Raw genomic sequence first — 72,089 nt, 5'->3', positions numbered from 1 at the left:
ACAACAATGAAGGGATTATCAGATTAAACTGAAATTAAACATGCCTCATTAACACATTCTGTCCATAATGAATGCCAACTTTCAAAGCAGTAGCACTATCCTTTTAAAAGTTATTAGAGTTGAAAGTGAAGAGTGTGGACAAGGTTTTTCAGAAATGAAAAAGGGATTCTAAAGACACACCTATTCACACTATTCTACCAAAAATGTTTCGAGATAAACTGCTAAAAAAACACACTTTTCTGCCCGTCTTATGGTACCAAATTTTAGCATAATGTTTAAGAAGACCCGCTTTTTCAGAAAATATGAAAAAGTCAAGTTCGGCTAGGTTGACCCATTTCACTTTATTTTCAGTCCTCACGCAAAATCAGTGTGTGCGACTTTATGTTCGTTTTGAGGTGCACTGTCACATATGTGACCCTGCATCACAAAACAAACAACAAGTCGCCAGACATGAAATTTCAGTTAAGAGCATATTCTAAAAGAGCAGACTGTAAGCTTTAAAATGATATACAACTCAAATAAAATGGACTCTCCTAACCTATCTAAATATTGGAAAGAAAGCACACACTCAGGAAAAGTATAAACTGAGAAACGAGGCTCTGAAGTACAGTGTCTATTCAAGCGCTTAATCTTTACCAAGTCGTTCTGGCTGTGCAATGAATGGGACAAAAACAAGATGTAAACCACCAAAATAACAACAATGAAGGGATTATCAGATTTAACTGAAATTAAACATGGCTAATTAGCACATTTTGCCCTTAATTAATGCCAATTTTCAAAGCAGTAGCACCATCCATTCAAAAGTTATAGGAGTTGAAATTGAAGAGTGTGTACAAGGTTTTTAAGAAATGAGAAGGGGACTCGAAAGACACACTTAATCACACTATTCTGCCAAAAAATGTTCGAGATAAACTGCTAAAAAAACACACTTTCCTGCCCGTTTTATGATCCCAAATTTTAGCATAATGTAGAAGAAGACTTGTTCTCTTAGAAAATATGAAAAAGTCAAGATCGGCTCGGTTGACCCATTTCACCTATTTTCAGTCCTCACACAAAATCGGTGTGTGCGACCTTTTGTTCGTTTTGTGATGCACGGTCACATATTATTCATACCAATATCAGTATCAACCCTTTCTGTGGTAGTGAGTCAAATGTACACAAAGTTCAAACACCAAACCTATCGGCAGGTAATTAATGTGGTATGAAGAGGATTAACCCATGAGGACCTCCTGTTCCAAGAGTTTCAAGGCACTAGCTGCTCCGCTTTACCTAAATGCTCCTAACACTTCAGCCTGTCTCGAAAGTTACAGTAGCCCCTTTCCTTAAACGCACTTCCTACAAAAAGAACACACCGTCTTAACATTCATGGAGGAGGAATTTAGCTGTCGGGAAGAATCATGAGATCCAAGAGTGATAATTAAGGCAATCTGCACATCTAGGAAAGTACAGTTCCCTCCGATCTCCGGCTTCTACTTTAAAGGGAAAATCCACTTAATTGTAATAAGAGCTAGAGTGACGTCAAACAAAGAAGACAGTGCGATACTCGTTGAATCAAACAATTCAAACAGGAAAGGAACGGTATTATAAAGTTTTATAAGACTATGTTTTCGCGGAACAGTCATAATAATTATCAGTGAAAATAGACGCAGGTTAAAACAAAGAGATAATTTCTTAGTCTCACATCACTTACACTGCTTTGTATATAATGATAATAAGTTTGATGACAATGTGAGGTATGTTCCAGCACCCTTTCCCTTCTACAAAACTATCATATATAGCGAAAAGACTGAAGCGTACAAACTTTTGTGTCAAGCATATGCAATTTCTTCTGGATTTTCATCATATTTCATGAGAAATTTGTGCCATTATGATTACACATCAATCTCATCTCATCCAATTTGCATAATAGTGACCGATATCACTGCTCTAGAGAAAATTTTAGAAGTTTTGAAATTCAATAGCGGTCTGATTTTTGTCACACTTCCCATTACAGGCAACTTGAATACAGAGAGGCTTATTCAAGTTAGGTGCCTCGCTTTATGATGATAAGAGTCTCACAGATTCAGTTACAAAACCGTCACAGCCCGAACTTGGCATACATCCTCTACAAAGCTTAGAACAGGAACACGCAAAGGAGGCGCTGAATGGGATAATACTTGTATCATTCACATCCATTCACCAAGCAATATCACCATTGACACTTACAGCTCTCGTACAAGCAATAGCATACGGCAATACACTGTTGAAATATCGAACACCGTTGCCTTTAGCCCATGGGATCTTTTCTTTAAACATTTTAGTGTTCGATTCCCAGTGGCAGCCTGTGAGTGGACATTGAGTCCGATGAATAAAGTTAGTTTTGTAAACTTACATTTTGTATTACTTTATTTCACTTGTATCAAAGGTGACAAGGAAAAAATGACATCAAAAACTGACGTACATTTATTGTATCTGAATAAATTGTTCAGTATGAGCCAATCTAACTGAATTGACACTATTATATATAGAGGTTAATGTCAAGAACAAAGCCCCTGGTAAAGGTGCAAAGGAGATAATATATTAAAGGGTGGACAAGTTCAATGTGACAAGACGAAATTACGTTTGCACTGGGTATTTTCATTACGCTTTCTTCTGTCTATACTCGCCTTTCCGATTCCCCGACCAACCATGAAAGCAGAATAATGTTAATCACACAAACAAGCATCGTATATCGATGTGCAGTTACAACTAATAATCTACTGTACATATTGAAAAGTGATAATGTGGCTTTGAACCGAACTACAAGCAGCTGTTACACTAATAGAGTATATCCGCATTGTGTGGACAGTTTAGAGGCTTGTCCCCGAACAACCATAATCATGATATGCAAGCAAACCTTGGTTATCCATGTACTGTATTTCTACTTCGATTCACTTCGTATACGGTCCCATTCCATGATATTACTGAACAGTGATAAGTAAATGCCAACACGAAAAGTGGTGATTATAAACGGAAATCAATTCATGTTCTTTGGATGAGGCTCTTTTCCAAAAGTATTACTGTTCAGCTGCATGGCGGTTTGTTACATCCGATATCACTGAACGAGTGCCCACTAAAAAGTAACCAGTATACTACCTCGATCGATTCACTATAATATAGTCACGCCGTTCTGAAAGTGTCGCGACGAATGAACTGTGAACTGTGAATGTGAACGGTTACAGCTCGTTATTTCGAAGGTTCGTTATTCCGAAGGCTCTTTATTACTAAGATTCGTTATTCCGAAGGTTCATTATTCCGATTTTCATTTTAGGATTAACTTATCTTCGGAATAACGAACCTTCGGAATAACGCCACAAATTTTCAGATTAACGAACCCTTTTTCATTTTCGGATTAACGAACCTGTAGGTATAGGGAATTTGCGTGTTTCGGATTAACGACCCTTCGGAATAGCGAACCTTCGGAATAACGAACAGCACCCAATGTGGACACATGCTTTATTTCGCACATCAATTCCCTGATTACATTTAAGAGAGACAGTATGCAGTAGGGGTGTGTAAACTATATATTGCCGAGTTGTTTTAACTCAGTTTCCGCGAATTGCAAGCAATGCAGAAAGCCAACGTAGAGGGCGTGATAGACTTGGCAGAGTACCAAACGGTAGCTCACACCAGGGAAGAGACCTCAACGGGCAGTACAATGTATAATCAAAGATGATATAGTGCCGCGCAGGCGCTCTGTCATCTTTGATACAATGCACATCAGACAAAAGCCAAATATGAACAGCATCAACTCGTCACTGAGGTCGCAATAAAATCAAGATAAAATTTGATTTTGATTGAATCCGTCTGAGTTTAGAGTGATAATGGTACAATGTAACAGTAAGATAGTTACAGTTCTTGTGGTTGGTGAAGATTCTGGGTGTGTTAAGGCTACTCAGATCTTTTTTATTGATCGTTTTCACTGATCTGTTTTCACATGAGTTCCGATCGGCTGCTCTCTGCCATCGACCTCGTCACAACTGCGGTCCGGAGCATCCAGGGAGGAGTTGTCTCACCTCCCTGGGAGCATCTGAACTCGATTTCATTTTCCTGTTGTGGTTGTCGTCCGTCTAACCACAATGTACCGTGTACACTGGATTTATCTTTCCCTGTTTCCACCACTTATGCGACTTTCAGACTGTTAATAACTTATTCATCTCATATCATAAATTAAATGTAACCATTTGAAACGACTCGGAAAGACTGCGACTTTTATGTCCGGAACAATAATTAATGACTAATGTGGAAAACAAAAGGTTGCCATAGTAGCCTGCAGATGCGTGTAAATAGATATCGTACAGACGAGGTGTATAATCTACACAATCAAAACTTCATACCAGTGTAAGATTTTGGCAAAGATTCTCCCGTTGTGCAGAAACTCATTAGGCGAGTACAGTACAGAGACGAGCAACACGAGAGAATGTCGGTGAAAGCATGGACCTACTACGATAGGTCCATGTTGGAAGAAACAAACACAAAATCTACATCGTGCCAAGGGAAGGGACCTCGAAATGTAGTAAGCACTGATGCGTTGGTCATGAGCGTAAAAGAGTAACATTTCGCAGAGCCTTTAATTCCCTGTGGTCCACTTCATGAGAATAACAATCACACCCCATGTGATATCGACATTGCTTACAGGGAGGGTCAAGGCAGACAGTTCGCGGTACTTCCGCCTCCTCGACTGATGCTTTACATCATGGAACCCTGCAGATAGCTTTCCTCTACTCTCACCTCGGGCAGGCAAACTTAAAGGGATATTACAGTATTGGTAGAGATGAGAATAGGGCTTTTAACTTTTCGCGAGATACCAAGAAAACACTTATGAAATAGTACAGGGCATACCATTGATTTAAGAGGAATTCAAAGTTTATTTGCTGAAAATCAGGTTTGGAATGACTGAAACATCGAGAAACACAGTAAAACAAAGGGATCGTAATAAAAGGTGGGTCCAACACTTTAGAATCGCTCTGTTTTGGATATCTCAGCCATTTCAAAACCAATTTTCATCAAATAAACCGTAAACGTTGAATTCCTCATGGAATTACATGCTCTTTCATATTTCATAAGAGGTTTCTCATTATCATTTTATCTCACCAAAAAATGTTAGAAACCTGAAATTGGGTTTCCACCAAAACTATACAATCCCTTTAAAAGGAATGTGTTCACAACCCTGTATGTCCCGGTGACCTTCGGGGGTGTCACCGACTGTTGGCCGTTGGGCAGCGATGAGGTTTCTGCTCTACTACAGGGGCACCACTTAACATTATCAAAGTGTATTCCGAGAAAACTTTCACTTTAGCGTTTTTGTTTTAGTCTGATATTTTTTTTCAGAAGTTCGGGGTGGTTGTCATTTTTGCTTTTTGCTTTCTCTTTTACAGTTCCTGGCATGGTAGAGTATAAAGGTTGTTCAGTCAACGTCAGGGTTCAAGGAAGCACCTTGGTTCGAGGCAGCCGACTTGTTTGGCTGCTGTGAGCAGCGTGAACAAAACGACTGCAGAGATAGGCAGAAGAGACAGACAGACCACCTCCATGAACAGACAGACAGACAGACAGAGGTTGGAGGGAGTGGAAATGGGAATGTATAGTCCCTTTCTGTCTGTCTTTACTTTTGCCATGTTGATACAATGGAGAGAGAGAAAAAAAAGACGAAAACTTGCAAACACCTATTGTCACTCCCATGAAATGAGGAAACACCAAAAATATTCATACACACAAACACATACAAATCTACATCATACAATATGTAATGCATACACACTTACATACATACATACATACACACACACACACACACACACACACACATATACACGCACGCACACACAAAATCGCATGCTGTGAATAGGGAGGTGAGAGTCCCACCCCCTCGATGTCGCGGTGTTTTTCACCCCACCAAGACTTAACCCGTTCCATACGGGAACCTAATGGCCTGTGTATTAAGTCTATGGGGATTTCAGAATTTAGTATGGAACGGGTTAACACAGGGCAGAAGAGCGACCTGATGCCGAGGCAAGGAGTCCCTTGATCGAGGGTAGTCGACCCCGAAAGCGTTCTTATTACCCCCTTATCATCCTGACGGACAAGGGGAGTGCGACGAGGTACAGAGTTACGTAACGAGCAAAAAATACGTCAGATAAAAAGACCTCTTTGGTCAGCCCTCTGGTCAGATGCACTTTTCCGTCTCTAAGAAATCTGAAGACCCGGATGTAGAAGGGAAATGGAACTGGAACTGATCAGCACTTAATTCCCTCCTATCCTTCCTTTTCGGATGAGAAGATGCATCTGTTGTAAGCCTATCTCTGTGCCCCAGACGACGATACGAAATGTGTGCACGTTAGCAAATTTTACGTCAGAATCGAAGGATGTTCCGGCCACACATGCATAGAGGCGCTATTTCGTCAGTGTAGAATGTAACCAATAGGCAATATTCTAGTTTCTCCTAAATCACAGCTCGATCGTGGAGCTATTAGTAGCTCCATGGCTCGAAAGAGAGAAGGGGAATCATAGGCAAATAAGGTGAAGTTTCCTGTAATCAAGCCTGGTGACAAGTGAAATACAACACTCCCCATGCTATGTTCACTTCTTGTTGTTGCAATTATCCCTGTGTAAGTTCATGACGTTTTTCGTTCAGATGCCACGTGCGCGAGCAACTTCATTCTAGTCTTTGTTACAGGCCCTCTCTCTGCATCAATTGCCGGGAAAATGAGCAGAGGGCCACAACGGACACTGAGACGGAACCAACAAATCAGCGAGAGGTACTTTTAAAAAGGCTAAATATGTGATTCTCGTTTCCGACGACGTATGCTATATTCACTTCGACAGGTTCACGCACGGACCAGAGAGGTCTCTCAAACCTCCCTGTATACTGCGCAGACATGACATTGTTATACTCTGTTTGTGATGACACAACAGGTTGCCTAATCATCAATCTAAATTAGACAACAATGTGCAATACTTTTTGGAGCATGGACTCCTGACACACATTGCAAACAAGTCCCACTGGACATTAAAAAAAAATACCAGAATATAATAATCAAAATTGAAATCGTGTTCTAATGACAGGTAGGTCCTATCAGCATTTATAGCTTGTGGAGACAATACTATAAGTTCCATACGGTCGTTTTCAACAATAAAGACAAACATATTGTGACGCCATCCTCGGGAAGAGGGCCACTGTTGTTGTTGTTATTATTTTAATTTTAAGGCGTGTGTCATTATCCAGATGTGAATATTTACGCTTAATACCTACTAAATTTATACTAATATGTTGTTTTTCTTAAAAGAAAACAAATTCAAATTCATAAATGAGAGAAAATAATATGCTGCATTATTGCCGCAATTTTGGAGATTCTAAAACAGACTGTCATCAACCATCGTGGGTGCTTCCTCCCATTAGCCTTTTGTCAAGGCCCTCTCGCTGTAAACGGGAGAGCGACTCTCTTCACCATACAGCGTGAGGGCCTTGACAAAAGGCTATACACTGTACCTCCCTGTATATTCCGAGTCTCCTGTCTGTGCTTCACATTGTATTATCCCTCCAACCTAATACAACCTATATATGAAATGTATACATTATTCTACAATCACGTTTATTCAACGTCCATAATTAGTTGACGCCATCGTAGCTCTTTGGCAAACGCATAATAATACAGCTTGAAAACAAACCTGGCCCACATCTCCACAAGCTTACCTTTACATGCTCCTCTATTTTCCAGTAACACAGTGATTTTGAACAAATGTTGGGGTTTTTTTTTAAATAGGTTATGCACATACTTATTTTTCCTTACGACGTTTTCCTTACGACGTTTTCCTTACAGACGTCCAACCAGGCTTGAGAAGGAAACGAGGAACACAAATGAATTATGAAGCTTAAGAGAAAATAGCGTGAGTATGTCGCATTAGAATATGGGGACGCATAAAATGAAAATGATGATATTTGGGTACTCACGTAAAACCGTGGAAAGCGGAAATAAAGAGAAGAGAGTAAAGTTTACACCTTGTGGCATCAAATTTCTTGGCCTGCAATCGGTTCGTATACGCAGTGAGCGATGTACCTTGTGTCATGGTCAAGGGCAATAGATTTCATTATATCCGCGTTCATTATTTTTTTTATTTCCGTCCTATGCACATTTACTACCGATGTAACGCATCGAAATGCGATTACACGTGCTGCAGCGTGTCTGTTCGCTTGAAATATTTCATTTCATTAGTACACATGGCCCGGATGTAAATATAGCCGGCGTAAATATGATGAGAGCGCTTGGTTACTTTAAACATTGATATGGAGGCAGTAAATTGCTGGTAATTGTGGGGAAAAAATCATAAATTTGAATAACATTTCATTTTGTATATTAAACTGCATACACATTTCATGTGGTGCACCTTTTAATTATAAATGCTTAATTATGTCATGGACCCTATACGTCCATGATTATGCATTCAACATTTCACACTTATATAACTTTAAAAAAAACGTCCAGTTTTGACATATGACGTTCCTTTTGTTCGTGTGATTGTACAAAGTTTGTTTGGTGTTTTTTTTTTTTTGTTTCTTACAGGGAATTTGAAAATGGAGTTGTCCAAGTTGGAGTGGAATTGTATTTTATGTACTTAGTGTCTGTACCACAGGTGATGTTAAAGATTTGGGAGCAGTTGAAGTTGACCCACACGCCCTGTAGTTTGCCCTGCTGCAGCTTATATGATGGGTAAATTTACGGCTATAAACTGTCTTTGAAGGTATTCACATCCTACGCATATGCTAGCAACTTTGTTCATAAATGATCGCCTAACAACAACAATAACACAGCTTGCCCTGCATAGCAACAACTGAAGAATGCCAAGTGAATTCCTGCCGAGGAAACTAATAAGGCTATTGTTGGAGGGAGAAGGTATGAATGTATGAGGTGAATGAAATGGTTTGTCACAAGGCGTGCAGTAGGAAAAGAAACGGCCGTGATCATAATAAATTACACTTTACAGAAACGGTTTATTCGTTGAAGTCAACAGAAATCCCCCCCCCCCTCCCCCCGCCACTGCTTGGCTTAGGGATCGTATAGTTTTGGTTGAGACCTAACCTCGGGTTTCTAACATTTTGGGGTGAGATTATGAGAAACCTCTCATGAAATATGAAAGAGCATGTAATTCCAAAAGGAATTCAACGTTTATTTGATGAAAATTGGTTTTGAAATGGCTGAGATACCTAAAACAGAGCAATTCTAATTAATGTGGAACCCACCTTTTATTACGATCGCTTTGCTTTACTTTATTTTTGGATGTCTCAGCCATTCCCAAACCGATTTTCATCAAATAAACTTTGAATTCCTCTTGGAAAGGTACGCTCTGTACTTGCCATTTTACAAACGGTTTCTTGAAATCTCGCAAAAAGTTCAAAGCCCACTTCTCACCTTTACCAATACCGTACCATCCCAGATGAAATTGTGAGAGTCTGCTATATGACTATTGCACACATCAAGTGCATCTAATATTGTAAGTGTTTTTCCTTGATACCCGATTCATCGACAGTCGACACTAATCGCTCCCAAGGATGAAAGGCTTCATGATAATGGTTCACAGCACATCACGTGCCTTTTTAACACAACTAGTAAGTTGGTAATCAAGGTAATTGATAGCCGACCAGACGCCGCGCGAAGCACGGCTTCTGTTCAGCGACAGGGCTGTGTATAGTTTAGGTAATAGGATAATATTGGTGATTCTATATCCTATCTATGTAGACATTACGTTTCTATATTGGGAATTGAGTACCTACCTCAACGTGGATTTGGCGCATTTTCTGCGCGTAGGCATCGTCGTGGTCGAAGTCGGATCCGTGTAGACTTCCGTCCATCTGGCTGGGGGAGTACAACGAAGTCACCATAAGCATACAGGTGAGGCTGAGAACGCAGATAACAACTAACACGGTGTTAATCCGGTACGGACTCCGACAAGCTAATCCCACACCGTGTAACAGCAGACGACACGCCACTGTTTCTCTAATAGCAGCCATAACATTCCGCCACATGTTACTCATAAATCCACGACTTCGGAATGAAAGAAAGTCACCATAACCAGCAGCGCTTGTCCACTTCTTGTCGGCCTTCGTTCTCACGGGCTGCAGAAAGTCTATCCCTTCCTCGTCGGGACGAAGGTGCCTACCTAGTGTCATGCCCGTCCCACGGTTTCCCCGCTCGCTGTTAGAGGGATATGCGGTAATAAGTCCATTGTCTCTGGGCGAGTTTCTGTCACTTTCACGCTGATACCTCTCTCTTCGATTCGTACACACGCACGAGTATAAAACTTCCGCTGATAAGGTGGATCAAATTGGACAAATAACGATTAAACGTTGAGTTGTCATAAGTTTCAGAGTCACCGGTTATCCTTCATCTTTGAAGAGGTACACGTTGTCCCAGTGTACACACAAAGTTGCGAAAGTGTGAGTAGGAGGGTGTACAAGAGAGAAGGCGGGAGAGGCAGGGAGAGCGAGAAAGAAAGATTTGTTTAGGGTCAAACAGAGAGTGACCTTTACGTATCGCGCTGACTGCGCAGTCTATACTGCTTGTGTATAAGCACGGCCTGAAGAACGGGCGTGCTGCAGTATGCTGAATTCCCGTGCGTTTTGTACTCACGAGCTGCCGCACGAAAAGACGCAGAAAGTTTTTCCTTTCTTCGAACACACACAGGAAGGCTTGACTCACGCGCCTATTTACTGCGGTAAATGTGAGTTGCTGAGTAAAGCAACAGGCAATAAGTTTGGTTTGACGGATGTTCCACTTCTAGTTATTTTGATGGGGGTGGGGGATAATAAATGGTCTGAGCTGTGTCAAGAGTTCACGTGCTAATTTCCTCAGAAATCTCCTCCTATTCACAATGTTCATAACGACTTAATATCTCTTTCACAAGTGCAATCATCTATTGTGATGATGTAGGCCTTTCTACAAACGAAATCATTTATTCACTTGCATGTAGGCCTACGTTTGTTGAATTATTTGTTGATCTAATTCTAGATTCTTGATCTGTTCTTTATTCATTCATTCGTTCAAGTTAAACAATATTATCAGTCATCTAAACGCGCGTTCATTAATTTCATCAAAATATTCCTTTAAATGTGCTCTTATGTATTCATATTTACGCATTTTCGATGCGATGTTGTTGATATTAATAAACCATGTCAGTTCCATATTCTTCTCAGAATTGTAAGCTCTTTCATATTTCATAAGAGGGTTCTAATTATGTCACAAAAAAAGTTGTAGACCTGAAGTCTCATCCCAACCCAAACTATACTATCCCTTTAATGGCTCACTCCGTGGTTACGATGACTGCCCGGCATTTACCAGGTTCGTCATGACTTTTTTTGATTACCAAAAAAAATAGTGAGTTTCGGTGCAGAAAAATAAACAAGCATCATGGATCATCAAAATTTCGCAACGATATCGACTGCAACCATCCCTATTCAAATGAGATCCTACAGACACGAATCTGAACATACATCAAGAATGCATCGCGAAGTTTGACAACCGTTGTACGAAAATAATCATCTGAAAACGAAAGTTATGTTACAACACTCGACTACAAGTTTTCAACTTGATTCATTCAAAACTAAAGTGAGTCTTGACCTCTAGATAGAGGTAGGCAACGGCCAGCAACAAGCCAAGGGTCAGTGCAGTACAGTCATTCAGTAGCCCTACGCCTTAAACACCTCTTCATAATCTGTACACAAATCTTCTCAAGACATTCATGTTTTTGACATGAAATGTTAAAAATAAGATAATCATATCTATCACATCAACTTGTTTTGATTTAATCGTGTAAAAAAATGCTTCAGGCATTGTCATTAAGATTATACGTGTTGACGAACATTACTATTTTTTCAAAGTCAGTGACTATTATTAGTTACATTCCACTGGCTTGACTTTCTCTATTGCAATTAAAGGGAAGATAAACCCCATATAAGAGCAATGTGGATTGAGTGAAAGCAGCAACATTAGTAGAACACATCAGTGAAAGTTTGAAGAAAATCGGACAATCGATGCAAAAGTTATGAATTTTTAAAGTTTTGGTGTTGGAACCGCTGGACGAGGAGACTACTAGAGGTTATGACGTATGAGTGGACAACAATACCAAGAAAATAAGAAGAAAATTCTACAAAAATCCATTTTTCATGAAAATTACAAATTCCATCAGCTTGATATTGACATATGTTAAGGGTAGCAATTATTCCCCCTGCTTTCTGAAAGAGGTTGGTCCATTGCTCTTTCATAATTCTAGAAAAGTGAATTTTTGTTGAATTTCCTTTATATTTTCTTTGTATTGTTGTCCACTCATACGTCATATCCTCTAGTAGTCTCCTCATCCAGCGGTTCCAACACCAAAACTTAAAAAATTCATAACTTTTGCATCGAGTGTCCGATTTTCCTCAAACTTTCACTGATGTGTTCTACTAATGTTGCTGCTTTCACTCAATCCACATTGCTTTTTGGGTTTACCTTCCCTTTAACTTGAGTGTACAAATTGTTGTTGTTGTCTGCGAATCGTCACCCATAGCAACCATGCATTATTATGTGTGCCGGTATATACAGTCAAGAAATATAACGCAGTAGTTCGTATAAAGGGAGGAGGGGGGGGGGGGGGGAGAATCACTTCCGTGGTTTGTAGGTACAACGCTGCCTCTGCTGCTGACGATGAAATGATAAATGTTCGATCTGGTTTTAGTTTCAGCATCAGTTTGATTTTAATTCTGCTTTTTTTTCTTTCAAATCGAAACCATGCATAATTGTACACCTAGACTTTGTTTTGAACAAGTACATGATAGATTCACAGTAAATAATCACGATAATCTTTACACCTTAAAATCATAAAAACGATGAAATCAAAGAAAATTAAAACATTTATTCCTACTAATGGAGAGAGAAAATACAGGAGTCTGCACTCTAAAAATTGCGGGGTTGGATTTTGCGGGGTCAAAATAATTTGACCCCTTTCGGGGTTGTTTCGTCTGATAAACTTTCGATCGATTCACTGGTGACCAGAAAAGACGGGGTTATTGCGACCCCGCAAATTCTCTGGTCGAATATTCGGATATTAATAAACAGGGTCACAATGCTTGCGAATCTAATTAGGTGATCCGAGTATCCTTCGGATCACCTTCTGTATCTGTACGGATTCTTTCTTCTTCTTTGTTTCTTTATTTCTCCGCAAAAGTTGTGCAGAGGTTAGCTCAGAAAGTCCGCTGCCTATCAATTTCAAAATTATACCATGTATGCATCATGTCCCAAAGACGACAAATCTAATGTATCATTGTGATCAGTCGACCGTGACGTCACTATGACGTCATTATATGAAAACACATTCTCAATCATATCTCATTAATGGAATGAAATTTTTCAATGAAATTTACGTCACATATATTTCAAATTATGCGCATTCTACTCATGTTCTCAAAATTCATATTTTCTCTTAAAACGTGCGCGTACGCGCGCGTTGAAATATTTGTATGCTCCAATCGAGCTCAAAATTTTTTTGCACACGTTTCAGACCATTTGGAGCATTTTTTGAAAAATTGAAAAAATCGGACGGACGCGTACGCGCGCGCGCATATACGCACGCACAGCTCATGTGCAATTGAAATTTCCAGTTTTTTCACTTTGATCGGATGTCTGTAATGTTAAGGAATATTTATACCAAGTTTCAAATCAATGCGACTCAATATGACGTCATACGGGCCCGTCAAAGTTGAAATTCTGCGCGCGCGTCAATGGCGATATACAGTGCAACTATGCCAAAAAACTGCTAATTTTAAATTCGATTTTACTCGTCAGGATGGACGATGACCCCCCATTTTCTTTACATATTTTAAAACCTGATGAGTTGTACATGTCATTTCATGGGGTGGCAATGCTGACAAAATGATTAAAAGATAGCAAATTTCTTAATAAAGTAAAAAAAGTAAATTTTCAAAATGACGTCATCAATTTTCAAGTTCATTAGAGCGTATCTCACTAGTCCTTTGTCAATTTTCACCCAGATTTCAGTATGTTGTAGCTTATTTAATGTTCTTTCAAACATAGAATTACAAAATTTTGATTGAATAACGGTATCACCTCGTAAAAATGGATTGAAAGTAACCTTGTCAAATTTGACCAGTTTACGTGTTATCTCTATGGGAGTGCAGTTTTTCTGGAAATGAAAATTGACATGACTATCTTTATCGAGCACTAGCTCACTTACCCTTCGGTAAATTTCTCCCAGAATTTGATATGTTGTAGCTGAGACTTTACGCTACCGTATAGGTGCAATTCGTTTTTTCATACGATGTCGGGATCACGTCAAAAATTTGGGTTGAAATTCAGGCTTATCTTCGATGTATTGAGATATTTCTTTCTTTCTGCAACTTTCTTTGCAATAACTCAAGAAAAACACGCCCTATCACTTCTATATTTTGCACATGTTTAGTTCATGTCACGTACATTATTTCATAAAATAACAACTACTTGATCGAACACCATCTTGGGTATGTAAATTAGGGTCAAAGGTCATAAGTGTTTCATCCTGTGTCTTAGTGAATACATGTCTTATCTTTCCCATATTTTGCAAACGCAAAGACCATGTTACAAGGATCATTTCACAAAATAACCACTTTTTACTCAGATGCCATCTTGTCTGTGCAAATTGAGGTCAAAGGTCATATGTACTTCTTTTTGTATCTTCGTTATGACGTGTTATCTCTATGGGAGGGAATTTTTTTAAATGTGAAAATTGACATGATTGTCTTTATCGAGCACTAGCTCACTTACCCTTCGGTGAATTTCTCCCAGAATTTAATATGTTGTAGCTGAGACTTTGCGCTATCGTTAAATTTCATTTTGTTTTTTCATACGATGTCGGGATCACGATAAAAAACTTGGTTGAAATTAAAGCTTATCTTCTATGTATTGAGATATTTCTTTCTTTCTGCAACTTTCTTTGCAATAACTCAAGAAAAACACGCCCTATCACCCCCATATTCTGCACATGTTTAGTTCATGTCACGTACATTATTTCATGAAATAACACCTACTTGATCGGACAACATCTTGGGTATGTAAATTAGGGTCAAAGTTCACAAATGTTTCATCTTGTATCTCGGCGAATACCTGTCCTATCTTTCCCATATTTTGCACACGTATAGACGATGTCGCAAGAATCATTTCACAAAATAACCACTTTTTCCTCAGATGCCATCTTGGGAGTGTAAAGGTGGGTCAAAGATCGTATGTATTTGTTGTTGTATCTTCGTTATCTAGTGTATACGGAATTTGGTACCAAAGATGGCAGATATGACTCCCTTTTCTAAACGAGAATTCAAACATCACACGGCCAACGTTTTTAACAACAGACGAAACCTGTATGGTCATGTCTATTGCGATCAGGACTCGAATCATTGATGAAAAAAAAATCGGATCACCTTAATTTGTCAGTAATGACAAATTACAATCTCTAGTTGCAATTAGAAAGTAACAAGATAATAAAAAGTACAAAATAAAGCGATTGTTTCATTCAGTAATTCAGAGAAGCAATATGTCAAAATTATGATTTTTCTTGGGACTATTTAATTTCGCGTTACGCGGCCGGGTAGATGGGGCGCCGGGCACGGACAGCTTTGGGCGGGCCATGGGGATGAGGCCTCGAGGATGTGTGATAAGAAGTGCAAAGCGAAAGGTAAGCCTGGAGCGAATCTTTCGGTTTTTTAATGACTACTATGTGTTTAGAAAAGCAATTATCGGTACTATTTTCCTCTTATATCTCTTTCTATGTCGTTCATTCACATTAACTGGCGTATAATGCATAGACCCCCTGTCTACATTATCATTTTTGCAACGTTGGTAATTCCAGGCTATTAAGACTCTATAAGAGTATGAAACCGTAATATCATTAATACAATGGTAGGGCCTAATGTTAGACCCTACTCAAGCATATCTCGTGACCGAATTCTGATCGCGGTGACCGTATTCTGGGGGATTTTCAAAATGATATCTTTTGGGATTGAGATATTAACAATATGAAAATTGAGATTAAAGAAATTTGATATATTTCACATACGTTGCTGTAGATATGATGTATGTATGTATTATTTTAGTTCATAAAATATTGCAGAAAAGCTTAAGGACTGTAGGACCTTGTTGTTGCCAATACAGTGGCCCTATGGCTATATTACTGGTCGAGGTGGGGATTCACGTTTATAAGATTCATATTCATAAAGTGAGATAATGAGAAACCGCTTATGAAATATGAAACAGCACGTAATTTTAAGAAGGATTCAACGTTTATTTGATGAAAATTGGTTTTCAAACGGCTGAGATATCCAAAAAAGTGATGACAAGAAAAACGAAGGCCACGCCTTTTTTAATCTCTTTGTTTCTCCTTGTTTTTGGAAATCTCGACCATTTCAAAACCGATTATCTTCAAATAAACTTTTGATAGGGGCCTACTCCTTACAATTGCATGCTCTTTGACATCTCATAGAAGCGCTAGTCATACATAGAGTGGTCTCTGTAAATATCTCGCAAAACGTTAAGAGCTAAATCCTCGCCTCAATCTAGCCCGACCAGACGCTGTAAGTACTGTACGCTGTGCAGTCGCTACCTACAGCGACTGGGCTTTGTATAGTTAACCTCAATCAGAACTGTTAAGACACACCCTTTAATAAATGACCGAATACTGGGGGTATTACCCCCCTAATGTGACTGACTCTAACATGTTATTGTTAGAGAACCCTGAATTTTAGATAGAACAATGACCTTTGTTATTTGTTCAATGTAGCCTACATAAATGACTTGTAATATGCAAGTAGGTCCTAATGTAGTTAGGCCTATACTACGTAGGATCAAGCTGTCTAACGTTAGGCCGAACATGTTAAAGTTAGATAAACAGTTTCGTGATCTAGCCCACTAGAAAAAACGGAATGCAGATCTCAAATTTTAGTCTTAATAAATAATAACTCATGTGAAAGTTCGGATGTTTATTGTTACAAATGTATTTTGTCTCCTAAGATTTTATTTCATTGTTTCACTACGGACGATACGGTACCTTAACAATAACAAATTACCGGTAGGCCTATGCCCCGGCAAATAAGCAGACAGTGGTGCTTTCTATATTTTGTTTGTATTCATTTTTGGTCCCAGCCAGTCAGACCAACACTGCAAAAGTTCAGATGTAGAATAAATCTAACATGTTAGGCCTACGAAAAGAAATAAAAATTAGAAACTCTCTAACTAGGTGGGCCTAGAAACTATCTATACACAACGTAGCAAAAATTCCCTCCGTTTTATAGCCAGGCAGGGCCTAGGGGCCTACATTCGCATTGCGCTGTGGAATGCGCATTTCTGATTCTATTAGTGCCTAGGCCTACTAGTAGTTCCAGTGCTGGAATCCGTGAATGAGAATGGGTGCTTAAAAAAAGAATGAGAGTTCTAACATTAACGTTACATCTTTCTAGATACTAGAAAATCATGACACAGATCTATTTACAATACATTGTAGTAGAACAGATAAGCCGAAAAATTGTGCAAAATTTGACTAAGCATGAAACTTTCACCAGTGTTAGTACATGTTATAAGATTCATTTTAAGATCGGGAGGTAAGTCTGAATTGACCTCTGATGACCTCCAAAGGTCAATGACCTCAAGATTTGATAAAAATTGATATATTGCGTCATTGATTAATGTTAAATATCGTAATGATGTACTAAAAACTCATTTTTGTTACAGTGGAATTGTATTCATGTTCCATAGAACCCTGACAGGTTTCTACCTTTGACCTCTGATGACCTCCAGAGGTCAATGACCTCAAAATTTGATAAAAATTGATATTTTGCATCATTGATTAATGTTAAATATGGTAATGATGTACTAAAAACTCATTTTTGTTACAGTGGAATTGTCTTCATGTTCCATAGATCCTTGACAGGTTTCTACCTTTGACCTCTAATGATCTCCAGAGGTCAATGACCTCAAATTATCAGAATTTTGATATTTGGTGCAATTTGTTGATGATAAACATAACGATGTCCTAAAAATTCATTTGTGTTACAACTGAATCGTTTTCCTATTCCTCAGATCAAGGGAAATTATTTACACGTCTCTGCCTTTGACCTCTGAGGACTGTGACAAGTCAATGACCTCAAAATATCAAAATATTGATATTTGATGTATATTCAGTGGTTAACTGTATACCTGGTGTGCAATCATGCATTATGCTATTAGCATTTATACTACAAGAAGTGTCTTCTCATTCCACAGAACATTGGTCATTACCCTGTGTATATCCAACTTTGACCTCTAAGGACAATGTGAGGTCAGACTTTTAGAATATCACTAAAAATTTGTATAGGATTGCAAATATTGATGTTTGGCTTCAATGGTTTAATCCTAAATGTTTAATCATGTACAAATCACGCCTTGACGTTATAATCAAAGTATGTATCCACATTCCACATTGGTTCATAGTAACAAGTCTCAGGAATGTGAGCGGTCAATTTCTTCAGAAATGAAGCTTACGTGTTTTCAGTGATGGCAGTGACCTCAGATATAATATTTATGTTTTGGTTAGTTATGCAGACTAGCTTGCATGAAATTATGTGCAACATTATCCAATTTGCACTGGACAAAATTTGTACGTTTAAACATGGAAGGTGGGGAGGGGAGTACCATATTTTGGGTTGATGCTTAATAGTTTGTGAACAGGCATATGGCAAAGTCCCTTGAACTGGATGAAAGGGTGACAGATGCTAACCAGAAAACAACAGGCCCACCTCATCAGATCAGATGTACGTCACGAGTCAAACAACCCGAGTCGTACAGCCCATGAGTTACGCAGCCCACGAGTCATACATCCCGTGACCTAAACACTAGATGAACAAGGTCAATGAGCTCGACATCAAATATAATAGGCCCACAAGCTGTGCGGTCCGCGAGCTCGACACTCGAGGAAAACAAGGCCCACGAGATTAATATAATTATGTATTACATCAGAAAGCTTAATCCATTCAGTTGAGGTCTTTGTGGACCTCCCCCTCCCCCCATGTGTCGGACTCTTATGGGCCTGGTTTGCCTAAGTGTCAAGCTCATGGGCAATGCTACCTAGTTTCGAGCTGGCGGGCCTGTGTTGGTCAGTGTCAAGCTCGTGGGCTGTATGGTTCCGGTGAATGACTCATGGTCCTGAAGCATACAGTGACGTCATGGACCATCTGGAAAGCGACATACTGTGAGGCATAACATGCATTCCACATGAAGCAACCCTGTGTCTTGCAACTTGCTATTGTCATCCAATTAAGTTTGGGTCATTACGTCAGGCAATTTTGGGCATTTTTTCAATGACCTGTTTAGGAACCTCAATTCCAAATAGGAGTGGAACTACTATTTACTCTAATTGTCTTCTTTATGCTCGATACTCCTTAGCACTTGGGCCTGGCCAAGAGTTGTGCCCCCATGCCCAAATATTGGTTGTTTCCACTAATGGCCGCCATCCGGTTTGCATCCAATGTGTGAATCAGGGTACGCTGGCAGCGGGTAATATCACCTGCATGATCCGGTTAAGACTCTCTGCCAGCAAGTGATGATTTAGTGTAACCTGCTGAAATTGGTCTAGATCTATACCCTCGATCTCTTTCAAGACAGGGCAGCATCTGAATCTTCAGTGAAGCACGCGATTGAGCCTACGTACATTGCACAGATCGGCACACAAATCTCCTCCACGACTAAACTGGATAGACATCCTGAGGTCAGACCAGCGTTCTTATAGGTGCACAGCCACTGTATGCGATCATCAGAATCTTCCAATGACAATATCTAAACAGTTTGGGTGAAGGCAAGCTTGTCTCTATGATGAGTGCATTGCACATAGAGTACAGGGTGCACGAGATGATAAGAAAGCTTCTTTTTGACTCGCGGGATAGGCTACAATCCTTTCTCAGGCAGAGGTTCTGAATTATCGGGTCGTGCTCAGTCTGCACACAGTGAGCTGAACACCATATCAAGTATACGTGTGTAATGATTGTGTGTAATGATATGGGAAAATGCATGGAAAAAATCAAAATACATGTTTATTATTTTACGTGGAATCAGTTCCTGTCTGTTGTCTTGGAAGAAATGCATTAATCTTGCAATGTTGTTGTTTATTATTTTCCCTCTCCATCACGAGTATATATGGAACGTGTTGATCAAAGTTTTTGTGATGTCGGAAAATGCGAGGCTGTATTGCAGGTGGCCTATTGCAGGTGGCCTTCAATTTGTTTTTCACAGTATATTGGCATGTTTAACAGACTGTAACTCACCAAGATGCCTCTTGAAATGTTTTGAAAAACTTCTGCTTGATTTTACATGAGCGGATGATTATCAGTTGTTTTTCTGCTTTTTCATCTTGTGTGAAACAAAGTATTGTTTCTCTTCAAAAGATAGCGTGCCAATTAATCTGCACTTACTGTTGGTGCTCTATCGGCCCTATAAGACCTTCAAACCCACCTTCAGCCTAGACATCCGTAGGCGTTGTGGTGTCTAGCGGGATCTGAACATCTCTCATGAAGCTTGACTTCTTTTTTCTTTTCTTTTCCCCACAAACAATGTGAAACAAACATATCCGTAGGCGTTGTGGTATGTAGACGTGGTAGAGCGAGACTTCTCTTCTCTTTTCTTTTCTTTTCCCCACTAACAAACAAGTTTAGCAGGAAACACAGAAGCATTCGCACATACTGTTTACATTTCCCATCACATGCTTTTAACATCGGAATTTTCATGTACACATTTTGCCTGGAAAAGAATTACCATGAACTTTTCAACACAATACATGTTCAATAGAAGCCATTTGGTTCATATATAATTTACTCGACAGAGTGATTTATAGGGGCCTGCAAACAGTAGAATGATTTGCCCCTTAACATATCAGACTACTACATCTCTTGAAATGTCTTCAAACGTAAATTAAAGTCATTCCTCTTAAATGATTACTCTCGGTCGACGAATGAGGTCCTCGTCTGCATGTCATTGTCGATCTCTTCAGTGTGACTGGGCCGTCCGTTGAGCGGTCTGCCGTCACGCTGTCAGTATTCTCTTCGTCACCATCACTCTCCACTTTGTATCAGTCTGACAGGGCGCTTCAACATCTCCGATGACACCAGTTGACTGTTTGGAGTTTGTAATTGCACTCCAAATTGGCGTAAACCAAAGTTTTGTCTTATCGTGACTCATAGTTTTTCCTAATGTCCTGCTGCTCGCCGGTTCAGTCATGACAGTCAGATCCTCATCACATTCACAGCGTAGGTCTATGGTGCATTCAGCGTCGTTAAAGATTAGTTGGTTGACTTGGAGGGGGGGGGGGCATGATGTACCAAGAAAGGGGAACTCCTGACTTTATCTCTGTAGTCTCCAACTATTCTCAAAGTTCCTCAAAATTCCAAAATACTCTGCTGCCTTTACTTCACTACATAGACTTAGTGTGAAGCCGCTCCCACTGTGCTTGCCACTCTAACTTATTTCTCGGCTGAGACATGTTTTTTTATAACTAATTTACTAACAAACTTCCTTTCCCTAAAGCATTTCATTGGCTCAATCTTATAATGGGGTGTGGCGTGCACTAGAAATTAATTCCTAACTGGTCAAATGTTCAATTTGCTCCTCCTATTCGTTTCTGTGAAAACTCAATTTTCTATGATTCATCTCTAATTCTGATTAACTCGCCCACTCTCTTTTAGTTTCTTCATTCACTTGTTCTCTGTAACCACTGGTAAAGACTTTATTGTTTCTTGGATATCAAAATGATAAACCAAATGAATATTAGTGTCCTTAGGCTATGGCAACCAACGTCATCGTTGTTCTGGGTCATTACCCCTGAATTTGTCTATGGAGTTCCTGTTTGACCCACTCCACTAAACAATAAATGCTAAAATAGAGGGATAAATTCTGGCAGGAGAGCCACCTTCCAGCTCAGAGGGTCATTTATGTTTGGGGATCAGAGGGCAAAAACATGTCATCACGTCATTCCCCGTAATTTGGCGCGGGGCTTTGGGATGGAGAGTGCTGACCACTAGCGCGGAAAGTAGCCAACATCAAACTCATAAATTCCTATGACCATAGAATTTTCTTGGAAGAGGTGGTTTTGACCAAAAAAAGAAAGGAAATAGCTGGAAGGAAGATAAACGGTTTCGTAAACTCCAAGAAGGAGAAAAGACTGAGCATATATTGACCTCACAGGGTGTCTAGGAAAACGACCGCAGTGTTCTGTTTTCTTTTACTCTCTATCCTATTCTATTCTATTCTATTTTATTCTTTATTATAAACATGTGCTAGTAGCCATCTGGGCTACAATTGTGTTTGTTTTGTACATCCTCTAAAGATCACCAGAGGTCAAAGGTAGAGCCCTGTCTGTGCTCTTTGGAACATGAAGACAATTTCTTGTGAAACAGATATGCTTGTTTTGTACATCTTAACTATGTTTATCGTTAACTAATGACACTACAGATCAATATTATGATATTTTGAGGTCATTGACCTCTAAAAGGTCACCAGAGGTCAGAGTTAGAAACCTGTCTTTGCTCTTTGGAATATGAAGACAGTTTCATTGCAAAACAGATATGCTTGTTTTGCACATCTTAACCATGTTTATCATTAACTAATAACATCACAGATCAATATTATGGTATTTTGAGGTCATTGACCTCTTAAGGTCATCAGAGGTCAAAGGTAGAAACCTGTCGATACCCTGTGGAATCAGAAGATTTGTAGTACAAATGCATATTTAGTGCAGCGTAACCAAGATCTGAGCCTATCATTCACAAATGCCTCCAAACATCAATATTCTGATATTTAAAGTTCATTGACCTCTGGAGGTCATCAGAGGTCAAATCAGACTTACCTCCTGATCTTAAAACGAATCTTATGGTATGTACTAACACTGGTGAACGTTTCATACTTTAGTCAAATTTTGCACAATTCTCATGATTTTGAGGGTTTAACCGCTCTACTACAACGTGCAGATAACTCAACTTTGTTTTTACGGAACTATTGGGCTCCTATTCTGATTTTGAATCCTACACCTACGTAAACCATACACTGTTCTCATTTCAGACGAAAGTGTACAGATACGGAAGCTACTTTATAGTTGGAGCCGCCGCCGATTTTCCACTTCAAGCACGGTTACTGTTTATCGACATCGACATCGTCAGCTTCAACTAAAGTAAAGAGAGTTCTACTTCTAGATTTGTTGCAACAGAAGGTGTATTTTAATCATCGTGCTCTTGTAGGTGTTTCTTCGTCGCGAGATCGAACTTTGCTGAGATGTTTGTCTTTGCGCCTGAAATTTAAATTACATGTAGGTCATCGTCGAGGTAGGGCTGGACACATCTTGTCATCATCGTCGTCGTAAACAGGTAGGCCCAGGGAAATCAGGAACATGTAAATCTAGTCTAGCCGCCGATCGAGCTCTTCACTGAGCCAAGCTGGAACGAATTCACTGACATCGTGGCACCTTTCCAGGCCATCATCCTTCTGATCAACGCCACCAACTTGGAATATGGAATAAATCAAAATTTCTATAAATGTAGGCTATATCGAACGGATCATCTTCTCATCTATGTACTTTTTAAACCTATCGCAGACGCAGCTTAACTCTCCTAATCACGTAAGTGAGTTTCAGTTACTTAGTATTGGACGTCCTGGCTCTATCATTCTCGAATCAAAGTCTAAGGACTAGCAGACTTTCAGACTAACACATCGGCGGTCTCTCGCTATAGAAATAGACAACTCTGGCCCCGGGCACTATAGAACCCTATTATTGAACGGTTTGCTTTGATTTTCGTCCAATTGTAAATTGGTTAGCTTTATTTTTTAAATCCAACTGTAAACAAACGCATGCTTGTAACAAAGAATAAAATGAAATGATCACGATCAAATGTTGAATTTCTTCTGATAGAATTGTAGTGCTAAATAAATTGGGAGAGAAACGAATACTTTGCAGTGATTTGTGTGCTTTTGTGTTAGTTGTATAAAACTGAAATTATTTTTACATTTTACACTAAGTTAAAATCGTTATTCTAATCCCAGGAAAACTGATGTACTTATCTATTCATAATCATTATCTACAATTACAAGTCATATCTAGAATCATAACATCTTTTGACACACGCCCACTTTCTCCAAAATCTGCATAAGCAGGAGGGAATCATTGCAGAGCTGATTCTTATATTTTGGTATTGATCACTACAAAGCATACAAATTACGCCAGTGATCGATGATTCTTCAAGACTGCTTGCTAGACTCTAAATGTACGCTTTCGTTTTCTTTTCTTTCTTTTCAATGATCATGGAATGCCGTATCATGTTGATATGTACTTTACATTTTGCTCTGGGTAGAAAAAACAAATAAGCTTCATGTAAATCTGTTTATCAAATTTGATGTGAAAATTTGACATTTGTGAAAATAATTCGCCATTTTTGGCTTCCCATAAAAGGTCGGATTAATGACCCCGCAAGTCATGCGGGGTTATTTTTTAAATGACCCCGCAATCATGCGGGGTCATCCAGAAATGACCCCGCGACGGGGTTGAATTCTAACCCCCGCCGGGGTTAGATTTTAACCCCGCTGCCGGGTCATTTTGGGTGACCCCGCAATGCGGGGTTAAAGTGACCCCGCACGGGGTTAGTGCATAGTTGACCAAGTATGCGGGGTCATTTTCAACCCCGTTCGGGTTCACTTTTAACCCCGCATTTTTTAGAGTGTGCCATCTTAAACAGATGTTTGATAATCTCAGCATCGGAAAAAGGTAAATAGACAAAAAGTAACAGAGATGAACAATTTGCCATTGAAACTTGACTCGTACTTAAATTTGATAAATTCAACGATAGGAAGCTAGCGGGGAGGGAGAGAGGAAAAAGGTAAAAATGTATATGGAGTTCCGTCTGTTTTTGTTTGTTTTATCTATTTTTATTTATTTATTTATTTATTTATTTATTAGCTTGAATGGATGGATTAAATACTAGTATTACTTGTTAGGAATCCTTTAATACACCTGTTGTGTTACCCTTACGCGGTGTGATTCAATATCACATCACGCAGTGATGTACGCATGCGCACTTGAGTGGACTACAGACAGGTGCTGTCAGCAATGACCTTCAGTCGAGAGGCACGTATTGTTTATCTTCTCGAAAATCGAGGGGACGACTTTGAAGATAAAAGTTCAAAGGATAGTCTTTCTTTTCCAGACCGTTACTGTGAAGGACACACTTGATCACAAGTGGAATTCAAAATATGTCGAGTACTGAACATTGATGAAAACGAATAGTCCTCATTATATAAGTACATATTTTTGTGGACTCTATACATATTGTATATATTTGTCACTCCTTTTTTTATTGTATTACCCTGCAGGGACGGCCTATTCCGCTGTACAAAAATGAGCAATATTTTCCAAAGGCTTCGCGCACTTTTACATAATATATCATGCAAATAAATGTAACATATAGGTGCTATGTACATGAGTTACGAATATAAAGTTATATCAGGGAGTATCTCCTCAACGGGTCAAACCTCGTATTGCTTACCATTAGGCGCAGTGATTTAAAAATGTTCGAGTTATTTTGATGCATATGTGTAGATCAGGTGTATCACAAAACATCGTAGAATATAAAGATTTTGCAATAAAACCTAAAAAAAAAACATAAGGGGATATCACCATTTTCTCAATAAACCGTAACTGTAACGATTATTCCAGAAACAATTTTGTTATAACTATTCTTCACATTTTGCATATCAAACAATACTTAACATTGAATATACTTATTAACATTTTTACATTGGTTATTTCTGTCCCTAACCCACATTTTAGAAAAGCACTTATGAATGGTAAATAATGCCTTTAAAAAGGAAACATTTACATAGTATACACGCCTTTAAAGTCGAATTTATCATTACTATTATTTTGTTTGTTTGTTTGTTTGTTTGTTTGATTGTTTTTCTTTAATGCGAATGTGAAGTTTACTATCTACTATGGTAAACCTTCCATGGTGTTCTGTCGGTTTGAGTCTATCCTCGCTCCGTGCGTGGAATACTACACAAGTGAAACATCTAATACGTGTCAAACATGAATTCATTTGTGAAAAGAAGGCTGATCCATTGTAGTTGTGAAAACTTTGCTCGGAGAAGTCCTATAAATGCTGCTCCTCCTATTATGCTATTTTGATGTGCTGGAGACACAAACATGGATCCATGCGAAAACACTTCTTCACAATACATGTCTCTATGGATATCGAATTCAAAGTTAGTGACTAGACGAGCTGTGTTTGTATACTGAAGCCATTTTGGCAGCATCTGAGAAGAACAACCTTCCAGAGACAAAATGTAAACTACAATCAACACGAAGCCTTTAAAATGCGACCGGCAATCTCTCGTCCCACTTCGAGCTATAAAACATCTATAGATACTTCGATTGCAAGATTGCCGAATGTGCTTGTGGCAACTCTCACCGTCCTCCCTACATACTCAGGCAAACAAAGGCGGAAGGTGAGACCTTTGAGCTACTGTGTATAGCTCAAGAAATGATGAGATGAGACAGAAAACATACATGTTTACGCACACAGGCACACAGGCACACGAACACACACACACACACACACGCGCGCGCGCGCGCAAAATACTAAATTATGTAAGTGCTGATTTGCGACCGCGAGCTACTTAAAGCAGACGATAAGTTGGGGATGCAGTCATGTAGCGTACGACATCTCGTCTCCATGACGACTCGAAAAGGGAAGTTCTATTCCCCCTTGTATAGACTGTAAGGACAAACCACTGAACCCCATGTATGCACTAGGATTTGTCACCTTTTTTCGTAGCTTTTCACAGTTTTTGAGAGGAGGATATCCACCTCGTTGATACTACTACTACTACTACTACTACTACTACTACTACTACTAATAATAATAATAATAATAATAATAATGATAATAATAATAATGATAATTGTCTTCTTTATCCAGGGTGGCCTCTTCAGTGTTGTCACTGTTCTACCAGAGGGCCCTGCTATCATTATTACCCTAGCGATGCCAGGTACCAGATCATTATCACTCACCAGAGACTGAATTTTCCAGAAATAATCAAATTGATTGAGTTGATTTTAACAACATTGAAAAAAAAAATGTGCTCATGTAATGTTCGTGTAATGCTGGGTTTCTACACTGTCCTACGATCCGCCACGAACGCAACGATTGACCAATAGTAGCTGAGCGTAGAATTCTGTTTCATCACGACTTGCGCCACTCGTAAACTAATGGTGATCGTCAGATCTTGAAGTCATTGTTGTACCCGTGCTCCCCTTCTCAATCTTAAACTCGTTTTTAACCGGGACCTACGCTCAACAAGCTCGCTTTTAAGTAGGTTCCTTCATATTTCTTTAGCATTTATTCACAGATTCCAAACTTAACAGATCGACCACTATTATGTTTTACATATTTGCAATATTCTATGTATGTCATGTATTTCATTTAATTTTGTTATATTTGATGTAATTTTTCATCGAGAAATATGAAAATAAATTGAAATTGATATTGAAATTAGTGGCAATCGCATTGATTGTAGACAATCATTTTTTAACCGTCGAAAACTTGTCTACGATCAACGCGATTGCCACGACTGACGTCAAGATCTGATACGACTAGTTCGCGATTAAGACCACGGTTTCAAAAGTGGCACAAAAATTAATTTGACAAGCATAAAATTCCACAATTAGCTGCTGCTGACGGCCAATCGTGACCTGCATAGCAGCTTCCATGACAGGCTGTGCGAATCCAGCATTAACTACAAACTCTTCAAGCTCCAAACTTATCATCGTCATTACAACGAAAACCTGAAGTTCGCCTCCAAATATTGTTGAGACAAAGGGAAAAAGAGAAAATAAGGGAGAGAATAAACGTGCAAAACAAATTCAAGGCAGGTAAAGAAAATTACTGAAATTTCAATTATCGAACGAGTTTAATGTAATCTTTTCGTTTTGTTGAAAACGCAAGAAGCATTAATCTAAGCTGCATAACACATTTTATTGTAAGTAAAGATAAAAACTGCTCAGAAGGTTCAGATCAAAATTTAGAGTTAGGCAAATAAGAACATTTTTATCCAAAGACTCCATTCACTCTGTAAACAACAAGCGATCAAATTTTTACCTGTTTAACACTTGTGAAAAGCCTACCCACGTCTGATTAGTAATGTCACGGTATGTTTTATGCCTGCGGCATAATCATTTTAGGGGGTTTAGCGGTGTTTCTCATGATCCTGGGATTGCTTCGCTGGACAAATATTTTTCACCCTCGACTTGACATGAGCAATTTGCGGTCATCAAACCCTAGGTAGACTAACGAGTCTTTATAACTCGCGGAAACGAGGGCAGAGCGACAATGCATGTTGTAGGATTGGTTGATGGATTAGTCATGCAGATTCATGACAGTTCTCGTGAACATTAGGAGAACGTCAACATCGATTATATTTCCCTCACGGCTTGTGCGTGAAGGGCGCCCTCTTGTGATATCATGCACAAAACATATCAATCACAGTTCAATCTGTGTGTGTATTTGAGCCTTCAAGGACATTTCTCTACATGAAGAGTTTGTTCGCAAAAACCGATAAGTTCATTTTTGAAGATTTTGAAGTAAGGTCTCTGTAATAAAGTACAAAATAATACCTTTTAAATGCTATATTGGTCACTACATATAAAGGTACATTTTTGAAGTTATGGTCAAAAGAAGCAATTTTTTTTATTATTCTCTCTATTTTTCTTGACCTTTAATCGCAAATATCTCCATTTGGCAAATATGGACTTATCGGTTTTTGCCAACAAGCTCTTCACTTGTTCGCACAGACTCTATCCCTGTGTCATTCACTTACAATGTTATAATGGGGGATATTTGATGATTCTTATCTCTTAAGGTTTTCCCAACATTCTTTTTTTTTTCAAATGATGTTTCTTCGATTAAGACTCAGTTCTAACTTTGGCCTAGGACATACAGTGAAGGGATAAACATCGATATGTCTTAAACTGTCACTACTTGCCGACTTACCTTCGTATAAAATGTTTGGTAAAGAAACACAGATGACTAAAAACGCTGAAAACAGAGATAATGCAGGTGTAGCAGATGATTACCGTGCTTCTGCAAAAAAAAAAGAAATGTATACGTAAATCTCATCACGATTTTTTCCTCTCTTTTTTCCACGCCATGTAAGTACAGCATTGTCCTGCAACAGCCTCAAGATGGCGCTCGTCAAAGCCTTACCGCAACCTTACCACAGGACTGCGTTGCCGAAATACTGTTGTAAGCTTAGCCCTTTCTTCCCCCGTAAAACCATGTTCATGTTCGTTTGATAAATAGATTATAATCAAAGAAACATAGTGGTGGTGGGGGTCAACGAATCGGACCTAAAATGAAAAAAAAAAGTTAGCTTTCTATGAAGCAGCAACTCCATGTATCAGTTACATTAGATGATATTCATAATTATGATCGTCTGACAACGGTCAAACTGATCTGCGCGATTGTATGCGTTTTCACTGAATGTTCCTTAAACAGACCCTGTATCAAGAAGAAAGCTTCTATTCTTAGCATCAAATTTGTATTATGTTGTGATTTAATTAATAATTTTGATATCATTCGGAGAAAGGGTTGCAATAGCTAGCTTATCGACCAGAAACACATTTTCTTTTTCAATTGTGTGTTAACGAGGTCGACTCCATTTTGGCACACGACACACTTTGCATCCCGGTACATCTTCCAAGGAGATGCGATTTAGATTATACTGCAACAAGTAACAGGTAACAAGTGATATCTCAGCACTACTAGTCTTCCTTGCAACAGCGATCAGTGTTAATATTATTGCATCTCATTTCCCTGGTATTTGGCGAAATTAAAGTTCGTATGATGCCTGTAAGTTCAGTGACATAAAACGTATTTTGATTAAACTTTAACCATTCTGTTGGTCTGGTTTCACTTTATTGAAAATGAACTCAAACATGCTGTGAAATTATACGTTAAACAAAAAACAGGAGTATAATGATAATCAGTTTTATTCATATGTATAAATCATCTAATTTAATGACATATGTTGCTTATCACAGATTCAGGCTCTGTCTTTGCAAGAGCGTCACAATGGTGGAGCATTAGCCTTCACATACAAATTAAATATCCCTCAATAAAATGTAAAACATGCCTAACTTAATGAATGCAAGCAGTTACAATGTGTGTGAAACCATATCTAGGTGTCGTTAAAGATGAAAACGCTATAAATTCTCCCCACATGGTCAAATTGGGTTTTAAAGATAGCAGCTTATCATCGTCTGCAAATTGACCGGACTTTGTCACACTGTATTTGCGTATTATACTTCATAATCCACAGAGTTCATCAAGAGTTCTGTATTTACAGACTTCTTGTTTGTGTTAACGCCCAATATAACTACTATTAGTATCCTTGTAAGCATCATACTGTATCTATTTGTACATTATATGTAGGACATCGTAGGAGCCTGTATCTTCTATGGTATATAAGGAATTTGATCGCGAAATGGGCTGAGCGTTATTTTACGAAGTTTCAAAGGAAGTCAAAAAATGAAAAAAATCTCTCCAGTATTACCACATTTGTAAAAACAAGGAAGGTTCTTATAGTTATCTGTGTATATAATGTCAGCGTGTGTGTGTGTGTGTGTGTGTGTGTGTGTGTGAATATTTTGGGATAAATAAATGGGAATATTTTGAGACTTCGTTGAATAAACCAGTCTGAAGCTACGTGCAACGTCTGTGACTTTTATGAAAATAGTAATGTTTCCATAGTATTCCACTCTTTCTTTTCTTCATTTTTTTCCTTTCCTTCATTCCTCCTCTTCTTCTTCTTTTTTTTTTCTCTTGTGTTGTTTTGTATTTTCTCCCCTCCTTTCCCATGCGTTCCTGTCAGCCTGTTGGCGGGCTGATTATATAACTATATTTACTATATTGTGATGTGTAGGCAAGAGCAGTTAACCAAATTAGGTGCATGTGTATGTGTGTGTGTGTGTATGGGTGTGTTTGTGTGTGTTTGTGTGTTGCATGTGTACAGATAGGGGTGGGGGAGGAAACAGGAAGGGAGGGAACTGGTGGGGGTAGTCATAGGGACTCAGGAAGGGATATGAGTTAGTAGGTGGGCGGGTATTTGTTGATAAATAATATGGTTCCATTATTTATTACTGTATAATTTTGCTGCATAATTCATTTGGATGATTATTAAGATTAATGCTAGAAGAATTGAATCATCACTGTTAAATTTAAGCAATTTTTGAGAGCATAGGGGAAGTGACTGTATGTAAATTGATAATTGTTCATGAAAATGTAATTGTTATGTCATTATGTACAGCAATAGCAAATTTGCTATTATGATCACAAATGTATATTTTCGTCACTTCAATTGTAGCAAATGAAAATTTTTAATTTTTTTTCTATTGCTTTGAATGGAACAGAATAAACATCGTTGAAAAACAAAAAAGTGTGTGTGTGTGTGTGTGTGTGTGTGTGTGTGTGTGTGTGTGTGTAGAGAGAGAGAGAGATGTGAGATGTGATATGCATTATATATCAATATAAATATACCGTGATTTGACCTGTGCAAGACGCCCGTGATTTTCAACGTTCGTTTGTATAATGGCACAGATTATAGAATGTCTATCTCATGGTCCAAAGGTGAAGTTTTGCCTCGTGCCTCCAGCACAAAATTCCATTACAGGACCCAAACTCTGGCCGTGTCCATGCAGATTAGATTGAATCCGTTAGTGATCCTATACGCTTTGTAATGAATCTTAACACCATGGCGGTTTCCAGAACCTGGAACCTACTTCGACTTGTCTGTTTCTTCTTGCTTGCTGTGGGACTGGTAGGCAGAGAGACCTGGGCCTACCCCACCGGGGCGCCAAAGCAGGCCTGTCCCTTGGCTATGCCGTCCCATCACGCCCGGGACAAATCTCAGATATCGCCGCAGCCGAAACCTTCCCCATACTCGTTCGTGGTAAACGCTAAGGAGTACAAAGTGGGACAAAAGATCGAAGGTACTTCACTGAGTGTAATAATATCATCATGTCATACATTATAATATTATCCATTTGCGTCTTTTCTAATATCAGACTTGCAGTTATTTTTGTTCTCTGGTGGCATTAGTTTACAACCAGCACTTTATGGGACGAATTACAGGGTAAAAACAACAACAACAAACAAACAAAAACCACAACAACAATCCATGCGAAGAGATGTCTTATTTCCAAAAGTTCCAGTGTGTCATGAGTCAGTTACGGTAGAATAAAAGTTTCAACCAATGTTTTAAAGTTAGAACAACTTTAATAGATACCCTTGCGATGAGTTCTCTCTTTCATCCATGATTAATGCGCAGACACTTCTGACGGATTCTTGCGCGCCGACACTATTATACATTTATGGTACCTTGCGTCAATGAGAATTTCAGTAGATTAGTTACCAGTGTTGCTGGGTTTGTTGTTGTTGTTGTTGTTGTTGTTGTTGTTGTTGTTGTTGTTGTTGTTGTTGTTGTTGTTGTTGTCGTCGTCGTCGTCAGTAAAGGACTTGGCGACGCCACGTCCCTTTTGGGGAATTGCGAAAGAGCTCCTGGCCATTCCGGTGAAAAATATTTCATTCAACTACCTTGATTTCATTGTCATTAGATATTACGTCAGGCGATCCTCAAACTGCGACAGAATAATTCTGAAAAAAAAATTGTTAATCTCTTTGCCGCAGGGACGCGTCACATGAAGTGAAATAGAGGGGTTTCCCAGTATAATTTTTCTGCTTTTACTTCTTCTGTCGGTCTGTAAGGGCCAAGGTAATTCATGTACATGTATATCTCTTGCAAAGAACACGACACTTGTATCTTCATTTAACTGGGTCCAGCAGAACTGATTGTTCCAAATTTGCAATTTATAGGGGATGGTTGAGAGTAACTTGCAGATTTGAAAAATTGAGAATAACTTGAGTTTTGTTGTTTGTGGTTAATGCCATTTATATGAATAAGGCCTCTAATATGCTATCATTCATTTTGCGGATGGACAAAAAAAAAATCCAGTTTTAGTGCTTCAAAATAGTTCTAAAATGTGAGTTAGGGATAAAAACAACTAACATGAAAATGAATTTTGTCAGTTCAATCACCGTTAATTCTGTTAATGCACAAAATGTGAACAATACTTCTTAAAGACTGTTTCTAATGAGATTGTCTACAGAGTTATGGTTTATCGAGAAAATTAGTGATATCTCCTTATATTTGTGGCTTTTTGCGAATGTTTGTATTGTAGGGTATTGCGGCATCGAATGTGATAATTCTATTTTTTTAATCACTGCTTTCAATAAATTGTAAATAGTGGCTTTTATAATTATCATGTGGGATAATCAACGTAATACAAGTCAGTTTTGTTTCTTTTCATAATACCTTGTCTCATTTTCTCTCCCATAATGCTTTCCCTTTATTTCTATATTTCCCTTCCTTGAATGTGGACAGAGACGATCATATATTTTTGTGTGGTGATTAGAGCTGTATGATTGCAACATAAACATGATTATTTTGTGTTTGTGGAAACTTCACTGAATGACGAGGGTCAACTGTACCCTGGCTTGTATAACCTAGCATACACTCTTCTCAACCTTGTCTAACCCGAGGCCCACTTTGGCTCTGCAATAATTATGTTTCGAGGCCCAGTTAGATTGAATATTGCCACTTGGTCTTTACCACTACTTCCAAGTTCGTCTAACATCACTACAGCTAAACATTTTAAATCACTTGGTCTACAATCAATTTCGTCTAATGCCCGCTTGGTCTACTTCGCACTTGGTCTAATGCCCAGTTTGACTATTTATCGTTTAATGACCAGATGGTTAACTGCTGTTTTGTCTCCCTGGACTTTTTACCATTTTTTGTCTAATAAACTGGGGGCATGAGACGAAGTGGGATAGGCATAGCCCATCTGGAAGTAGACCAACTGGTAATGAGGCTAAGTGGCAATTGGACTAAATCGTCATTAGACAAACTGGTTGTAGACGAAACAGGATTGGAACATGTGGGTTGAGACCAAATGGCTATTAGACCATGTGGGAGTATATAGACCAAGTGATAGATCACCGCCAATCGGATGGAGCTTCGCGGCCCACCGGTTGAGAAGTACTGACCTATATCATACACGGAATAAACAATGATAATTATGCTAATGTGCATTACGTTGTTCCTCCCTCATACTTGGTTCATCCCAGTAACCATAGAGACCAAGGAGGTCTTCACCGGATTTATGATCCAGGCACGTCGGGCTGGTGGCGGAGAGACTCCGGTGGGTAATTTTACCGCTTTGCCGCCAAACTCCAAACTCCTCGGCTGTAATGCCTCAGACGACAGCGTCACCCACTCCAACCCTGGCCCCAAGCAGTCTGGGATGACCTTTACCTGGTCCACCAAACAACCTGTCGGCACCATCCAATTCTTGTGAGTACACACTAAAAGAATACCTAAAGCATTATTATGGTGACATGTACCGTTGCGTCTCTTTTTTTTTTATATCGCTATGTTGTTAACATATTATGTTTTCTGTTTTGATATTCCTGTGATTTCTTTCATTCGTGTGTACTTTTAATTGCAAAATGTTATGATTTCATGCACGGAGCCTTTGAAAAAATAGCTTATGCTGAATGAGTGTTACTGTGTTCAAAAGTTTCAAATAAACCGAATAATTAACTGTGTAACATTCAGACTTGCAACACAGTCCTCAAATGGGAAAATTACACGTTAAATAACTAAAACTTTCCAGAAACAATATGTGCTGGGAATGTTGAATTTCTTCAAACCTTTACATGATTTTCTTTTTTATATTGAATGTGAATAGGTTTTACATGTGATCCACAGTTCTGTCGAGCCCTCTTACCCTAACTAATTATGATTATTGTGGGGGCGCTACGGCATAGTGGATAAGACTACCGATTGGAGGAGGCGAGTTCGAATCCCGCCCAATGCTTACGTCTTTGGACAAGATGTTTTTAACCACTATGTCCCTCTCGACCCAGGTGTATAGATGGGTAACTGGCACCGCTAGGGTAATAATAATGGCAGGGTCCTCTGGCAGAGCAGTGGGAACACTGAAGAGGTTATCCTGGATAAAGAAGACTACATAATTATCATTATCATCATAACAACACTTCTTCTTATTCTTATTATCATTATTATTATTACTATTTTTGTAATAATAATAATAATGATGATAATAACAATAATAATAATTATTATTATTGTTATTATTATTATTATTAATATTATTATTATTGTTATTGTTGTTGTTATTGTCCCTCTTGTTTGTCTGCAGTGGATCTGTGGCCAAAGATCACGACACGTTCTTGGCAAACATCACATCAGCCAACATCACGCTAGCATCGGGTAAGAACTCCGTATTGCATCTGTCTTGTTTTGTTTTGTTTTTTGTTTTGTTTTTTGCTGATGGTGTTGTGATTTTGTTTGTTTGTTGCCGGGGGGGGGGGGGGGTGGTTATCAAATACTTGTGTCATATGAATAAAATTGTCATGTCGTTAATTTCCAATTTCACTCTCGAGTTGTTCTCAATGGTCAATAATCAATGGTCTTGAGTGTATGTAAAGTTAATGAAAAATAAACAATTAAATCTAACCTTTTAATATATATATATATATATATATATATATATATATATATATAAAACAAAGGTAAGATTCAGAGGTGCCATTTTGAACATGACACAAAGATAATTTCTGCAGCAAATCTCCAGAATTTGATGGTTAACAGTCAAATATGCATTTTGAGGTATACGTGTGACATAATTGCATATCTATGTGTACAATTCTCGGTGGAAAAAAGTGCTAATGCGGGGTTTTTTTTTTTGTTCTGTATTGGAGTTTCAATCCACTACAAAATTAAAAAAAAAATAGTTAAGATTTCAAATTCATTCAAGTAAAAATCGCCTCTGTAAGAAAAAAAAATAGTAGACAGGCTCTTAAAATCGACCAGCGCAATATGTTCATGATCATATACATATAATTGGTATTGTATCCAGATATTGAGTTTGCTCTGTTTAATACCTATCCAATGTGTGTATGGGTACGTGTGAGCGATTGTTTGTATGTGGGTTATTTATGTTTATAAGTTCTGTTGCATGTAGGCCGCGACCGGATAATGTAATCGAAGGAAGTAACCTCTTTTGTATTTATTACTATTGACTAAAAATATTTCTTGTTGATTTCAAAATAAAAATAAAAAATCTTTGATTAAAACGTATACAAATTGCGTGCGTGGTCTATGACAAAATTAAACTGGTTGCTATCGTTATAATTCATACTGCAGAAACAAAAGATGGTCATCTCTTGTTCGATGAGGTTGAGGACAAGTCTAGAATGGCCTGGGTGACGATTCTGCACAACAGGACCAGGTCCCTGGTTGGACTAGACCAGGAACTCTTAAAGCGACGCGGCCATTGAAACCCAACATGACAATTCAATTTGCCACTTGAGACATTTAGAATATCGCGTTGAGTTGTTGAAAGAGGTTTCAAAAAGTACTAGTATAATAACACACACACGCGCTCAAAGTTTTGCTTTTTGAACACTCACGAGTAGAGTCAGTACGAGTCAAGAATTATCACCTCTACCTCCTAATACAAACATGGGTGACGTTCGTTATTCCGAAGGTTCGTTAATTCGAAAATGAAAATAACGTTCATTATTTCGAAGGTTCGTTGCTCCAAAACACACAAATTCCCTACGCCTCTATGTTAGTCTTTCCGGAAATGATACAGGATTGTAATCTGGACATTTGTGGCGTTACATTCCCAATGTTCCTTGTTCCGAAAATGGAAAGACGGTGTGTACTTACGAACTTATTTCATTTTCGGATTAACGAACCTTCGGAATAATGAAGCTTATTTCATTTCGGATTGATGAACCTTCGGAATAACGAAATATATCATAATCGTTATAAGTTATCCTGATCGCTTGCTCTTGGCATAGCGTGTTATCACGTACGCTAAAGACAAGCCAATACACTCATGTTTATGCTGTTGTTTTCTCGTCATAATATTTGTGCTTTACATTTGCAATGTACATACAGAGGTACTTCCGACTTACATTAAAATACAATCACAGACATAATTCTGATGAAGAAGAATTTTTGTAATAAGGCGGAAATAATCATTTCGCCACTTTTACCCCCTTGGATTACACAGTACACTTCGCACTGTGTCTGAAAATTGTGCATAGTATTATGAGTTAATACAATAAAAGAGAAGTATACTATAACGTCAGTCACTACGACATGGCGATTATCTAATCAAATCATGCAGTTATTGCTACATTATTTAGGCAACTATCTATTTCACCAGTACTGAAATGTCTACAGCAATACTTGTTCTTCCGTCATGATTTTGATAGTTCCATGCAATCCTTATACATCTATCATGCTTATTGACAGTATTCTGTCTGTAAACGGAGCATTTTGATCATAAATCAAATGGAATGATCATTTTTTGCCAGCTCCTATAACATGGACTCCGTTGAATAATGTTATTTGCTTCAATAGCGTAGTGTATAGATTACACCTACTTCGGAACTAGTCAGTGCTAGTCCAGTGATGTTTTGAGGGTTAGGGTATCTTAGTTTTCATTTGGTAGCTAAGAGTAAAGAACAATTCAAATAAAGTTAATATTTACAAATATAGTACAAGATATTGTAATCATAACACTTAACGCTTATGGCGGCTACAAATATTTACATTTCCTCTATTTGGACAATAAAGCGTGAGAAAATCCTTCAGTTGTTATGGTTGTCAAGATTTCTATTTTATTTGTGCGACATTCGATATTTCTCATTACTTCATAGCAAGTGTCAAATGATTGACGCCATTTATCAGTGACAAATGAAAGAATTCTTGAAACACGCTTTAATATTCCTTGAATACAAAATGCGTCTTTCAATCGGCTTTACCATAGCGTCAAAGGTTACTCTTTATCTTGGCAGTGCGCCATCAGACTTGAATGTTTTCGAACGTTCCAAGAACAGATCGTGGTCAAAGCTACACCCAACTTTTAATTAAAGCCCGGACCACTATCAAAGCGTAATTGGAAACAAGAGGAGAGCGATCTGCTTAGAAACATGAAATCACTTTTGTACGAGAATCCAATGTCTTCATCAATAACATGAGGAATTTATGCGGATTTACCCCTTTTCCTACCCTCTTATACGCTGAATGCCGTAATATATTTATGTTAGCAATATTAAGTGCAACCTTAAAGTCTATTAACCCTCTGTGTGCCAAGGAATTTGGACACTGTGTATACCCACATGGGTTTTTTTTTTTTTTTTTTTGTGCCGGCTAGCGCTCAAAGCACATATAGGGTTAATGAACTTTTTCGAGGAGGTCTTATGTTGTGATATCATTATCTGAGAGTGAATCAACCGTGAATCTCCAAAAAAGACTCAAGAGAAATAATAATAATCATGTTCTTGCATCTGGGAGTAATTAATGTATTTGTTGTGGGTTGCTATTGTTCTATTTGTAAATTTAACTCCATTTTGCTGTGCAGTCTCTGTGTGATAGAGAGCGAGAAGAAAAAGAAAAAAGATTGCAAAAAAAGAACAGTGTTGTCATGGTTTCAAATCTGCACTTTTTTTTTCAGGAAATCTGTTCGGTACAATTACGTAAATGTTGTAACTACAAACAGAGTAATAGCATCATCCTAATAGACAATAAGAACTGAACTTGACTCTATCCAAGCATCAATATAATATCACATGCCCTCCAGCCTGTTCCATGTTGCGCTGTTGATGGGTGTCGGTCGTAAATAAGCGATTTCTGGCGGGTTTGACACAAGTTGGCCGCCAGCGCACGAACAGCACACAAAAAACCCACTCTTGTTCGTCTGTATAATGCTACCACACTGGCTTTCTTCTCGCCATCCGATCAGGTCTCTTCAGCAGAGATCCGGGAAACAGCAAACAGAAATGTCCTATTAATACTAAAGAGCATTCGGTTGCGCAGTTCGAGTCTTTCCGTAGAGCGATACCACTGTTTGTCCTCTGAAAACATCTTTGGGTTAAGACCTGACGACCCCACGCCTTCGTCTCTTCGATAGACACCTAGCAAAGAACAAAGTGAACACAAATCTCATGATTTGGCAGTGTTCACGTGTCTACGATGTCTTTAAAAAAATAACGAGCTGTAGATCTGCGTCGCGAACGCTAACACGACGCTGATTAGGCAAAAAAAAAAAAAAAATACTGTTTTGCACATGCGCGAGACAGCTGTTTCTGTTGTCAAACCCGGGAGACCGCGTCGTCATAGCGTTCGCGTCACAGATCTAAAGCTAGCTATATTGATAGACACACACTTTCATCGTAAGAAGACACGAGGTATCACAGTACATGTTTGACGTCATTTCTTAGCCTCGTAAACCCATGAACCGTACATATTTCTGATAGCATAATCATAATATATCTACTTAAATATTTATTAAGGTAGAGAGAGAGAGGGAAAGTCATCAGCAACACTGAGACAAATCCCTATAGACACGGTGTTTCTCATTTGAGGGATCACGTTTATAAGGCTTTCTCTAATCATAGACATGTGGTTTTTTTTTTCTTTTCATTGGTATACACTGAAATTCCTGAAAATCCTGAATGTGGCAAAAAACATGATTGCTTTATTTATATTATTCGATCAGATATCGAGTGCTGTAAAGGGATGAAATTAATTTGTATCTAATCAAAATTACAACCAACTTACTGCAAATCATGTGATAAAAGACTTTTTTTTTAGGATGACCAGAGGGAATTAATTGATTTTAATCAATGTTGATTAATTTACTATCACCAAAAAAAAAAATCATCATTATGGCGAAAAAGAGATGATGTATCGAAATTTATACTGCAAATACCTCACTACCCTAGATGCGGATATACTTAATTCACTTTGAAATATTTAACAGACATGGGGAATTTTATGTTTATTATGGCCCGTAAGTAAACTTTCAGCATTCCTAAATATTTCATATTTGGAGTGAAAATAGTATCTGTCTTGTTTCTGGGGATGGAGAGTTCAATACCAAGCGTCTATACACTCTAAACTTGTATTGCTTTGCCGTGTTGTTTATTTGCATGTTATTTTTTGTACAGTTCATCTCGACGTTCTTTCATAGAAAGATTTACTATCAAAAACACTATTTTCTTTTTAATTGTGGCTCCATCCAAATGAAGTAATAGAAAGGGAGGTCTCTCCTTTCTGCGCCAGGAGTGTCTCTCTAGACATGACGCATTAAAAGACTCCATTTTTATGAAGATGATGATGATGATGATGATTATCATTATTATCATTATCATTATGTTCTTTACTCACTTGCATGTGTGTGGATCTAACGTAGAGGGAGGCAGACAGCGCTCATGATGCTTGTCTAAGCATTTACACCCACACAGGTCCTCGTCGAAATGTTGCCGCCTCCGACAAGTTCTAGGGACAAAGTAACACAGAGTATTGAAATACCATTTCCTTGATAGCAACATTTCAACAAACAGCTTGAAATGTAACACACTGAATAATCATGATAAAGTTGCACATGGAATAAGAAAGTTATGACATTTGAAAGTCCCTTGTGTTTTCATACCAAAAAGTGATATTAATTTAGCAGCAATTACTAGTAATAGTCACATTATTTGAAATTGTACGTGTCAGCACCTGATAAGTTTTCCAATAATTTGGAAGCCAATGCTATCTCAATTAATTTGCTTGTTTACATAAAATGAAAAGAACAAAACCACTTCCGTTGCATCAAGTTAATGTAGAAAAGAAATAACACAGCGATGATAACTTTAGGGGGAGAGGTTATAGAAGCTGGTATATAATCGACCCAAACATTACGTATGTTCAATATGTAATTATATTTTATATTACGGTATATTCAAACAAAAGGGACAATTGCGAAACGATGACATCATAGCCACATCACTGCTTATCATTGTATTTTCTACTTGCCTTTAACATTACTTCTCATTAAGATTTTATTCTGCTTGCATTTTTTTCTGTTTGTTTGATTTTGCTGTCCTGATTTCATCAAAGTCAACGTAAAACATCCACAGCACTTTCACATTCGAGGTGATATCACTTTCGACTGATTGTATGCACGCTCAGGGTAAACGTGTTGAATTTTGTCTCGTTATAAGTTGAGCCTTAAGGTTTTGCGACTGTACTCAAAATGTTAAAATATCTTATCAATCTGAATTTGATGATTACGATTCTCCTTGTTCTGCAAGAATGTCACAGAGAGCTTTACTATCTTATCACTGAATGAAAAGTACTATGCGCCATCGTGAATGAAAGGAGAGGATGAACAATAATTCTGAAGATGAAGGGTTAGGAAGGAGGAGGGGTCATGGGACTGAGGTGAGTTACCATAGTTACAATCAGTCCGGAGAATGGAGTTCTGCGTTTTTGAAATGTTTGTCGGAATGAATCAGATAAACGAGTTGTCAACTCAGGAGTCAAAAAGCGAGAAATGTCGAGTTTAATTGATTTTTTGATGCATGCATTTGAATGTTTGTTATTATTATCATTGTTGTGGTTATCGTTATAATTTTCATCATCATTATCTGTTAAGGCTTATTTATAAAGATATCTATTTATCTATTCATTTATCTATGTATTCATTTATTTTATTTATCTATTTATCTATCTATTTGTTTATTTATTCATTTGGCCAAACAATTTCAACATATCTAAAGTACATATAATTAAGATGTTACGGAGTGACACATGGCCTATTCTGGGCCATTGCCAATGACAATTATTATTGTTGGGTGTGGTGAGATATGATGTGGTGTTAGTGGTATAAGTGGCGGTAGTGGCGGTAGTGGTAGTAATATTGGTGGAGAGGTGGTACGTGGTGGTTTTTGTGGGAATGAGATTAAATGTGACGTCATGGGGTTGCGCGGATGCAGTGTGGAAGCGGCGTAGATAGATATCGAGACTTAAGGTCGAAAACCGTGCGCAGTATTTTAGAATCAATGTATAATATGTACGTATGTATGTATGTATGTATGTATGTAAGGGATCGTATAGTTTTGATTGAGACTTAACTTCAGGTTTTTATAATTTTTTGGTGAGATAGTGAGAAACTTCTCATGAAATATGAAAGAGTATGTAATTCCATGAGCATTTACACGTTTATTTGATGAAAATTGATTTGGAAATGACTGATATCCAAAACAGAGTGATACTAATAAAGTGTGGGACCCGCATTTTATTAGGATCGTTTTGTTTTACTTTGTTTTTGGATGTTTCAGCTATGCCAAACCCGATTTTCATCAAATAAATTTTGAATTCCTCTTTACATGGTATGCTCTGTACTATTTCATAAGTGTTTTCTTGGAATCTCGCTAAAAAAGTTAAAGCCCAATTTTCATCTCCACCAATACTGTACCGTCCCCTTAAGGAGTTTGGTTGCAAAACGAGTCAACTCCACTCTTATCAGTTAGAGATAATTATTTGCGATTAAACCAGCTAAAAATAAAAAAAATACATGGGATATTCTTTAATCATTATACTTCAAGAATATCCCATTTTATGCAACAGAAGTATCATTGAAAGAGGGAGACAAAGTGAAGAAACTCGCACCAGAAGAATCATCATTGGAAAGATTTTACTTTGTTCTGTCTGATGATGGACTTCCTTTAAAATGTTTGAAAATGATCGTACGTCACCCGTTTTGCGGTCAAACTCTTCATTTGTATGTACATCCAGTCAATATTATGTAAATTACATGTATAGGCCTACATACATATGGAGGAGATGCAGTTTCATTTAAACTGGACACTCACTCCTAAAGGCTTGTGAATTGTAAAACTTTTTTCACTCTGTCTTATTTCCAAAATGAAAGTTAACCTCAACATGAGTGGAGTTTCTTTTTATTGTTTTGTGTGCTACGAGTGTCAATCGACGCAAAAAAAACCAACAAAACAAAAACATATCATTGTGCACACTGTCCAAAGTCCGTGACATAAAAAGGGTTAACCGCTGAATATACCACAGTCATAATTCTTTATGCTAAGCTCTGCAGATGTAATATAGACCGAACCATTGAGAGCCAGCTTGAGGCTCTTAGATTGGAAGACAGTGCCTACTCCCTCTGGGGTCGGGTCTGGGTTGCTCATTTCGACTTCATATTGGTATTTGGTTAACACAGCCAAACTCAGTGGTTTGTATCCTACCAAACGTTTCTCGAATCATAAATCAGTGTCCCATTCACTTGTCAGAGTATGACATGTCTCGACCTCTGAATATAACCTGGGACTCCTCGTATAATTCGGAATAAGAAGTATGATTTTGGAGAGAAAATTGCATCAAATGAAGTCTCCAGGCAACGGGGCATGGGGACCGCCGAGGAGTGACCTCTCCGGTGAATGTCAGGGTTATGTGGGTCGCTGGATGTCAGAGGGAATTGTATATAGTCGTTTTTGTTCACATGGAGTTTTCCCAGCCCGTCCCAATATTAAGTACAGATGTGTACAGATATCTAACATCCCGTTATAGTGGTTGTTATCAGCTAAAACGGTTGTTACTCATTCAGTAGTCACGGTAACCACATTCGTCACTATAGGAACCGTTTATGTGGACGCTATCAGTGTTTAGATTCTGCTTGTCAAAGTGATCTCTTCGTTTGCTTCTTGTGCGCAACACCACATGAACATATACAAAAAAAAACCAATTGTTAGAAAAATACAATCTTGTTTCTTCAGAACGAAACCTAGTCGTAATATCAGTGACATCTTGACAAGTGATTTTAGATACCCTGAAGTGGTTTATGTAGCTATTTGACTACAGTTAACTGAACGTAGTCTTTACAGTACGCATGCGATTGATTTCCTGTTCTCTGTCTATCAGAACATATCAAACTTTGACTGAAGAACTCCAACCAAACTTACCTCTCGTTCAAGGGAACGTTGCAAACGCAGTCACACCGTAAAGGATCCCACACCATTCCCGCGGGACACTCGTATTCTACGACGCATTCACATTGACAATTTCTGTACACCTGCATTATCAGGAATACGTAAAGATTCAGAATGATTGAAATGAAAGCAGAAGAGAACAAACAAAATTTGAATACACACACACAAAAATGGCTTTGAATGTTAAAAAAGCAATATTGCATTTCTATTGATAGTAATACTGAAACAGTAGAACACTTTGTGTTGTAATTTGAAATTTGTAGTAGATAGGATAAAACGAGCAGTGAGAATGGTTGAGACGCCATTAGAATCATATTTCCTTTTTTTTGTGAACGTTTTTGACGTTTTCTCTTAGCATTTTTGCCCTTCACAAAAGCATGACATCTATGGAAAAGATATTATTTCTCTTTTTCTGTTTATACCGTTTTACTTTAAAAAGATAGCGATTGGGACGTGAGGTTGTACAACAAATCATCACAAGTGGCACAAGCTGCGTTCATATTGGAGACAACATTCTTCAAAGCTCACGTTCAATTCAAGCACGTCGCCCCCTCTGTACAGATGACACTGCCAATCAGCTAATGATAAATGTATTGTAAATCTAAGGAGGCAGCTCGCCTAGAATCTCCTTGCTGAGGGGATGGTAGTTTTGGTTGAGATGGGGCTTCAGGTTTCCAGTGGTTTTTGTTTGTTTGTTTGTTTTTTGTTTGTTTTTTGGTGAGATATTATTGAGAAACCTCTTGTGAAATATGATAAGAGCATACAATTCTAAGAGGAATTCAAAGTTTGTTTGATGAAAATTTGGCTTCACATGACTGACAGATATCCAAAAGCCGAGAGGTCCTGATATAAGGTGGGACCCATCTGTCATTAGGACCACTTTGTATAAATTTATTTTGGATATCTCAGCCATTAAAAAACACGATTTTCACCAACAATTGACAATGATGAAGTAAACTTTGAATTCCTCATACTGTGTGCTCTTTGATATTTCATAAAGAAGTGGTTTCTAATCATGTCACGAAAAGTTAAAATCTGAAACCCCCATCTCAACCAAAACTACACCATCTCTTTAAAGGGGAAATCCAGTCCAGTTAATGTAAGTTAGTCTTATAAGAAAGAGTAGAATATCATGAGTTCAACGGTATAATTTTGATCGAAAGTGGATGAAAAATAAGGAAGTTATGACATTTTGAAGTTTCGCTATTTTTTGGGGAAACAGTTCTTGAACAGTCAAATTAATATGCAAATCGCAAAGTGAGCATGTCATTCCCTCACATCTTGCCATATAGTTTGTACTTAAAATTTTGAAATGTCCAGTTTTTCATTCAAACGTAATTATGCCCGAGGCTCAAATCCGGGTATTCTGATCACTATTCAGAAGTTATACAACCACGCAGGAATAACATGTTTCACGCTTCAATGACAGAAGCATTGAATTTTCGTCATTTCTTTTGGACATGATCAATGGAAAATTGTGAGAGTATGACATGGTTAGCTCACTCATTTGCATATTCATATCCACTGTACAAGAACTGTGTTGCAGAAATTAGCAAAACTTCAAAATTTCATAACTTCCTTATTTTTCATCCGATTTCAGTCAAATTTTTACCGTTAAACTCGTAAGATTTTACTCTTTTTCATCAGACTATCTTATATTTGGACTCAGGAGTGGATTTTCCCTTTAAGACCAGCCAAACAAGCAGATTAATATTCACCTCTCTCGTAGGATGACAATCGGATGGCTTCGTGCGGCATTGACACTCACAAGACACGTCCTCGTGGACCTGTAGATTCACTACACCAGCAAACTGGAGCTGGGTAGCGTCTGGGTTCGACATCAGACTTAACACCTGTTGATTTTCAGTCATAATGAAAATGAATGACAATAATAATCATAGTAATAATATTGATAATAATAATAATAACAATATTGATAATATTGATGATAATAATAATAATATTGATAATGATAATAATGATAATAATGATAATAATAATAATAATAATAATAATAATAATAATAACAATAATAATAATACTTATTAATGATAAAAAACGAAAAAAGTAATAATAAAAACTCATACTGGTAATAGTAATAATAACAATGATCACTATAACAACGATGGTAATATATCTGATCTTTTCAATAATTTTGGTATTCAATTTTATATATCATTCAGATGACTTACAAGTCTGATCATTCAAATCAGCAATTCCCTCTGACTTTCTCTTTCATAAATGGTCATTCAAATATTGAGGATAGGACCGCTATTTCATGTTCGGTCTTGAGGTCTTTAAAGAAACAATTAATAACATATATATATATATATATATATATATACGTATGTAAACAATCAAACACTTATACACGTAAGCAATGTAATGATATGCGTAAGCAAACCTCGAACCCTAATGGTGTAATCTCCTACAGGATAGGTTGTGAGGTCAAAGTTCACAGCATGAGGGCGGCACTGCCGCTTCTGTCGAGGAACTCGAAACGCTGTCCTCAATATTGAGTTGTTCGTCGCCCCTTCCTCTAAGCCACAACAACCCTGTGGTATGATTGACGGTGTGCTACCATGCACCCCCTCACCTGTACATCAACCTGTCTACTGCTGTTCGGGGCGCACTGAAGGAGCTCGGTGGAACAACAGCCTCCGCACCGATTGACCGTGACACAAGGCGGCCAGTATACCGCACTCCCACTAGCATCGACCGCCGTGCCAACCGGTAGTTCGACAACCTGCGGCCTGGGAATGCACGTCGGTAGCTCGGCCACTGATATTGTTGAAATGTCGACCAGGGAACGATGAAAAAGATGAAGAACGAGAAGGACGTGTATGTATTTACGTATCTATTTTTTTTTTGATTGAGTTAATAATTCATAGGAAAATCTTTTGTCGTATCTATTCTATCGGGATCCCATAAAGAACAGTAGTAGTCTAGATACAGCTGAATGGAACAATCCCTCCGTATTCATGCATATAATATTCTTTCTGTATGCCTGACATCATAAGATTTGTTTAACTATTCTTTGTATTCCTCTCTTTTTTTTTCTTGCATGAATACTGACATCAATAAATGCAAATCTAAACATCTGTAATTAGAGCAAACAATATCTTTTTTTTTTCTCACCACGCCCCCCTCGATGAGATCATAATCTATATTTTGTTATCATCTCCTGTAAGTAACAGTTTAATTTATAAGATAATTAAGCTGAACCAAGTATTAGAGTTGAATTGTAATCAAAGGTAGCACGTACTGCGAAAAAGAAATCCATACGAATAAAAAAGGAAAAAAAAAGAATCGCCGAGTATTCTTTTGAACTTTAATTTTAATCAGAATATTCTGAGCCTAAGTCTATTCAACTCATAAAAACTGGATGTCGAATCGGAGGAAAAAATGCAATATTGAACATGTGCTAATCTTTATTTTGCTTATTCTGTGCTTCGAAACCCAATGCTTTCTTCAGACTAACACAATAACTTAAAATTACTAAAATTGCATAGTTTCCGACTTTAATATTGTTGGAAAATCAACCTGTATGAGAGACTATGAGTTTCGTGATGCACAGACCATTCGACGAAATGAGAATTAAATACGGGTTTCTAAAGGGTCATGATATGAAATCGAATAGAAATTATTACATCTCGTTGGAATATTGTAATGAATAGAACACGACAGCAATACGCGCCTATGTCAGTTAATGCCTCTTAATATTCTGATTGCCAACGTCGCTGTTTACCTCAAAAGATATATAATTCCTTCGGGGAAATAGAGCGAAGAGACATCAATGCGACATTAGCACAAAAGTAAAAGTAAAGAAAGAACCCACCCACTTGACAAATCCCATCCTTTTTTTCATTGATAAAAACACGTTTCAAATGTCTTTATTTTAGGGGTGGATGAGTGTCACTCTTTCATAATTAAATCTTTTAGCCCCCTTGACACCAAACGTGACACGATTTATTAGACTATCTTGTCCCCCCTAAAGACGAGTCGATTTCATTTGTCATTCCGACCGCACACTATACGCCCACTCCTTTTCGCGCCACAAACAAACATCAGAGAGGGCAAAGCTCCTTCTTCTTAGAGGTTTTTTTTGGTGCAGTCGCGAACTCGACTTGTTGATTATTGGTATGACAGCTCATCACAAGCCCCATACATGATTAACTCTCATCCAGCACGTGGGCGCGTCATTCGTATACCCGTGAAATTATTTACGTGACACTGTCTCATCGTCTGGAACAGAAATAGAATATCCCTCTCGAATTTTCACTGCATACCATTTTAAATAAATAATTTTGCCCTGCAGCAATGTATAATTACAATGATAATGTAAACAACAGTTTATATCATAATTAAGAACTCCGAGTTCAGAAACAATTTTAGAATAAAAGAATAAAATATCGATAAAAGTCGCTGGCTTATCGCTAGTTATCCCCCGACCATTGACAAGCTGACTTTAAGAAAAAAAATCCTGGACGCAGTCACACTGCTTTCGGTTGCATTCAGTATTATGTCGTAGCGATTCGCGTTTGCAAACATGTTCACAAAACCAACAGGTAAGGGTTAATATCAAAATTACAATCTCTCCTAATCCGTTATTACATTGTATCATGCCAAGTGCAGATATATTTCTGAACGCACTCAAACAGCAGCAGAAATGACTTAACTTCGTAATATTTACTCAATTTCCCATTTGCCTTCACATCGACATTGTAAGTTCTTTCTCCATATATTCCTACAGCGCTTTATTCAAAATTTGTCACAGAAGCTGTCTTTCACATCCATAAACTATACTTCTCTTTCTCCCTAAAGATTCCGGATATTGGCGTGCGAGATTGAAAAGGTGACACCGAGGGGGCATTTCATGAAGCATTTTGTCCGACAAAGTTGTCGGACAAATTTGCTCTCAGCCAATCAGATGCAAGGATTTCAGTAGCTTGTAACAGTTTGTCAGAAAAATATCCGACCAAACTGCTTCATGAAATCCCCCCCCCCCCCCGAGTTTCTGCTTAATTGATGTCGTGTAGTCGTGTCTTTACGACGTCAACATAACGGACAATTGAAATTGACATTGACATTATTTCTATTCTTTCTCTTATAAACATGACACAAAATACATACATTGATATCTAGAGTACGCGGTAATTGTTTACACATAATGCAATTATAAACAAGACAGTGTAAATAGTCTTGAAACAAATCTTTCAAATACAACCTTATGCAATTCAGGTACGTGACATTGAATATAATTATGACATAATTCTGGAAAACAAAACAGAAAATATTAAAAGCGTCTATGCAATGAACTAGATCTTAAAAAACAAACAAACAAAACAAAACATAGGTCTCCCAGAAGAAAGAGAGAGAAGAAAATGTATAGACTATAAGAGAAATTCAAGATATGAAGTAAGGCGTGGAGGTTCTCACCAGCTGATAAATCGGTACTGGAAAGCGGTGATACATGCCGTGGAAGACCTGCGAACGAAAGTTGAAATTAATTAACGTTACATCCGCCAGATTTGGATGAGCTCATCCAAGAAATGATTATTTCATTCTCGGTGCACTTCAACCATTATTAAAATGTTCGCTCTATACTTTAATCTCGCTAGATTTCAAAATGGAACGAACGAACATCAAAAAACATCACGGCTTTATGCGAATGCAGTGGAAAGCTGAAATCAAATTAATGTTTTCTACTACTCATATAACCGACCCACTGACCTGACAGACGTATCCGTAAGACCATTCAGACACAAACTCAATGGCATTTGTGTAAAACTATAATGCCTATAATATAGCTCATTAAATTTTTATGAACACACAAACACACACATAATACACCAACGCAATTATCATTTTCGCACAATTAAGTTGCCTTGTCGATTTTTGATTCAAGAAGCAGAAGGCAAGAGGCATTTAATTGGACGAATTCATTAGAAGACATTACTTTATTCATATAAGTGCATAAGTACTTATGTAGGGTGACGTAAGCAAGTGAGGATTTACCTACCGATTTGATCCTCTTTGAGAATGGACTGTGGCGGCGTGCGAGTAATCAGGTCTGGGATGGGGATATCTTCGTCTTCTCCGGACTCTTCCGAAGATTGCCGACTGGTGATCGGCACTGTCTTCGGCGGTATTCGTCTATCTACCGTAGGGTGGATGATGCGAGATGGTGCAAGAGGAACTAGGGGGTTAAAGACACAAAGTTTCAATGTTATCACAAAGTCCTTCCTTCGGCTCTCACGCACAAAATACCTGAATATTCATTGCGCTTACAAAGGAATACTGCCTACAAGTGGTAAAGTTCACTTGACGGAGGCTATAGACCGGTTCACAATCATAATTATTTTTGTGATATTATATGCACACCTTTATAATACATTTTTCCTGACAACCACAAAAAAATCCCAAAACTTTATTATCATCATTATTATTTTCATTATCATTATTGTCACTATTATAATAATTGTTATCATTATTATCACTTTTATAATTAGTATTATCATCATTATTATCACTATTTTTAATAATATCATTGTCAGCATTATTATCACCATCATCATCATTATTGGCCAATTCGAAGGGTTTATTCTAGCAACTGTCCATGGCTGCTTAGTCAAATCACAATAGTTTTCACAAGATACATGTAGATTAGGTAACAATGTAATGTTTCACTGTTGTTAATGTTTCACAAACAATAGTGCATTTAAATAATTTGCATATGCATTTCAAGTAATGTCTAATAAAGAAGCAAATGACGGCTGCAAATTCGATGCCATACAATGAAATCTATAACAAACAGATTCAAACGCATCAAGTTTATTGTCACTCTGTTGGCATGACATAATCTTAAAACATGAAGGCCTGTCAAAATTTATAGAAAGTATACAATACTACAGAATTGTAATCATGTACAACTTCTGTGCTGATGAGTACTTCATTTCTCGTGTACATTTGCTCGACTAATAAATCATGTTTGATATAAAATTACATTACATAGATCGATACTAGGAACGCAAAAAATCAACGAATATCAAAATCATAACATTGTCTCGCATAACAATTACCTCAATGATGTAGGCCTATACATCATACCCAGTACGTAACATATGCAGTTTACTCACTGACAAAGAAGACCTCACCTTCGTTAGGATGTACGTCAACCATCTTCATGAGATCGTCCACTGAATGAACATCCTTTAGTTGATACAATAAAGAAGATGGTATCTACAACAAACAATAGAGGAAAAAAATAAGGAAATATCAATCGTCTAAAATAAACATTTGCAACGAACTTGTTGTTGGCAAGAAATGAAAAAAAGAACAAAACAAACCTAACAAACCCGGAACGTATATTGTAAACTTGAGGTTGAAATAATTGCGTGTCACACTGCAGTTTTCTTCAGTGTATTACCTCTTTGAATGTTTGTGTTGAGTATTTTCATTAATTCAAACTATACTGATTATTCCCAGTGGGAATATAATCCAGTGGCGGATACAAGGAGGACCGCTCTGGGCGCATGCCCCCCCCCCCCCCGTCATTTTTTGTTGAAACAAAAGACGTAAAAAGACAAAATTTAATTTTCTAAACGCGCCCCGTCTTTACGGAATGATATTCGTGGATCCGCCCCTGTAATCAGTGCTCCAATTTGCATGAATAGGCCTATCAAAATTGAAAATGTGTCTATAGTAATCCAATGTTGGTGTTGTCGATATTGTACCTGTATAACAATAGTTACGGTGATAATAAATCATTGTACTTCTTAGGCATCAAAGCACCCAAGCAAAGCAACAAAGTGATTCTTGATTTGAATGACTTTTGATTGATTAATGGCTCCGTCATTACTTCTTTATCTTGATATAAAAGAGAAATCTATGATATCGAAAGCAAAGACAGACTTGCACAACCCTGTGTGTTATCTTGTGAGAAAAAAAAAACTGGCAAGGCTTGTAACGATTATACACTATGTACATATATTTGATGATTTAATCACTGTATCAAGGTGCGCTACACTTTTCTTTCAATGTTAAGTCTTTGTTTGTAGATACACAAGTGTATCGACGAATAAAGGATATTTTTTATGATAAAATCATATCCGCGTGCAGCAGGGGCGGATCCAGGAATGCCGTACAAAAGTGTGGGGGGGGGGGGGGGGAGGGGGAGGAGGCGCAAAACAAGGTGCCTCTTCCTAGTAAGCTGCTGACAAGCCCCCCTTTAAAAAAAGAAAGACCTGAGCGCAATTTTCTGATGCATAATATTAGTTTAAAAAATAGGAAAAATTGAAGGGGGTGCGCCCTCTTTATTCATCGATTTTATTCTAAAAAAGACAACAAATTACCCCCCCCCCCCCCCATCCACCACTGCGCAGAGAGTTATATACAGCAATTGAAGATATGGACTTGGGATATGATAAGTCTTTGGTATCCTATCTCCGAAAGGTTTCTCATGCCACTCAAATGAGCGTATACTCAGTGTTATGATTATTACGACAGCGAAACGAAACACTGATTGCGATAGAAATCGTGGGAAAACAACGGAAAAAACAGGATGACACATCGGAGAAAAGGAAGGATATGAGTTCATTATCCAGATACATGTTCTATTTCCTCAGTTTGAATTATCAGAAATCCTGTCGATATGTTTATCACACTCATTAAAGGTCATGACGGAAGTAGAATTTGCGATGAATGTATTCGCAGGTAATGGTATGTTAGCAACAACTCGGTCTGTTAGAGCAGCTAATACAACATGGATACACCTGTTTGGTGTGACTGAGGGAAAAAAATCCATAAAGAGTTTAAGCCCCAGCACCTTTTCCGCGTTTTCCGACTAGCTGACATGTTGTTATTAGAGGAACAACTTGTGATTGTACTCAGTCATGTATAAAAGGTTATAGTTCTAACCACGTTTGAAGATTCCGACCTATTTTGTATATCCTGGTTCTCCAATATTATTTTCCTGTAAAGACCTTTTTTTTTTAATACTCGAAATAACAGCTGTTTAAGAAAACATTGCTGGCCTGTTTTCTTGTTTGCATGTTTGCTTGTTTTGTTTTCTTCTTTTTTTTCTTCAGGTGACCCAGATTGAAACTATGACTTTGCCAAATCCTTGCGACGGATGTGAAGACAAAATGGATTTTGCAGGGTCTTTCCCTGAAGTGACTGTATGAACGTATAAAGTACAACAAGAACGTTTATTGATGTTTGAGAAGCAAAAGGGATTAAGTTCACGGAGTTATCCAGTGTCAGCACACAAAGGTACTAATTGTTGTGTTTGGTATCGTATTATCATCAATATTCTTACTCATCACCTTTGTACTTTCATGTCATTCAGCATCGTCTCTTGTCTTTGCCTTGTATCTCCTGTTTAATCCAGGAGGCAACCTAGGCCTTTTATGTCACATTCATTTCTTGATTTATTCATATAAATAAAGAAAGTTGAACGAAAATAACTTTTCTTCTGATGAAGTTTCTCAAGTGAGTCGTTGACTTTACCACAAGCTATGCATCATCCGAGACTCTCGGATATTTATTTCTCCTTGTTTCTTTAACTCTTGGACCTAAGTGACTGGGAACAGTTTATATCCACTCGTCCAAGCACCCACGCATCTAACCTGTTCATCCCAATTTGAATCTGAACTCTGCTAGAAAATAAGGTCCTAAGTGACAAGTGTGGGAAGATCAAGCTGTTTGTGGAAAGCTGAAATCGTCAGAGGCAAAATGGCGCATCAATCAATGTCAACACGAGGGAGCATAGGCGTACCCAGGATTTTTTGGAGGGGGGTGTTCAGTGGCGTACCGTGGGTCAAGACATTGGGGGGGGGGGGGCACCTCATGGAAGCAACATCAGAATTGCATAACTGTACAATTAAATGCGAGCAAGCGGAGCGAGCGAGCTTGAAAATTTTGACATTTTACAGCCCCAAACTGCCGTTTGTAGCTATATATAATAATATAATGTATTTGCTTTGGAAATTAAGGGGGTTGCACCGGGTGCAACTGCTGGCAGTTGCTGGCAGTAACATCAGGAGAATGGCATAACGATTAAATGCGAGCGAGCAAAGCGAGCGAGCTTGAAAATTTTGACATTTTAGGTCCCCAAACTGCCGTTGGCAGCTATATTTTTTCGCTTTAGAAATTAAGGGGAGGGGGCGCACCGGGCGCAACTGCTGGTAATTACTGACAGCAACATCAGGACAATTGCATAACGATTAAATGCGAGCGAGCGAAGCGAGCGAGCTTGAAAATTTTGACATTTTACAGTCCCCAAACTACCGTTTGTAGCTATATTTTTTCGCCTTAGAAATTAAGGGGAGGGGGCGCACCGGGTGCAACTGCTGGCAATTACTGACAGCAACATCAGGAGAATTGCATATAACGATTAAATGCGAGCGAGCGAAGCGAGCGAGCTTGAAAATTTTGACATTTTACAGTCCTCAAACTGCCGTTTGTAGCTATATTTTGTCGCTTTAGAAATTAAGGGGAGGGGGCGCACCGGGCGCTTCTGCTGGCAATTACTGACAGCAACATTAGGAGAATTGCATATAACGATTAAATGCGAGCGAGCAAAGCGAGCGAGCTTGAAAATTTTGACATTTTAAGTCCCCAAACTGCCGTTGGCAGCTATATTTTTTCGCTTTAGAAATTAAGGGGAGGGGGCGCACCGGGCGCAACTGCTGGTAATTACTGACAGCAACATCAGGACAATTGCATAACGATTAAATGCGAGCGAGCGAAGCAAGCGAGCTTGAAAATTTTGACATTTTACAGTCCCCAAACTACCGTTTGTAGCTATATTTCTTCGCCTTAGAAATTAAGGGGAGGGGGCGCACCGGGTGCAACTGCTGGCAATTACTGACAGCAACATCAGGAGAATTGCATAACGATAAAATGCGAGCGAGCAAAGCGAGCGAGCTTGAAAATTTTGACATTTTACAGTCCCCAAACTGCCGTTTGTAGCTAATTTTTTTCGCTTTAGAAATTAAGGGGAGGGGGCGCGCCGGGCGCTACTGCTGGCAATTACTGACAGCAACATTAGGAGAATAAATTGCATATAACGATTAAATGCGAGCGAGCGAAGCAAGCGAGCTTGAAAATTTTGACATTTTACAGTCCTCAAACTGCCGTTTGTAGCTATATTTTGTCGCTTTAGAAATTAAGGGGAGGGGGCGCACCGGGCGCAACTGCTGGCAATTACTGACAGCAACATTAGGAGAATTGCATATAACGATTAAATGCGAGCGAGCGAAGCGAGCGAGCTTGAAAATTTTGACATTTTACGGTCCTCAAACTGCCGTTTGTAGCTATATTTTTTCGCTTTAGAAATTAAGGGGAGGGGGCGCACCGGGCGCAACTGCTGGCAATTACTGACAGCAACATCACGAGAATTGCATAACGATTAAATGCGAGCGAGCGAAGCAAGCGAGCTTGAAAATTTTGACATTTTACAGTCCCAAAACTGCCGTTTGTAGCTATATTTTTTCGATTTGGAAATTAAGGGGAGGGGGCGCACCGGGCGCAACTGCTGGCAATTACTGACAGCAACATTAGGAGAATTGCATATAACGATTAAATGCGAGCGAGCGAAGCGAGCGAGCTTGAAAATTTTGACATTTTACGGTCCTCAAACTGCCGTTTGTAGCTATATTTTTTCGCTTTAGAAATTAAGGGGAGGGGGCGCACCGGGCGCAACTGCTGGCAATTACTGACAGCAACATCACGAGAATTGCATAACGATTAAATGCGAGCGAGCGAAGCGAGCGAGCTTGAAAATTTTGGCATTGTACAGTCCCCAAACTGCCGTTTGTAGCTATATTTTTTCGCTTTGGAAATTCGGGGGGGGGGGGGCGCACCGGGTGCAACTGCTGGCAATTACTGGCAGTAACATCAGGAGAATGGCATATAACGGTTAAATGCGAGCGAGCGAAGCGAGCGAGCTTGAAAATTTTGGCATTTTACAGTCCCCAAACTGCCGTTTGTAGCTATATTTTTTCGCTTTGGAAATTCGGGGGGGGGGGGGCGCACCGGGCGCAACTGCTGGCAATTACTGGCAGTAACATCAGGAGAATGGCATATAACGGTTAAATGCGAGCGAGCGAAGCGAGCGAGCTTGAAAATTTTGAAATTTTACCGTCCAAAAACTGTCGTTTGTAGCTACATGTATATTTTTTTCGCATTGGAGGGAGGGGGCGCCCGGTGCGCCCCCTGGATCCGCCACTGGTAGTCAAGGGTGTCGGTTTATGTTCATGATTGGGGGAGGTATGACCAGCGAGGGGGCGTCGAAGTGACCAAGCGGGAGAAGGATGTCCAAAATCTGCACTTTATACAGAGCATCCCCTAATTTGTTTGTGTTTGTGAGTGTGTGTGTTTCATATAGATGGAAAAGTTAGGAAATAGCCAAGGTCAAGTCTTATTATTGGCAATGCAAGGCATTTTAATAAAGACTAGTATGTAAAGCAACACTGCAAAATCAATGATCAAGCTTTGATCGCAAATGTGTACAACCTATATATCAAACATTGCGCAACATTGCAGCGACTCTTTTTGCCATTCCGATATTCTGAGTACACTGCGCACATCCTGCTTGTATTCAAAATGCCAACCAGGAATCACGCTGAATCACAATCTTTTGTCGTCTCCGGGCTTTTTGAACAATGTTATACCTCTTTAATTATAATATGGTTAAAAGAAATCTTAGAAAAATATCTTTTTTTCTTGATCATCCTTTCATGTCGATTTCAAAAGCAGTTTACTAACCTTTGAATTACCATTTTCGTAGGTTTTTTTTTCTTTTTTTTTCCTTTTTTCTTTTTTTTTCTTTTTTTTTAATCAGCGGATGGGGGGGGGGGGCACGTGCCCCCCCCCCATGCCCCCGTAGTTACGCCACTGTTCCTAGACCTAGATATCTAATGAATTTTAGACGCAATAAAGTCATCCAACCACAATTTGTAGACTCACACTCAGTTATTTTTCAGTTTTAACTTTCAGTCATTGAAAAAATTCATATCTACTATTACTAAAGATTATGCAAGTCCATGTGCTATTACTAATTACATTGAGTAGCAAGTAACTTGCTACTCCCAGAGCTTCCAGAGCTTACTGCTTCCAGTAGGCCATTATACTGACTTTACTTGGTAGTCAGTGGCGTATCTAGGGAAAACGGCGCCCGTGGCAAGCGCGAAAATTGCGCCCCTAATTTCTGAAAAAGTGTTCAACCCCAACCCCATCCCGGTAGGGACTTAAAAAAAGTCCTCATGATATGCTTTTTGAAGCACTTAAGAGGGGTCTTTTGAGGGTGATTTAAATGTAAATAGGCAACCCTAAATTTTGATGTGTTTTGGCGAGCGAGCGCAGCAAGCGAGCCGAAAATTTTTATATTTCAGCTTTATACATAACATGGAATTCTTGTCATTTTTGGTTATCAAATCTTCGAATTACAATTGATTCTAATCATAGTGACGGCCTTATAGATAACGATTTGTACCAACAGTGTCCAACCCCATCCCGGTAGGGACTTAAAAAAAGTTCACATGATGTGCTTTTTCAAGCACTTATAGAAGGGGTCTTATGAGGGTGTTTTAAATGTAATAGATATTGAAGAATTTTGGCGAGCGAGTGCAGCGAGCGAGCCGAAAATTTTTGTATTTCAGCTTACAAAACATGGAATTCTTCTCATTTTTGGTTATTAAATCTTCGAATGACCATTCTAATCAAGATATAGTGACGGTCTTATAGATAACGATTTATACCAACAGTGTTCAACCCCAATCCAATCCCGGTAGGGACTTAAAAAAGTCCACTTGATATGCTTTTTCGAGCACTTAAAAGGGTTTTTTTGAGGGTGATATAAAATCTGATAAATTTTGATAAATTTTGGCGAGCGAGCGCAGCGAGCGAGCCGACAATTTTTGTATTTCACCTTACAAAACCTGGAATTCTTGTCATTTTTTGGTTGTTAAATCTTACAATTCTAATCAAGATATAGTGACAGCTTCATAGATAACGATTTATGCCAACAAACTAAGGACTTGGAAAAATACTCTGAATTACTACGAGTGAGTGAGCCGAAATTTTTATATTTCCACGTCATCATTACGTTTTGCTCTTCTTACTTTTTTTTTTTTGGGATAAATTTTGGCGAGCGGGCGCAGCGAGCGAGCCGAAAATGTTTATATTTCAGCGTTACAAAACATGGAATTCATGTTTTGTTTTTATCTTGTTTGATTTGGTTTTCTGCCCCCCCCCCCCTCCCCATTCTCCTTCCCCCCGTCCGGGCGAGGTTTTTTTTTTTTTCTTCTTCTTTTTTTTCACGTGCCCCCTTGCCCCCCCCCCCCCCTAGATACGCCACTGTTGGTAGTTGATACTACTGACTTAGCATGCAATGTGCCTATAATAGGCTGCAGCGCAGCATGCATTGTACACACATAATATTATGCATCATACACAATTTACGGTACCGAGTACAGTATAATACCGGTAAACGGTGAACATTATCGCAATGTATCTTCGCGATTCGGTCAGAAAGCAAAGCAGGGATCGGGAATGTCTACTGTTTGCGCGTCAGCTTCGCGCGCGGTGCAGTAACGTACGTAGTATTAACACGTACTGTACACGAGTTCTTTAGTGTGTATAATATTATGTAACTCCATAATGTATCATCATCCACACAAACATAAAAACAAGGAAGAGAGAGAGAGAGAGAAAATGAACGCAAAAGAAAGGAAAGGCGGAATTCAAAACGGAAATAAAAGCGGTAAAGACAGCTTTTTTTTCATTTGTCAACATCTAAGCATTGCTGAAGAGGGGTGTTGAATAGCTCAAACACCTCCCTTTTGCCCAAGGGGGGTGTTTGAACACCTTAAACACCCCCCTTTTGGCAAAGGGGGGTGTTTGAACACCCAAAACACCCCCCCTCGGTACGCCCTTGCGAGGGAGTAACCCAAGCTTCCCGCCGCACAGAGAGCAAAATGTTTGCCTGTCTTCAAGTCCTCGTATCCCATCATCTCCTGGGTCCTGATCTAAAGGGAGTGCGATTCTACCAACACTTCCATCTTGATTCTCTTATCTGAAAGTAATTGAATGCTGGATAGTGTTAACAGATATTCAATCATTTGAGTAAAATTGTTCGAAAGGTTTCAAATGTGTGGTCCTGTTGGACATAATCGTACCATAATATTCCCCTCTCCCTTCATCCATTTGATAGGAGCCGAAAGCAATGCAAAGGAGCACACTGCCGTCGTAGGTATATTCAAATGGTAATGAGAAAGGTCTCCAAAACTTCAGTAACATTGTTTGCGTTACGTGTGTTAGCTTTATGTAGCACACGTGGAAATGTTTAGCTGAGGCATAAATAACCATTCCAATGCCGTTGTTGTTGTTTTTTTTTTTTTTTGCAAGGCTATAGCAACATGTGTTTACAGTTCAAGGGGACAAAAAGGCCGCATAGCCTTTCTTCCCACGAAACAAAAGTATGGAAAAACAGAAGGGAATGAATAGGCAATTATTACACCACATTTTGTCAATTTGGCAAAAAAAAGTAGATATGTTTTAAAATAGAATTGAAATTATGAATGTCAAGTTGCTATTACCCGAGACGTTACTTTCGTGTCTGTTTGAAGCCATACTTTTTTTTAATCTAAAATTAATTAATGGATTAATGTTCTTTTGTGAACTCTGTAGATTGTCTCGACACTGTTTAATAGAATACATCGCTGTTATTTCATGATCCCACTCTTAATGAAAAATTTATTTTTTTTGCTTTTTCTGCGAACTGTTTACAAGAAGCTCCTGATGAGGGTGGAATATGAAACGAATAGGAAAAAAATGGAAGTTAAGAACTTGACTCATATAATCATCATTTCTCACTGTTTCAACAAACACATCGATTCTCACAATCTATCATCTGATATTTGCAGACGGAAAGGAGGAGGAAGAGGCAGATCAGCCATTGATAAGACCCCGAACTTTGATAATCCCATCATTTCATTCGTAGATGAAAAAGGAAAATCTCTAACGACATAATGAGTAACGATCGAGCAAAGATCGCGTCGCGCACAACCAACAAAATGTTGCCATATGTTCATCCCTGTTGATTGACAAAACCGCGTCGCATTCTTATCCGACACATAATTATACGACTCATATACGACGCTCCACGGGTCAGTGAAGGATGTCGCTGCCTCGTTTCTGCAAGGAGTTACTTCCCCTTGGTATCTATCGCGTCGTGATGAAGTCGGGTCGTTTTAGACTCTCTCAATGTATGTGAACGTTCCATTCGAAGTTTTAAACTAAATGAAAAAACAGCAAGCAAACTGCTATAGTCTGATAGTAGATATCTTTAATATTCTGTTCAGAAAATAAGTAGATATCTTGAATATTATGTTCAGAAAACTAAGATTGTGAGATTGTGGAAATACTATGTTTTCCAAATTACAAAACTGAAGAGAGGTTACCTCTATTTCGTTTATCTTTTTTAAGTTTCGAACTTGTCAGCTTCCACCATAAATTGTGTGACAACGTGTTTCGAGTCAATCCATTGTGCTTACATGTCGAATTTTACACATGTTTGATCGGATCTGAACCACTCCCCCCCCCCCTTTTTTTTTTACAGGGTGGCTTCCTTATTATTCATAGTGGTATAACTTTGGAAACATGTTTGCACACATACAGACCTAATGGAATGTGAGTTGGTTTATTCTTCTGCAATATTCTAAATGCGAGCAAGCTTAATTCTTCCGTGTGAACAGGGATAGCAGTTCCTCACAGTTTTGGTTGTCTATCGGCGTTTTCCCGCGTTTCCGCCAAGTCTTTTTCCAAGGAAAGCTAAATCTCCATTCGATCCGTTGGACTTCGATCTGCCTCGAATATCTACGTAACAATCTCAGAGGAGTCTATCTGTCTATAAGACGAAATCTTTATTCTAGAAGCGAAAGCGATAATCTCTTCGATTTGTGGGATACTGGGATTAATCAACGATTAAAATCATCTCCCGACAAATGGATTACTTTGTTCTTTCATCATATTGAATTCGGGGATTGAAGCGTAGGTCGTATCAGTATACAAAGTGTCATGAACATTGAACAGGACTAATCAAGAATTAATGATCGTCTGAGCTCCCGCAGAATATGAACGAAAATTTTGCTGAAAAAAAAAATTGCGAGAGTTTTTCTTTTTAGGTCTTTGTTCATTCCTTCTCCACTCGTGGGAAGGTTGCCCTTTCAGCCATTAGGGCTGATTTTCAAAGGGGTCCGTGCCGTACATTAAAAACAGCAACAACAACAACATAATTTAGCATTTTATCAGTGCAGACAAAGTAGATTAGGGTGCATATTATGGTTATTTTCACAAAGTTGACACAGAAAAACAAAAGATAAATACAATGACGCAAATATTCATCAACACTAAAATCGAAATTAACCTTTGCCATTATGAAAGCTTTACTATACAAACAAAGTAAAAGTGAAAAACAGGAAGGCTTAAATTCAAAACACTTATAGAGTCAATATGAGGATGAATAATGAACGAGCCATTATGTATTTTTAAAACTTCTATAGTGTGCATAATTGGATTGTTTGTTTGTCGTCAGGCCCTATCAGACGGACGATTTGCCCAAGACGACAGATTATACGGCAAAATAATATGATTATTATTTTCCTTCGCTGCTTTGATCTGAGCATGTGCGTGCATGTAGGCTACGGGATGCAAGCTTGCGACATGTTTGCAAGTACACTTATAAAACATGCAGATTGGGGGAAATTCCACAAAACTGCGATGATAAAAGCTGAATGTATTCTATGTAGCAAATAGCCTTATATACACACACTGTTCAAATTTCTGAATCGTTCCGAAACTCACTTCCTGCCCCGCTTTAGCACCCGGAACTGCAGACATGGCAGAGGAGTTCCTAAAATCGGTAGTTGAGTAATATCGGGACGGTGTTTATATATATTTTTTCACATTTGTACGCTATATATTTCCTTGTTTGAGATTATGCGACTTTTGTATGTTCATTCCAAGCACGAACTGCGAATGGTATCATCGTGGGAATATTGTATTGTGACAACAGTTAGCCTCCCTGATAAACGGGCAAGGCCGCGGCCTCACCAGACGTACTTGGCTCAAAGGAATTGAAAGTGAATATACAGGCGATCAAATCCTGTCTAGGTACATACACAAACAAAGACAAAAGATGCTGACACCAATTAGCCAGATAACCGCCAAAACGATTAATGTGTGTTTGGAACCATTTTTAAAGAGTTTTGGTCTCTCCATAACCCTCTACAGTTCATGGTTCTGCAGCTAGCAGCAATAAAAAGCAACGACTTGCTCTATCGACTAATTATTATTTAGTTATAACATAAACTTGATGGTGGAAGAATACAAAAGGCAAACTCTCAGCTTATGCAGGCCATGAAGGACAATGGTCTGTAGTAAACACCTTGTAGGCTCGCAGAATACCAAAATAAATTGTATTTCTCTCTATCCATCTCACTTCCTTTCTGAGCATATTATATCGGAACTTGGAATAAAATGTCTAGAGTTCTTTGGGAATGTTCGTGTAAACAGAAATCAGATTGTCCTGGCCAGCTTTGGTCGAAGTAATATACAAGTACCTGGTAGACGGGACTAAAAATGGTACTCACCTTACTATTCACACAAACAATGTTGAAGAGAAGCAAAAGTACAAGAAGTTTGCAAAACCATCCGAGAAGGTGGGCGTTATGGAAATGCATGATTCCCAAAGTGCTAGTGAAGCTTCGCTTTCTGGATGTCCAGGGAAAATAAAATCGGTCAAAGGCAGTGTCACTGTCCGTTGACTGTCTTGTAGGTCTGTACCTATCACCTGAACTAGTCCAGTCACTAATAAAACTGCGAGAGTCCAACGCACTTTAAATCAATAATCGGAAAACCAACTTCAGCTGGGTACAACGCACACCCGAGGCCGACAATGCCATTCCGCAGAGTTCCGTTCAACGAGCAACCCACGCAACACGCAACACGCGCAACGCTGCTCGCGCGTAACCCTTACGAATTCCCCAAGTTCCTTTCGCCGAGGCAGACATATAAATCACACAACGCGAATAGACTTACATGTTCCCACGTGATATAATTCTATCCCTTGAACTAGTGAAAGTATCATATCTCTGATTAGATGTAATTATCGCCTTGTGCTTATTCAACGTTTCCTACTGTCCTTCCTATCTTTGTGTATGCGGACCTTCCAATAGTCATGAAGTGCGAGGGAGGCATGCAGAGATAGGGAGAGAGAGAGAGGGGAGGGGCGGGCAGGTTGAGTTGCTGTAACAGAGTTGCTGACTTAACCGATGCGATCCTATTTCTGCGTTTTCTTTTTGATTTTTACTTATCATTGTTAATGTTTCATAGGGTAGGTATAGGCCTATAGTTATGTTCTTCATAACTTCACAATGTTGAATTAATATTCATATATTTGCTTTTGAGCCCTTTGTTGTACATTAGCCTATAGTTCGTTTCTGCTGGAGAATTCTTAAAAGCCTCTTAATCGATAGTTTTATGATTACATAGTTTTTTAACATTCTTTTTCTCTGTTATTATTGCTGTTGTTGTTGTTGTTTTATTTTTTGTTATTACAGCACATTTAATGAATTTAATCAGTCCGGGCTCCTAAGAATGCACGACTCGTATCAGGGCAATCAGTACCCCCGGAGGGCAATTACCCAATGGCTAAATACTTTTAGTGATAAGGTTAGAGTAAAGATTAGTATTAGGGTTAGGTTTAGGATATAAAGTTTGGGTTAGGGTTAGGAGTGTAGGTTCAGGATTGGGATTAGGGTTAGGGTCAGGGCAAGGGTAATTGCCCTAAACCCTGCATGACTCGATGCCGATATGGTAGCAGAACAAAAGAAGAAAACATGCATAAATTCAACGCAGGTGAAGTTGTTATGCAATGGTACATCCCTATATCAATACCAGTCTCCTATGTCATTGTCCTTGCTCAGTATTTGTCTTCAGCTTACAAAGAGTTGGTTCATCTGCTCAAGGAACACACAATAAAATTCACTTAAATATTATATTTACATGGCACTATCGATGTACACGTGTATGTACTACATGTTGTGAAATTATAAAAACCGTCGAGAATTCCCCATTTATGATAAAAGGAATTTCAATTGCGTGAATAAAAGCTGTGAGACAAGCTCAGGGCAAACTTATTCAATTTCTTGTTAGAAACATAGGTCAGAAGTAAACTCGTTTCAGGCATGTGTCTGCAGTAGTTTTACATTCTGCCATTTGCTTGACTCTTTCGTAATTTTTTTGGAGAGGTCAACTTTTTTTTTTTCTTATTCTGTTCTCTGACACCAACAAGTTAAATTAAGCAAGGAATCCTTCCACATTAATTGTTGTCCATTTGCACCCCATTAATGAGAGTCAACGACAAAATGCCTAGAAAAAATGGGACAAGGATGACGAATCATGTTGAATATTTCTTCTTCTTTTTTTAATCATGTGCAATCCAATTTTCCTTAAATTTCTCTCACCCGTTTGTCACTTCGCTCGTCGACATACATGTTTTCAATCAGATACGGTATGGTACCTTTGTGATAAATTATAATGATAATGTCTTATTTATCCAGGGTAGCCCCTTCTGTGTTGCCACTGCCCTACCAGAGAGCCTTGCCATAATCATTACCCAAACGTTGCTGAATTAAGGTACCATTTTTTTTTTCACCTGAATCGAGAGGGACATGGTGGGTAGGGTGGGTAAAACCATCTTGTCCATGGAGGCAAAGCACTATAGCCGGGATTCGAACTCGGGTCCTCCGATAGGGAGTCGGTAGTCTTATTCACTGAGCCACAGCGTCCCTCCTCTCCCCCAGCTCTTGGCTGATAGTAACGTTATAAGCCTGCTGGCTACATCTTAAGAGTTTTTAGCTATCTTATACCTTGCATTTAAGATCTAGGTTGTATAAACCTAATAACAATGGATAAGTTTTAATGAGGCATTAAAAAGCGTAATGCATGCTGCGACTAATTTATACCATATTTTTGTCCTGTCTCGCTTTTTCTGACTTTACCACCAGTATATGTTGGTGGTCAATTTACAAAATACCTGGATAATCTTCATTGTCTGTTCACATCGGTAACTATCTATCTCTTCACGGTGAATCCCGTACTATCTATAGGAACATTTTGCGATGACGTCACCGAGGCACAGCTGAAACGAGGATACCCGGAAAGAACATGACGTCATACTTACCTGTCATTTTGTTTTTACTCCGTGGGCAGGTGGGTTAGATCATCGATAAAGCTTGTGACTCATTCTTTGTTTGCATATAACAATCTCTCCAGCCCACAAAGTAACGGAAACAAGCTTGGCATTGGTGGACAGCAAAAACATTAATAGAATATTGATTACCGACATAAATCGACTAGTGGCGGTAGCGTCCTTTAACAATTTCCCTCTATTTTCAATAAAATACATAAAGTGAGCGTTCACTACTTGTTTTTTTCACTCGAATGAAATCATGTCATTCAGAGGTGAGTCCACCTGTGGAACGCAATGGAGTTAGTTGATACCTTCCGCTGATTTATCATCCATTTATACATTTTATCAAAATTGTTTAGTCTGTAGACCAATTTTGCAGGATAAGAGTTGTACCATGGAATTAAAGGTCGGAATGAAATGCTTAAAGCTCACTTTATCTTTTGTTGAAAATTGCTCGAAGCATTGTCATAGAAATTAGTGTACAGGTTGTAAATATCTGTTAATTATGTAAACCTGCTGTCTTGTGTTGATGAGATGTTCTGTGTAGACTAAAATAATGTTGGAATAATAGTGCGAAGTGGCGGAGGCGTGTCAGCGCCATAGCGACAATATTCTTTAATAGATTTATGTTCAATCATTCCTTTGGTGCAGCGCAAGGGCATACATGTTCAATCTGAAGTCATGATTATTTCATGAATTGACATTATGATATTATCTCTTTGCGTTTGAGAAATTCCTGATTATTATTATTATTATTATTATTATTATTATTATTATTATCATTATTGCTATTATTATTATCATTGTTATTATAGGTTTTCCCGGCCAATTTCGCACTTTTGTCAGTCCAATTCCTAATGGCTGCATTCAATTTAGCAAAATTTAGCGTAGATGACATGTTCGGTAGTTCAATTTTATGATCTCTTCATTCAAATTCATTTTGGAGCATTCAAATTACCTTTAGCCTCATTCTAATTAACACTTTTTCAATTGAAATTCGCAAAACGAGCACCATTTCGTTATTCGTTCATTCAATTTAGAATGATATAGTCACGTGATCACGGACATGCCACACTCGTTCATTCAAATTCATTTTTGGGCATCCAATTTAACATCTTTTGCAGTCAATTTAGCACGCATGTTTATGCTTTGGTTCTTTCTTTATATTTTTTTTTGTCAACATATTGATTTGCAAGCGTCATTACATTTCATATTTTATATACTTATTTTAGAGATTTTGGCAACAGTTTTTTTTTTCTTCAAATTGTGCTTAGTGATTCTTCCAGTCCGAAGACAAGTGCATCATGTGGCCACAACTTATTTGGCCGTTGAGTGCTTTATTCCGAGTGTGTCGGCCAGTTAGCTAGGAAGTCAAGGTTATGATCATCAAATGTTCCTATAATTCTTTTTCTGTCTTCTTGAGAAATACGTCTGTATCTAACTTGTGCTGTCATGACTGTAAGAAGATGAATAATCTGTAGTATTGGTACATGTAGGCCTAAAATGACATGTATGAAAGAAAAGGGGCGTTGCGGAACAACAAACTCGAGTTATATATGGTTAAAAAAATGATACTTTTACTGCTCAACAGTGCGTGGATGAAACAAAATGTCACAGAGAAATACGCGTTTAAATGTTATCACCTTTTCAAAAAAGAAATAACATGACGTTAATTTGAATGAACATGTTATGAATTTGACTGCCCATACGCGAAATTGAATGACTGAAATACCCCTTTCGGCCAGTGTTGGCGAATTTGAATGACTGAAGAGCACGTGCCAATTTGAATGCTCGTTTTACGAATTCGAAAGGCACATGTGCAAATTTCATTGATCGAAATGCTAAATTGAACGACCAACTTGCAATTTTGAATGACAGAATGTGCAGTGACGAGGATTTTCGCTAAATTGAATGAACCTTTTATCAAATGGACTGACAAAAGTGCGAAATTGGCCGGGAAAACCTATATTATTATTATTATTATTATTATTATTATTATTATTATTATTATTATTATTATTATTATTTATTCGGCTTTCATTCACAAATATCATAATACATATTTCAAAATCAAAACATACACTGGAGTGGTAAGCGTGCACCAGGTTGGGCAGCCCGGGTCTGGAAAGAGCCAACTAAATGACTTGGGCCCTCAGGCCATCCTCCCCAACCCAGCTGGTGCACCCAAAACAGTCAGTTTACAATATTATAAAAAATGATATGGTAGAAAAGACCCAAGGGCCACATTAGTTTTTGATTGCTTTTATCCCACCAGAAAACTAAAGGATGCACATCTGTCAAAGTCTGATTTCTTGTATACATACTCTTGTATTAGGCTGTATAGTTTCGTTTGTTTCTTTGTTGCTTGATTTTTAACTTTTATTGTCCCTTGCAAATGCGGAATGAATAAATGATAATGATGATGATGATAATGGCGATAATAATGACAATAATAGTAACAATAATAACAATAATAACAATGAAAATAATAATAATAATGATAATGATAATAATAATAATAATAATAATAATAATAATAATAATAATAATAATAATATTAATAAAATGATTTACTATGAATAATTGTTTGTGAAACACTGGTAAAGAAAATTTTAAGCGCAATATCATTTTGTATCATCATCGTTATCATCCATCGTTTATGTGTTCATAGTCATGTTTTGCGTTGCACACAATATTATGGTCACAAGAAAAGAGCTTGAAAACTCAAATTTTAAGCATTGTTAAGAGCATGAATATCTGTCTTTAATAACCTTCCTTGTCAATTTATCGTGCTAGGAAAATGTAGAATATGATTTCTATCAATTACGTGGCATGATTGCTGTGTGTGTAAACTTGTGTGTTTAATTTTCTTTTAAGGAATATCTTCACAAGTTGATGTTTTTTTTTTTTTTTTTTTACCAATGCATGATCCTACGCATGATACAGCGTTGCATGAAAGCATGCCTTACTATGTTTCTATAAAGATGACTACCTACTTTTGACCTACTTGTTCAGCTGGAACTCCCGCCATGCTTAACTATTTGCTCACTGAAATGCTTATAAAAGTCATGTATCAATAATAAGGATACGTCCTTCGCAATTTCCAATGCGGTTTAATATATCATGTGAAAATATTCACCAAGGGATATGAATTATTAAATTTGAACCACGATTCGATCTTCACGGCCAAAACAATAAATCTTGAGCCGCCGCGACGGAATTAGTGGCCAATCAATATAAATGTTATACATAAAAGATGCGCCTCGCCCATCCATTAAAACATAACATGTGATGACGCATTTATTGTTCTTAGAACAACGTTTACATTAAATGTGAAATGTTCAAATTGATGACATTCTCCGGTCGAGTTGTTTTTTTTATTGCAACTGAGAGACAATATTTACGTCGATGTAGAACAATTTGTCAATCATTTACAATGTGAAATAATTGAATGTTACGTTTGGTTTTGTTACCTTCTATACGTCGTGAATTAAGGTTCATTGAAACCACCGGTATGTTATAATATTATTGTGTGTGGTTTTTTTTTATATCGTTATCATTATATCATATTCATGACAAAATGTTTTCTTCATATCCTGTTAAATGAGAGGTTAAGGCTTCTATAACTTGGGTAATTTTGCTGGTTAGCTTTCGTCCACTCCTGTGGACTTCCTCAGGCCGAGTGGTCACAAAGTTCCACTTATTGTCTGCTTGTTTCCTGATCATTGGACGGAAGATCGGTGGTGAAGTGCGCCCTGATTTTTTTTTCACTTTTCTCGGCAAAAAAACAAGCAAAAAAAAAAAAAAACCACAACAACAACAACAACAACAACAACAACAACTTGCAAGCAAAATCACTTGAGGTTGGTATAGAAGCCTTAACCTCCTTTATTATTGTATATAACCGATCATCCTCAAGTGATGGAAGTTTTCTGTATGATTTCTTCTTTTATCGTAAAATCTCACGAAAATGAATAATATCTTAGTAAGACTGATTAGAACTAAGCATTTAGAAATTATTATCAGCGGAGGAAATCATGAATATTTTATTTCTTTGATATTGACAATGATAATCATGATATATCATTTTCAAATAGTTATAACAATAGATCATGATAGAATAATGTCAATGAGACTGTTGATGACAATGGTATAACGATTTTCAAATTCAGTTTCAGCTTTAGTGTGTTTCATTTCTCTTCTTGTACAAATGAATTCATGTCAAAATGAAAAAATTGACATCAACATGTAAGCAAGATTATTGTTTATATTCAACAGAAATGAATATAATAATTATATGTATCATCTTAGGGTATACAGGTAGAGGAGACCGTTATCGATAAGAAATTCACTTGACACAGGCATCTAGGTGATATTGATTTTTTACAATCCTCCCTGGTCTTCAACGGAAAGACCAGAACACTTATACACAGATAAACAACTTTAACTTTTGAGTGTTGGTCGTTTGGCAGAGGACAACACAATATAGCACGACAGAAATGTAATTTAGGGGACAAAACTTTTTATAAAAATGACACGTAAAGTGTTTACAAGACTTTAGATAACAGTAATACAAAAAGCTTAAATTATCATAACAATGACTGGATATCTTTAGCAGCAAATCCACTTTGTGAGATGCTCATAATAGCAGTGTCAGTAAAGTCGGAATTCAGTGTCATTCTTGTATTGAATCCGAGTTATGATAAATCTGTCATATTGAATTATTCGATATCGGTACTTCAGTATCGCTCAAATATTGAATTATTCGATATCGGTTCTTCAGTATCACTCTAGTATTGATGCACTGTAATAGTATGGGTGAATGGGTAATTGAAAAACAAATGTAGAAATGTTTGTTTATAGTTTTTGGTTTTAGGTTGAAAAAGATTTATAGTTGTAAATAAGATGGGTTCTGATAATTATAATATGTGGTGGGGGTATGGGGCACAGAGACAAATAAAGATTAATGTTGGTGAAGATTTGATGAGATGATGATGATAATAAGGTTTATGTAGGTTTTTTTTGTATATATGTATGTGTGTGTATATGTATGTATATGCATATATATAGGCCTATATGTGTATTTGTATAATTTCTTATATTATATTTTAATGCGGATTATTGTATTAATACTGTGGATGATAACTACATCACTGTTGTTATTGTAACACAGAAATAGTATTATGTATTGATTTTTTTATTGATTGATCACCGGTAATATTTGATATTCTATGTGCGATATGGGTTGCAATAATGTAAACTCTAATATTGTTGTTTTGTACCCCCATGTACGTGTCTAAACCTGCCATTCGTTTTGAATGAAACGGTGGACCTGGTTCTTTTGTATACTTGTTATTCTCACACTTTCGTGAACTTGAATAAAGTCATGATTAAACAACATGTATGTGAATTTCCTCACCAACATCATCTTCAAAGAATTTCATTGGCGCCACCTTTGATATTGAGAGTGTTTTGGACCTAATAAAAGTAGTTCTTGCGGATGTATTTTTTTTAACCTCTGATATTCTTATATCTGGCATGTTTAATTATGTCAGTTCTACTACTAAATGTTGCATAAAAATGAAGCTGTGGCGATTAGTAGATGGTGGTTTTGATATTGGATAATGATACGTTTGTAATAATTTCCCCTTGCTGAACCATGAACCTGATATACATTAGACTGTTCACTGACTTGATTATGTGCATCTTAATGAGAACATTCAGGTGTCTGGACAATAACGATTGTGTGATCATGTATCGTCACTAACAAAAGAATCGTTTCCCTCATTTCAGTCTTGCTTCGCTGATGTGCCCTTTTCAGACGGAAATGTCTTTGAATAAATACAGATAATGAGGAGCAGCAAACCTGAGATCATTACACATTTTGTGTCAAAAGATGGGTAATTGCTGATTCGCACATTTTCGCACATGCATAAGACCTTGCCTAAAATGGCAAGATATATCTATTCTCTATACCATTACCGTCCCTTTTTGCTCTGGAATAAGCTGGAAAAAAGTGAAATATTGACATCACAAATGATAATCATTCTGCCAAAATGTTAGCTTTCTTTTAAAAACTGCTGCTTCTCTCAAGCGAAATTGTTGGAGGTATTATTTCCTGACATACACCACAACTGTACATTCACTTTACTTGATTTTTGTGAGTTATTTTCTTCTGCGCATATAGTTTTAGATTTCTCGAATCTCCGTCTTGTTCTTCTCCCGGCTTACTGGCGATGACGGTCATGGGATCAAAGCAGTGAAGCATGCTATAAATGTCTTTGTGGCGCTTTTGAGATGTACGGGTGCATGAACTATTACCGATTATACGATGAATGCCCATGTGTATTAGGTCCATGGCTGAAACAACGGCACTGACGTAATAATATGTTGCAATCATATCAGTGTGCCAATGATAATAAGAGAGTTATGCAACGACGCTGCTTGGTGCTGGTCGTGTAAAATAGCAACTCTTGCTGGAATTGCAACTTCCAATAGCAACAGCCAATCAAGAGGCTGGATTCTTGTCATTACCATGACAAGTACCATTGAAGCAAGAGTTGCTATCATATCAACTCTTTTTATGAAATGGCCGGGGGCCCTGGAGTCCGTATTGGCAAATACCCTATGGAAGAGTGGAGTAGACTGCACTTGAAAAACGGATTTGGAATGAATAACCGACTGCAATTGATTATTATCTATAATAGACATGATAGAGGAAACACAGAATTGCTGTTAATTAAATCAAAATATTTTTGTTACATGTTGCATTCTATAATAAAGTGTAACGTATAACGGCATTCCTGGAAG

General features: G+C 38.1%; 1 protein-coding gene across 1 annotated transcript; it reads right to left on the bottom strand.

The window, feature by feature from the left end:
* Positions 1-38,984: 38,984 nt before the first annotated feature.
* Positions 38,985-68,310, bottom strand: LOC139736012 (uncharacterized). The gene is made up of 9 exons (XM_071646759.1): positions 68,287-68,310; positions 51,154-51,262; positions 50,043-50,186; positions 49,460-49,507; positions 46,617-46,801; positions 45,739-45,873; positions 43,994-44,103; positions 40,420-40,526; positions 38,985-39,160 (listed from the first exon to the last, which is right to left on the bottom strand). Exons 1-9 carry the CDS (start codon positions 68,308-68,310, stop codon positions 38,985-38,987), a joined length of 1,038 nt encoding a protein of 345 aa, XP_071502860.1.
* Positions 68,311-72,089: the final 3,779 nt, after the last annotated feature.

Source organism: Diadema antillarum, unplaced genomic scaffold, assembly GCF_040938485.1.
Source record: "Diadema antillarum isolate AM-2024a unplaced genomic scaffold, OU_Dant_1.0 seq00000619_RagTag, whole genome shotgun sequence".
Classification (NCBI taxonomy): Eukaryota; Metazoa; Echinodermata; class Echinoidea; order Diadematoida; family Diadematidae; genus Diadema; species Diadema antillarum.
The sequence above is the reverse complement of the archived record's forward strand: the minus strand, read 5'-3'. Positions and strand labels throughout refer to the sequence as shown.

Excerpts from the sequence above, each read along its gene's own strand:
- LOC139736012 (XM_071646759.1), bottom strand. The coding sequence starts at position 68,310 with ATGGCGGGAGTTCCAGCTGAACAA. Across the intron at positions 50,187-51,153 it reads GGTCTTCTTTGTCAGTGAGT|CGGTAGATAGACGAATACCG; the intron begins AAACTGCATATG and ends TCATCCACCCTA. Across the intron at positions 45,874-46,616 it reads GTAGACAGGTTGATGTACAG|GTGTTAAGTCTGATGTCGAA; the intron begins GTGAGGGGGTGC and ends GAAAATCAACAG.